The sequence below is a fragment of the Cannabis sativa genome, chromosome 8, assembly GCF_029168945.1.
Source record: "Cannabis sativa cultivar Pink pepper isolate KNU-18-1 chromosome 8, ASM2916894v1, whole genome shotgun sequence".
Lineage (NCBI taxonomy): Eukaryota > Viridiplantae > Streptophyta > Magnoliopsida > Rosales > Cannabaceae > Cannabis > Cannabis sativa.
In genome coordinates, this window is record NC_083608.1 from 31,886,855 (window position 1) to 31,958,943 (window position 72,089).

Here is a 72,089-nt window from a genome sequence, read left to right on the forward strand (position 1 = left end):
ATTAATTAAGTTTTGTTTACGTAAAACGGGAGAAGCTTCGCCGAGTAAAAGAAAAAAGAATAAACACGCACATAATATCGCAAGTTCTCGTTCAAAATATCGTGGGTGGTCTAGAATCGACACGCTCATGATTGGGACCCACAGCGAGATTTGGGCCAACTAGCGTTCGGCTGTTCAGTTGGTTACCCCTGCGGCCCTCTTCTCTGACAACTGTACCTAATGATTTCACAAAAGTGCGCACCCGAAGGCTTACAATAGCAAAAGTGGCTTACTTTAGAGAGTATACACACGGCGTCGTTTTTCATCTCTTTCTTGCCGACGATTATAATAGCTGCCTACCAAAAATTCTTCTTCGCAATAAACAAAGACAGCCATGAAACCACGTTGTCTCACTGTATTATGTCCCTGTTTCGAAAATTTCATCACGTGACAATTAAATTAATTCCGAAAGATATTTGCTAACCATAATTTATTATAGGAATGATAAATAAATAATTAACATTCTATTTTGAATGAAATAATTACCAACTAATAATAATTAATAACTAATAATAAGTAATATGTTTACGTACTCAAGAATCATAATGCATGCCACTAATTATTCTTTTTTGCTATATAATATTATATAACCACCAAATTGCACCATTCCAACCTTTAATTTTAATTTTTTGTGCCTATTTTGTCAAAGATTTTGAATTTTTTTCATTTATAAATTTTCATTATTTTTATTTTGTTTGAGGGTATTCATTTATAAATTTTGGGTTTCATTAATTTAGCATAAAATAACTTTAGGTGCTTTTATGCATTCCATACAAAAAAATACACTGATACACCTTTTATCTGTTTCGGCATCTAAAAAAAAATTTAGTTTATCTTTTTATTTCATATTGGTGTAAGTTATAACTATAACGTACAAACTGTCTATTTCACACGAGTATAAAATAAAATAGTCATTCTTACAATATACTATTTTGAACTCTATTTTCGACGTTTTAAATTTTCTAAATCTTTTAAAATTTGACTGTATATCTTAAATAAATTTGTTATAAAATTTTCCAATAACTTTTATTGTCTCTTACAAAAAAAAAAAAAAAAAAAAAAACTTTATTGTCTATTTTGCGTAGTCAATTGATTTTGGTGAATTAATTATTTCAAAATACTGTTAAAATCGTTTCAGTAATTGAACAAATGTTATGTTTGATGTGATTTTATTTAAAAAAATAATGAAGTGTGTGTTTGTCTCACATTGCTCATGTGTGAGTAATGTGTGGTATTTATATTACACTTAAGGGGCGTTTGATACAAGGTGTTCAAAATAATTTAATTATAGAGAATATTATGAATGAGAATATGATTGTAGAAAAACATGTAAACTTTATTTGACTGTGTAGGGTAATATATAATCATATTCCCGTAAATTGAATTACACTGTTTTGGTTGAGTACAAGATGTTAAAAATAAAAGAGAAATTATAATGGAAGAAAATCAAGATGCATTACAACTTTATTGTAAAATATATAATACAAGAACTAAAATAAGAGATTGATTAAATTTATGTTACAATACACATATATACACCATATATATTGTATATATATATATATAGATATGAAAGGTAGAAGAAGAAGAATTACAATACATGTAATATAATACATATATATATATAGCAAGAGAAGAATATATATATATATACACTCTTTCATAACCTTGAGTGTAGATTATTAGAGATCACCATGATTTGAACAAAGTATATATTACACATTTGTCCAAAAACTTATTTTTCCTATATCTAATTACTAAGGGAACTCTCATGGAAATAGCTTTGGGAATTATCAAGCCTTAGGATTTTCCAGCAATGTGCTTTTTTGATAGAAAACTTCTCATCCCAAACGAGCACCAAAGACTTTTTTTTTTATAGTGTTTAGGTGATCACACTTAGAATTCAAACACACCACCTCATTTCTCTCCCATAAATGAGTATTAATCTATTTTGTAACAACTATATCATCATAGTTTTTAATTCCTTAAATCAAATTGTGTAATAACCCTTTAATTACATTTATAATGCGTGATCAACACAAGAGTTACAAGTGACAACAAATTGTAACTCCTCTCCAAGTTACAACATGTAGGTTACAAAAGTGTAGGTTAAAACCATAGATTACATATTTATTTACTATACACTTAATATATATATATTATTTAGAAAATAATTATATATTCATTATATTTTAATCTATACTTATTATATGATAAAATAATATAACAATCGTTATTAAACTAGAAAAAATGACTTTTCTCGACATTTTGAAACAGTCGTTTAAAGTATTCCCGCCAGTTTCTATAACCATAGCCTATACGACCATCGCGAAATGGATAAAATAGGTGACGGTTAAAAACCGTCGCTAATGTAGACTTCTCGACAGTTTAAAGTCGTTGCCTATAACAGGGCATAAAACCGTCGGGAATGTAAGAAAAAATGAGAAAAAAGTATAGATTTTTCTAGCAGAAAAATTTGTATTTTCCCCTATTTTTTTTCCTGCATTAGTTTTATAATTTTACCTAAATTAAAATAAAACAAATAATTAATTTTATTACAATAACAACTAACTTTAAAACACATTAAGTTTATACAATAACAAAATAAATATATATAATAAATAAAAATGTATATAAATAAATAAATTTATTTATACCGAGCTCAGAGAGAGAGAGAGAGAGAGAAAGAGAGAGGGAGACAGACGAGAGGTGGTGGTGGTCCAACGTATGAGACGGAGATGAGAAGGACACCGACGGGAGGTGGTGGTGGTCCGACGTATGCGATGGAGAGGAGAGGGAGACCGACGGGAGGAGGGGTGAGTGGAGATTGATGAATGAGAGAGACGAGAAGAAAGGGAGATCGAGAGAGGGAGGAAGACGTCGAGAGAGGAGGGCCATGGTGAGGAGGCGTGGGTGGGAGAGTTAAGATTTTTGTTTTAGGGTGTGGAAAACAGAGAAGAAATAGGTGGGCATGTGGGAAATAGAAAAAAATAGGTGGGCACCACATGGGAAATGTGGCAAGAAGTAGGTGACAATTTTTTAATGGACATTTATACCCGACGGTTTAAAACTGTCGGGTATAGTACTGTTGCCTATACTATACCTAACGGTTTAAACTGTCGGATATAAGGGCTCAATAAATTCATGAATTCTAATTAAAATCGTCGCCTATTCCTGTAATTACTGCTATAAATTGTCGGGAATACTAAACAGTTACTTAATTTATCTTGACGATTTTAAATAGTTACTTAATTTTTTTAGCGACGGTCCCCTAAAAAAAGCGTTGTTAGGATCGTTGCGAATTCGGACTTTTGTAGTAGATTAAAATGTGTAACACACTTGTAATATTTATTTGATCAATAAAAATATTATATTAAAATATAACATTCCCCCACTTTGATTGACTAAATACACACTATTATAGAAGTCTTGCTTAAGTGCATTAGGTAAAATGTCTTTCAACTTAAATTTTACCTTAATGTAGTTACCAGAAAGTTTGATGAAAACTTTTATTGACATAGCGTTGAACCACTATTCTTTTAGTACAAACCGGTGATAGCACACACACTCTCGCTAATGCTCACTTGAGACCGCATGTCTCATTCTTGCACCGTTAATGGCCATGTGCAATGTAACGCCCTAATGCTAAGGCACGCTACAGTGCTTTTTCAATTATTGTGCAATCTTTGCTAATCAAAGAAATTTCTCGAAAAAACGTGTCAAATTAAAATTTTTGCTTTAAACATTAAACTTTGTAAAATAATATAATATTTACAAATCCCGGGATCCCGATTTCAAACTTTTGAAAATTTACTGTTTAAACTTTACATTCAAAATATACAAGTTTTGGGTCGCACAGCGACTTTCAAAATACAACACCCAGATGTCCCGAGACCGAACACTCCAGGTCGCGCCGCTTGACATGTACAATCTCACCCGAGCTCAGGTTCATTCATGTTCAGCCTTCGCCTTTCCTTTACCTACACATGGAAGCAGAAACTGTGAGTCAACAGACTCAGTAAGAAATGCATATAACGTACCATATAATTTCTGACCTGTAAATAGGCGCCCATACACCTATTTACAGAGCTTAACAGATGAGTATGAACGTTCATTACCAGGGTGCAACCACTATACCACATACACATCGTACCTCACTGTACAAGTGTTGGTAGGGTTTATCCCGATCACTGAGTAACACTGAGTGATGTACCACACACCTTAGCATTTTCTTATGCTTGTGTTGGTATCACTGTATTGTACTCACATTAACAACAATCACTGTACCAATACACTCTATAACTTATTCATACAAGTGTTGGTAGTGTTTAACATAATTCAAGCATGCATATATAAACACATATACACACATTCAGATAAACACATCATACATTATACACAGTTCTTACCTGTTTTCCGAATTCAAGTGTGCTGGCCGACCTGAACGGAATTCACGTGCTAGATGGATGCCCTAATCACAATAATAGTAATACAGATGAGTGACTCGCTAAATCACTTTTCGGGACTTAAAACTTGAAACTAAAAAGTTTCCCTATCGATAAACCTCATGGCAATACCCTAAATATCTCAAAATTGGCCAAAACTAGGGTTCTGAAAATTCCCCCAACAGGTAGACCGGTTCCCAACCGGCATCCCGGTTCTGGGTCACCAACCGGTCGACCGGTTGGTACAGACCACCCGTAACCGAATTCGGTTCTACCGGGAACCAAAAATCAACCCCCTTGATTCAAATCAATCCCAAACTTTACCAAACTCTCCAGTATACCTATACAATGCATATACAATGATTTCTAGGCAGCAAATCACAGAACAAACCATCACAACTCAAATTGCCATTAATGAACAAAGCTTTGAACTTTAAACCTAAAATTGCATAACAACCATCTACACCCATTAAAACCAGCAGCTAGGGCTTAGAATCAACTCAACTAAACCCTAAAATTCGAACCCTAAACATTTTAAAACCTAACAGCCACTTACTCCCAAAATCACATGTTCAAACTAAGTAAAAAGCTCAAAAATACAAAAGCAAGAGTTCTAGGGCTTACCTTAGATGAAACCACTTTGAATCCTAGCTTAAATTCAAAGGAATGGAAGGAAAAATTCTGGTTGATCCTTGCTTTGCCTCAGCCGAATAGAGAGAGAGAGCTCAAGAGGAAATGTTTTTTTTTTTTTTTTTTTTTTTTTTTAATTTCTTTTCTTTTCTTTGATTTTCCAAATTTGGGAAAAGGATAGGCTAATCCTTGGCTGAAAGTAAAGGCCACTTGTCACCTCCCTAGGCAGCCACTACACCAATCTTTTAAAAGACTTAAATACCCTTAAAGACATAACTTAAGTATTTCTAAAGCTAGGGGTAAAATGGTCAATTTCCATAACCCCGCTCAATCCCGATAATTTATTTCCTCTAAAATATTCCCCACTATGAAATAGGGTTCTAAACTTACTCATGTGATTATCTAGCCATCCATCGCATTTTCCGTTGTCGCCGAGCAAAAATTACAAAATTAACATATTTCACATATAAGCTAAATAATACCCCTAGAGTTTAATAAAATCTCCGGAATTGAGAAATTATAACTCTAACATTTATTTCTAAATATTGGGGTCCACAAATAAATTAATTCACAAATAATAATAAAATAATAAAATAATAAAAATTAGTGCTAATTGTCTTTACTAATCCACATTACTAGAGCGGTCATTACAATTATCCCCCCGTTAATAGGATTTCGTCCCCGAAATCTAACCTGAATAGCTCTGGATGTTGAGTCCTCATATCTGACTCCAATTCCCAGGTGGCTTCTTCCACCTTACTGTTCCTCCAGAGCACCTTAACCAGTGCAATAGACTTATTGCGAAGAACTTTTTCTTTTCTATCTAGAATCTGAACAGGTTGCTCTTCATAGGATAAGTCTGGTTGTAGTTCAAGGGCTTCATAACTCAAGACATGAGTCGGGTCTGACACGTATTTCCTTAACATAGAGCTGTGAAATACGTCATGAACAGCTGATAATGCTGGTGGTAAGGCTAGCCGATACGCTACCTGCCCGACCTTCTCGAGTATCTGAAATGGCCCAATGAACCTAGGGCTTAACTTACCCTTCTTCCCGAAGCGCCTAATACCCTTCATGGGTGAAACTCGCAGGAAAACATGTTCCCCTGCCTGAAATGTGACATCTCTGCGCTTCGGATCAACATAACTTTTCTGCCTGCTTTGAGAAGCAAGCATCCGAGCCTTGATCTTATCAATAGCTTCATTGGTCCTTTGCACTAATTCTGGACCTGTGTACTTCCTTTCTCCTGTCTCGTCCCAATGAATAGGAGAACGACATTTTCTACCATATAACATCTCATAGGGAGCCATCCCTATTGTACTTTGGTAGCTGTTGTTGTAGGAGAACTCAATTAAAGGCAAGTACTTACTCCATGAACCCTCAAAGTCCATGACACAGGCTCGCAGTAGGTCTTCCAAAATCTGGATAGTTCTTTCTGACTGACCATCAGTCTGAGGGTGAAAGGCTGTACTAAACTTTAACTTGGTACCCATAGCCTTCTGAAGACTCACCCAAAACTTCGATGTGAACTTTGGATCCCTATCTGACACAATAGATTTAGGGGCTCCATGGAGACGAACTATCTCCTTCACATACAATTCAGCATACTGATCCACTGAATAGGTAACTTTCACTGGTAGAAAGTGAGCCGACTTTGTAAATCTATCCACAATGACCCATACAGAATCATACATCCCTGTAGTTCTAGGTAACCCAGTTACAAAGTCCATTGCAATGTCCTCCCACTTCCATTCTGGAAGGATTAAAGGTTGCAATAATCCCGCTGTAGGTCTCGATGTTCGGCCTTAATCTGGGCGGAGTTAAACACTTGGACACATAGTCCACTACATCTCTTTTCATCCCATACCACCAGAAGTAGGGTTTCAAATCCTGATACATCTTGGTGGTTCCCGGATGCAACGAATAAGGCGTGGTGTGAGCTTCATCAAGTATCTCTTTCTTAAGCTCATCAACACTAGGAACACAAACTCGAGCTTTATATAACAACATTCCACTGCTCGAGATTGAAAAACCTCTAGGCCGACCAGCCACTACTTCATCTCGAACTTTAACCAGCTCGGGATCTTCCAGTTGTGCCTTTATGATTCTCTCCAACAGATCAGATTGGAGTGTTAAATTATGTAATTTCCCGACCACGAACTCAATTCCTGCACTAACCATTTCCGAGGCTAGTTGAGGAGCTATCATAACCGTATTACAAACTTGCCCAGGACCTTTTCTGCTTAAAGCATCGACCACAACATTGGCCTTCCCGGGGTGATACAGTATTTCACAATCGTAGTCTTTAACTAACTCCAACCACCTTCTCTGCCTCATATTCAAATCTTTTTGGGTGAAAAAGTATTTAAGACTTTTATGATCAGTATAAATTTCACATTTTTCACCGTAAAGATAGTGTCGCCAAATCTTTAAAGCAAAAACCACAGCAGCGAGCTCTAAATCATGAGTTGGGTAACGCTGCTCATAATCCTTCAGTTGACGAGAGGCATAAGCTATGACTCTGTCAGCTTGCATCGAACACATCCTGCACTCGTCCGGATGCATCACAATACACAATAAATTTCTCTTGATCTGATGGCAAAGCTAACACCGGAGCTGTTATCAAACGCTGCTTCAACTCCTGAAAGCTTGATTCACACTTATCTGACCACACAAATCTCTGATTTTTCTTGGTCAATTCGGTTAGGGGCATGGAAAGTTTAGAAAATCCTTCGACGAAACGTCGATAATACCCTGCTAACCCGAGAAAACTTCGAATTTCTGTCACAGACTTGGGCCTCGGCCAATTCTTCACTGATTCTATCTTGTTTGGATCAACCATAATTCCATTTTTCCCAACAATATGACCCAGAAAGGACACCTCAGACAACCAGAATTCGCACTTTTTGAACTTGGCATACAGCTTGTGATCCCTAAGTTGCTGTAACACCATTCGAAGATGATGCTCGTGCTCCTCTTCTGACTGAGAGTATACAAGAATGTCATCGATAAACACTATAACGCAGTTATCGAGGAAATCCTTGAACACCCTATTCATGAGATCCATAAAGGCTGCAGGAGCATTGGTCAATCCGAACGACATTACCAGAAACTCATAGTGCCCATATCTGGTTCTAAAAGCAGTCTTCGGTATGTCCTCGTCTCGAATTCTGAGTTGATGATAACCCGACCGTAAATCAATCTTTGAAAACACAGTCTTTCCCTGAAGCTGATCGAACAGATCATCGATCCTGGGCAACGGGTACTTGTTCTTAATCGTCAGCTTATTTAGTTCCCGATAATCAATACACATTCTGAGGGAACCATCTTTCTTTTTCACAAAAAGAACCGGAGCTCCCTGGGCGATACACCGGGGTCGAATAAACCCAATATCAAGCATCCCCTGAAGTTGTAACTTAAGCTCCTTGAGTTCCGCTGGAGCCATCCTATATGGAGCTTTAGAAACAGGTTCGACTCCAGGTGCCAAATCAATTACAAAGTCAATCTCTCGCTGTGGCGGCAATCCCGGCAATTCCTCGGGAAACACATCAAGAAAATCTTTCACCACTCGGACTACCTCAGGCCCAAACGTTTCAGGTCTGCTGGAGTCAAATACTACCGCTAGAAATCCTACACAACCATTGCATAGCAAATCCCTAGCTCTCAACACAGAAATAACCGGGATCCGAGACCCTTGAACCGATCCAACATAAACAAATGGACCTTCACCTTCCGGCTGAAAAATCACCATTTTACGCCTACAATCTATACTGGCCGAATACTTGGATAGAAAATCCATTCCCAGTATAATATCAAACTCAGTTAATTTCAATTCTATAAGGTCAGTACTCAATTCCCTATCTTCGATCCTAATCGGCATAGACCTAATGCGCCTATTAGAGATAACCAATTCCCCGCTAGGCATTAGGGTTCCAAACCCTCTTTCTAAAATATCACAAGGCCTACCCAAAAGATCAATCACTCTTGTAGCCACATATGAACGTGTAGCTCCCGAGTCAAATAATACTGTAAATAACAAGTTGTTGACGGGAAGCCGACTGTCACAATGAAGGACTGGCTGCAGCATCAGCTTGGGTAATGGCAAACACACGAGCAGGAACCGGTTTCACCTCAGCTTTCGGTTCCTCTTTCTTTGCCTGGGGGCAATCTTTCTTGAAATGCCCCACCATGCCACACAGAAAGCATGTCTTCCGGTTACACTCTCCCGGATGATGTTTCTTGCACCTTGGACACTCAGGATAAGAGTAACCCTGACGTCCTCCTCTGCCTTGGTTCCCACGGAACCGCTTGCTTTGCCCCGAGCCACCAGAAGCTGGAACAACTTTTCTTTTCTGCTCAGTGGTGGAGTCACCACCATCCCTACCATAAACAGAAGTAGGAACAGTGGGGGTTCCACCAACACTCGGAGTCACCCGGGGCTCCTGAAGAAATTTTACTGCACCCTCGGCTCTCAAAGCCTTCTTAACCATATCTGCATACGTGGTTGCTTCAGTAGTGGTAATAACCAGATCATGTCGGATTTTTGCACTCAAACCCGCTAAGTATTTTTCTTTCTTACTGAAGTCCGTGGGCACAATTCCTGCTGCCAATTTAGCCAACCGATCAAATTTCGTTGTGTACTCGGATCGACATACCCTCAGTCTGAACTAGATCAGTGAACTCTTTCCGCTTTGCACTGCGGACCGCTTCATTGTAATACTTGGAGTTAAATAACTCCCTAAATTCCTCCCAGGTCATCAGCGTGACGTCCCGAGTGAGGGTTATCAATTCCCACCACACGAGGGCATCTTCCTGAAACTGGAAAGTGGCGCAGGTCACCCGATCATTTCCAACCACTCCCATGAAGTTGAGAATACGCTCAATCATCGAAAGCCATTGCTCGGCCTTCATCACATCAGGGCCTCCCAGAAACACTGGAGGTGCCTGTTTTCGAAATCTTTCGTACAACGGTTCCATACGGTTGCCAACAACAGGTTGTTCTGCTGGCACCGCTGGAACTGCAACGGCCTGAACTTCTTGAGGAGGCACGGCAGGAGGACCCTGCTGCCTCAACCTCTGAATCTCTTCATCTTGCTGGCGGATTCTATCTTGCATCTCCGCAAATCTTTGCTCCTCCCAATCAGGAGGAGCTTGAGGTGGATTTACAGGGCGACCACCCTGAGCTCTGCCACGGCCACGGCCGCGACCACGAGGATTTTGAGGATTCCCCTGACCGCCTCCGGTCTCAACCATGCCACCCTGACTTCTTGTATTTCGCGGGGCGTCCATTTAATAGGACTAAGCCTGCGAATCCATAAGCCAGGCAGGTTAGACAGCGATCAAAATTAACACCGCTCTTAATAACTTAAAGGCAACACACTTTCTTTTCTTTTAAAGAAATATATTTAATTTAAATCTAATATGCTTCCTAACATGCTTTCACATCACACTTATTTAAAATACTAAACAAGTACAGGCTTATTGAACCGTGAACCGAGCTTTCTCTGATGAAGATTGTACATGTCATAGCAAGCTTCGGTAGACAAACCTGGCGGCTCTGATACCAAAATTGTAACGCCCTAATGCTAAGGCACGCTACAGTGCTTTTTCAATTATTGTGCAATCTTTGCTAATCAAAGAAATTTCTCGAAAAAAACGTGTCAAATTAAAATTTTTGCTTTAAACATTAAACTTTGTAAAATAATATAATATTTACAAATCCCGGGATCCCGATTTCAAACTTTTGAAAATTTACTGTTTAAACTTTACATTCAAAATATACAAGTTCTGGGTCGCACAGCGACTTTCAAAATACAACACCCAGATGTCCCGAGACCGAACACTCCAGGTCGCGCCGCTTGACATGTACAATCTCACCCGAGCTCAGGTTCATTCCTGTTCAGCCTTCGCCTTTCCTTTACCTACACATGGAAGCAGAACCGTGAGTCAACCGTACTCGCAAGAAATGCATATAACGTACCATATAATTTCTGACCTGTAAATAGGCGCCCATACACCTATTTACAGAGCTTAACAGATGAGTATGAACGTTCATTACCAGGGTGCAACCACTATACCACATACACATCGTACCTCACTGTACAAGTGTTGGTAGGGTTTATCCCGATCACTGAGTAACACTGAGTGATGTACCACACACCTTAGCATTTTCTTATGCTTGTGTTGGTATCACTGTATTGTACTCACATTAACAACAATCACTGTACCAATACACTCTATAACTTATTCATACAAGTGTTGGTAGTGTTTAACATAATTCAAGCATGCATATATAAACACATATACACACATTCAGATAAACACATCATACATTATACACAGTTCTTACCTGTTTTCCGAATTCAAGTGTCTTTGGCCAGGCACGAACGGAATTCACGTGCTAGATGGATGCCCTAATCACAATAATAGTAATACAGATGAGTGACTCGCTAAATCACTTTCCGGGACTTAAAACTTGAAACTAAAAGTTTTCCTATCGATAAACCTCATGGCAATACCCTAAATATCTCAAAATTGGCCAAAACTAGGGTTCTGAAAATTCCCCCAACAGGTAGACCGGTTCCCAAGCGGCATCCCGGTTCTGGGTCACCAACCGGTCGACCGGTTGGTACAGACCACCCAGAACCGGAATTCCGGTTCTACTGCTGGGAACCAAAAATCAACCCCCTTGATTCAAATCAATCCCAAACTTTACCAAACTCTCCAGTATACCTATACAATGCATATACAATGATTTCCAGGCAGCAAATCACAGAACAAACCATCACAACTCAAATTGCCATTAATGAACAAAGCTTTGAACTTTAAACCTAAAATTGCATAACAACCATCTACACCCATTAAAACCAGCAGCTAGGGCTTAGAATCAACTCAACTAAACCCTAAAATTCGAACCCTAAACATTTTAAAACCTAACAGCCACTTACTCCCAAAATCACATGTTCAAACTAAGTAAAAAGCTCAAAAATACAAAAGCAAGAGTTCTAGGGCTTACCTTAGATGAAACCACTTTGAATCCTAGCTTAAATTCAAAGGAATGGAAGGAAAAATTCTGGTTGATCCTTGCTTTGCCTCAGCCGAATAGAGAGAGAGAGCTCAAGAGGAAATGTTTTTTTTTTAATTTCTTTTCTTTTCTTTGATTTTCCAAATTTGGGAAAAGGATAGACTAATCCTTGGCTGAAAGTAAAGGCCACTTGTCACCTCCCTAGGCAGCCACTACACCAATCTTTTAAAAGACTTAAATACCCTTAAAGACATAACTTAAGTATTTCTAAAGCTAGGGGTAAAATGGTCAATTTCCATAACCCCGCTCAATCCCGATAATTTATTTCCTCTAAAATATTCCCCACTATGAAATAGGGTTCTAAACTTACTCATGTGATTATCTAGCCATCCATCGCATTTTCCGTTGTCGCCGAGCAAAAATTACAAAATTAACATATTTCACATATAAGCTAAATAATACCCCTAGAGTTTAATAAAATCTCCGGAATTGAGAAATTATAACTCTAACATTTATTTCTAAATATTGGGGTCCACAAATAAATTAATTCACAAATAATAATAAAATAATAAAATAATAAAAATTAGTGCTAATTGCCTTTACTAATCCACATTACTAGAGCGGTCATTACATGCAAAATTCTAATTCATGGACTCTCTAGAGAATACTCCCAGTTCTCATAAGAGGCGGAACAATCTCTATTTCATATAGGTGGAGTTTTAGTATCTCACCACTCTTTAGACACTTCTTAAGCTTATAAGTGAGTTTTCTTAAGCATAAGCTCCATTAAAAAACTTTTCGGTTTTAACCCTCAATTTTTACCATATGTACTCATCCATAGATGGGACAATTGAGTACTACATTCACTCTATTGAATTGTTATTACCTATTGAACTTAAGGCTAGATTTTTACTAGTATTAAGATAGGTTACCATAAATGAGCAAAACACTAAGGCAGTTTAGGTCCCATCCCTCGAAAATTCATGCTTTAATCTTGTACGGATCGATTAATTAAGCGATTTCTTATAACCTCTCACTATTGATTCCATGTGAATCATGCATGCCAAAATAAAGTGCTCACTTTGTGATCACTTTTCTCTTTAAGTACTTAAGCTTTAAAAATTCAATCATCAAAGATTAATTTTCACACAACTCAAATTTTTAATAATTTTGATACCAAGCATATCAAAATTAAACACTAATTTAGACACCAAATATGTCAAATTTTTTACATATATGCACATAGCCAAACATGATTTAAAATTTTTATTCAAAATCAAATAAATTAATCAACAATATCTCAACACACTTTGATTAAATTTGTGACTCACCCTATATTTCTAGCTAGCATAAAGTGTATATAAAAACATCACTTTTGTATATTTTTCTCAATGAGATTAACTCAAATATACCAAAGTTAACAAAATTCTCATCAATTTTGTTACCACTTTGATTATTTAAGACTCAAATTTGCTTCTCAATTTTGTTATCTTTTCATAATTTTTGAATCCACATTGACTCATTTACTTTGAGTCTAAAATTGCTCTTCCAATTTATGACTCATTTTACAAGTTTAGATCCACTTTTGATCTATTTGTTCTTGCTATGACAAGACAATTCTCATAAGTGTAGCTCTCATAGTTCACTTTTTTTATCTCATAAAATGAGATAATTATCACTTGTAATTCTCAAAGAATATAACTTCTCACAAGTCACAATTTTTTTTTTCAAATCACTATTGGAAAAAGAATTTCAAATTCTCTTTATTCACAATATAGATGATAATAATCTTCACATCAATAGTAATAAATAATATTACTATATTACTATCAGTTTTATTGTCATACTATATAATTCATATATCAATATAAAAATATTAATATATAACTCCCACACATAAAATTATAACTCCCAAATAATAATTTTATGCTAATTAATATATTATGTAGGTTACTAACAACATCCCATGTGTAACACACTCATAATATATCAATTATTATACAGCTATATATGTTACATATCTCACACATATATAAACTTTAATATACATATATATATATATTATATACACATAATATATATTATATATGCATGTCTCATATAAATACATAAAAATAATTATTTCTACATATTAAATCTCACTAATATATATTATATATCACATACTTTACATATATATAATATATACTATATATTATATATCTCACATGTATACATATAATAAATGATATAAATTCAAATATCATATTATATATCACTATATATTCATATGATATAAACACATGATCACATATATGTCACATATATATAACTCACATATACCATATATATATATTACTATATATCATGCAAAATAGTAAATCACATAATATACACCACCATACTTACCCATGAATGGTTTTTATACAAAATCTCTTATCCTTATATTCTCAAAATCTTAATTTATCTCCTCTTCCTTTGAAAAGGGATAAACTTTTGATTGTTAGAATAAAAGAAAGATTATAATGGAAGAAAATCAAGATGCATTACTACTCTATTGTAAAATAATACAAGAACTAAAATAAGAGATTGATTAAATATATGTTACAATACACATATATACATTATATATATTGCATATATATATGAAATGTAGGAAGAAGAATTATAATACATGTAATATAATACATATATATAGCAAGAGAAGAATATATATACACTCACTCACAACCTTGAGTACTGTAAATTAATGGGAATTACCATGACTTGAACAAGGTATTACATCTTTGTCCAAAAGCTTATTTCCCCTATATCTCTAAGTACTAATTAAGAGAACTCTGATGGAAATAGCTTTGAGAATTATCAAGCTTTAGGGTTTTCTAACAATGTACTTTTTTGATAGAAAACTTTTCATCCTGAATGAGCTAGCACCAAAGACTTCTTTTATAGTGTTTAGATGATCACACTTAGAATTTAAACACACCACCTCATTTCTCTCCAATAAATGAAAGTATTAATCTATTTTGTAACAACTATAACATCATAGTTTTGAATTCCTTTAATCAAATTGTGTAATAATTCTTTTATTACACTAATAATGTGTGATCAACACAAGAGTTACATGTGACAACAAATTGTAACTCCTCTCCAAGTTACAACATGTAGGTTACAAAAGTGTAGGTTAAAACCATATGTGGCACATTTATTTACCATACACTTAATATAGATACATTATTTAGATAATAATATATTTATTATATTTTAATCTATACTTATTATATTATAAAATAATTTAACACATGAATCTCATATATTATTTTAAAAAATTAAAATAAAAATATTTTTTTATTATATATATTTAATGTTAATTATACATAAAAATAAACTAGCTAATTTTCAAAGAAATATATTATTAATTAGTAAATATTAAATTTTTTTATATTTTTTATTAATTAAAATGAACATTTCTATATATTTTATCACTATATTATTTATATATACCAATATCTGCGTAAAATTTACGTATAATGCACATTTATATATCTTATTGCTTATAACATAATAAAAATAACTCAATTAAAAAAACCAATAATCTCCCAAATTAAATATATATCGTAATATTTTTTTTATAATAAATCATAATATTAATGGTATTTAAATTTATTTATTAATTTAAAAATGCTATTCAAACTAATATAATGGAAGAGAATAATTTAATTCCAAGCATCAAAATTACCTTTTTCAAAAGTAGTTATATATACTAAGGTAATAATATTTCAAGGTTCTACCCTCAAAATAAATAAAGTAATATTTTACATTACTATTCCTTTGCTAATTATATTAACCCATTCTAAATAGTAGCTATTAAGCTATAATCTTATGATATAATTTTAGTAATTTAATATATGTTTATGTTTAGTATAATTTTATTAAACAATATAAATTTTAGTGAATTAATTGTTTAGAAATAGTGCCAAAAAGAGTGAAAAATAATTTTTATTTTGTTTAGATCTGTGAAGATCAGTGGATCAATTTGCAGTCAGATCAAGTTTAGTACTGTGCTTTTTTGGTCAATGATAAATTCATTGAAAAAAAATGTTATGATGAAGTCTAAAAAATTATAATTATTTCTAAAAAAAAAATTGAGGATAACATCTGTTTAAATAAATTCTCTATTAATTCATCCATGCATGATGCACATGAATCCATGAAAATAAAAGAGTCAAAGCATGCAAGTTTAATGTATTGATTTATATCGATTAATTTTGGTTAATTTATTTTAAAAAAATGCTAAAAAATACTTCTGGTGTATAATACTTTTTTTTGAAGTGTAATATTATTATTGTTTTATTAGTACAATTCAATTCAGTATCTATCCTACTTATTTTATTTTATAAAAAAATATAGAAAACAGTTAATTAATTATAAGACGTCATTTTATAGTAGTATTAGACACTTTGGTATCCCATAACAATATTTTTTAATTTTAATATTAAAATTTTGATTAACTAGAATATTATAAATATTAGAATATTATATTAGAATATTATATTAGAATATAAACCTTTAGTTACGACTATTATATTAGAATATTTTATATGAATTAACATATAATTAATAAATATTACTCACGCAGTGTTATTATTAAACTATAATGAGATGATCAATTTAGTTAACGATATTTTGTAGCATATGGAAGTATTCTAATAGTTATGGATTAACCCATTAAATTATAGTACACTACTACAAGTATTATGAGCCCAAACATGCTTATTTTATCCCTTAGAATATTGGATTGAGATGCAAAATGATCTTAAATTTGGTAACTAAGTTAGTAAATGTCCACTTTTTAAAAAAAATTAAGAAAATGGCCAAATCTAATAACTTAGCTAATAAAAATTATAAAAATACATTTATCACATATTTTTTTAAAAAAAATATATATAATAACAAAATTAAGTTACATAATTTTTTTAGTATTGCATATTATTATATTGTAACAAAAATAAATAAATATATTAGATCATTTAAATATATACAGCAGTATTAGATATATCGTAGTACAGAAAATTAATATACCGTAGTAATAAAATTATATACCACAAAGAAATTATAACAATACTAAATTAATACTCAAAAAATAAATATATCATGCTAACAAAATTATATATACCACCATTAAAATATGAATACATACCAAAAAAATTATATATAATAAAATAGAAACTAAATATCATATTAAATAAATAATATATTATAGACAACAAAAATCATATACCGTACAATAAAACGTATATACCTACAATAAAAAATAAAATAAAATAATATAATATAATATTATTAAAAAAATTATATATATCATATTAATAACAAAATTATATATCACATTTATGTATACTAAAATAAAAACTAAACATGCATTATCTAAAATAAAATGATATACTATACAATAAAACTTATATACCATATAACATAAAATATATACCTTACAGTAAAAATATATATAATAATAACAACAAATAAAAATAAAAATATATAAGATACTAATAAAATTATATATCATGTCAACAAAAGTACAATACAAAATAAAACTTAAATTTTATTTAAAAAATTATATACCGTATAACAAAAAATACATATACCATACACCAAAGCATGTATACAAAAAAAAAATAATAAAAAGATTACTAATATATATATATATGTATACTATACTAACCGAATTATATATCACAATTAAAATATATATACCATGACCATTGTATATAATAAAATAAAAACTAATTAAATATTATTTAAAATAAATAATCATACAATCAAAAAATATAAAAATAATAATTAAATATATGTAGCATGACAATAAAATTATATACATACATTAAAATATTTTTATTATGCTAATAAAATTATATACCACTATTATACATCATAATAAAAAATAAATATCATCTAAGAATAATAATATATCATACAACAAAATAGAAATATACCGTACAACAAAATATATATACCAACAATCCAAAACAACTCATAAAAAATTTAAAAATTGACATAACTTTAAAATAAAAAAGATTTTAACAAAACTAATATAGATATACCATAATGTTTAAATAATTTGCTTCTAATTCTAAAAAAATAATAATTTTGAAATGAGGACATTTACTAACATAGTCTTATGATTTAGGGTCATGTGCTATATTTTTTTGAAATGAGGACATAAACTAACATAGTTCTATGATTTGGGGCCATTTACTATAATTTCTCTAGAATATTTAAGGCATATATAAGAGAGATTTGGGTAAAGTTGAAAACATAAGAGATTATATATGAGATGGTAAGGTTTAAGAGGAAGAAGGTTTTCCATTGATCCTCTTTATACTCTTTTGTGTTCCTGTGATCTTGGACAACTAGTTGATGATTTTAAGTGGCTCATGGAGGATCATTGATCCTCTTTATACTCCTTTGTGTTCTTGTAATTGGACAACATGATGATTCTAAGTGGCTCAAGGAGGATGAATTAATGCCCAATAATTAATGTATGTTTATTATTTAGTTTAATGTTCTAAATAGAATGTGATTTTAGAGCTTATGAGCATTGTTTGTTTTCATTACTGCTTATTATGTATATAATAGTTAACATACTACAGTCATGAAGTGATCCCTTTCAATTTTTCCAAATTATCTCTAAAAGAATTAAAGAAAATTTTATTTTGCTTAGTTTTATTCATAATTGTGTGTGCTTGGTTCGATAGAACCTATAATAAAGTTAAAAGTTGTATTTCATTGCTTGCTTTGAATAGTTTGTAGTGCTTTTTTATTGTAATTATATTATTTCCCTACTAATTATTGGAATAACTATTGTAAAATAACACTTGTACCTTTTAATTTTTCAAATTAATAAAGCTATTAATTATAAATTAATTAATATATGGTTTCTTTTGTTATGAGACTATTAATTTATTATATTCCATTCAAAAATACATCACAGAAATAAATTAAAAATTAGAATACTATTCAAATATATTATATTCCATTATTAATAATACTATTCCATTACCATTATAATTACATTACTTATAAGAACCAAATACAGGTTGTTCCTCCTCCTTTTCTATTACATTAATTATAATAAAAATATATATATATATATATATATATATATATGATGTTTGATTGTGTTTGTCTGGAAAGGAAAATGCTTTGCATATAACTTTACTTTGAGCTAATGTGTAACCATACATGTAGGATGAGATGTTGCTTTATCATGAGCTGAAACAATCCTATCAAGCTGATTCTATTTTGATTTTTTTTAATATATTATTATTATTATTATTATTATTATTATTATTATTATTTTGCTCAAAATATATTAATGGCTCATATTTCTAGTAGTGGCTTTATTATACCTCTCATTGTCTTTCCTACTTGAGAATCCTCTTAGAAAAGGCCGATTGCTTCTTGTATTTTTTTAAGACTAAAAATTGTTGGAGTGTGAGATTAGAGCACATTCTTTTAATGCAATCATGGTTGTTGCTACTTCAAGCTTTGTCAGCGTTATTGTATATAAAATTAAAAGTGGAAAATATTTATCAAAACAGTAGAGATCTACTTTCTCTATATTGGGCAATAATAGGTTTTCACTACATGTACATATTTGCATATCTTAGCTAGTAGGACTTATTATGAATAGGACATATATATTTACTAATCTGTGGGCCTTATTATCTTAAAATAATAATCTAAATTATTTGATTAATTTCTTTTTCCTTAATTGTGATCATAGATTTTTCAAATTGAATTAATGTGCTACCTACCGTATTATTTTTCATGTTGACGATTGGGTACTGTATTGATATTGGCTTAAAACAACTTTGGTCAAAGACAATTAATATATTAATTTGTTTCTATAGAATTTTTGTTAGCAAAGAATTTTGTTATGTCATAGATCTGAATTATAATATACATGTATATTTGTTTATATTCAGTAAAATTATTTATGCATATATATATAAAGTAAAATAATATCTAGACTTAAGGAAAAAGTATAACTAAAAGCAAGAAAGTTATACATAAGAATATAGGCTATAAGAAGCTTTCTTCTTTATTAGAGATAATTACCAAAGAATTTCCTCACTCTAAAATTTATGTTTCTTTTCTTAGACCCCAAGTTTTGAAAATCAATACATATCACTAGCAGGAAAAGTATAGTAATTATCAAAACTATGAAAGCACTCATACATAACTTATCATAACTATGAAAACAATCACAAGTAGTTATGACTAAGATTTGAAAATTCTTGAAAAACTAATTGCAGCACAATATCACAGGGAAGATAATTGCTATTTTAATTAACGGTTTGGCTAATTAAGTTGCAGCCCATTCCTTTCGAATATCGAAGGTGTAATTGATTTCCAAGTAGCACTTGTTATCATCATCAAGGAACTGCAAAAGAATAGGAAAATGAGAATAATAAATCATACTGGTTAAAAATTTAAATCATATATAAGTGAAATATTATACTCTTTATTGGCTCAATCAAGTATGTCATGTGACAAGTTGCCCCAATAGTTTTTGTTGGGATTTTAATGTATAAAATTAGAGAATAATTTTGCAAGTAATGTCAAAACCCAGAAAAAGTTATTACAAGTAATCAACATAATTAGACAGTTCATCATGGGGCCATATGACTCTTACAAAAAGGGTTTCAAAAACAAAAAGTTCGTTTAAAGAATTGATTGGGGTTCCCACCAAATAAAGATGACACATTATTGATAATGAGCTTTGTTCAAAGATAATAATGGATGGTAGGTTGATGCTTTTATGTTTAATCATGTATTGAATAGGTTTAATCTCACACGAAAGGAAAATTTTAATAGTGTGGGAATATCGTAAATATATTAATTTACATATATATGACATTGCCATACTAGCTAATCAATGTTTCATTTTCATTAATTAACTTTCAAGATAGAGACCAAAAAAGGTATAAAAATTAATAATGATTTCAGACAATCAGAATATCCATGATTTTTCTCTTTATTTGAAAAAAAAAAAAAGAATATTTCATAGTAAAAGGTCATATGAGAAAGGGCAATGGAATATTTGTGTTTGTAATATAGAATTTCACAGAATATACCATTCAGTAATCTGATCATTTGATTGTAACAAAAACATATATCAGTAGTGCAAATGTCTCCTATACAGTTTTAATAGCTCATTTTATATTTTTGTCAAAGTGTGATATAAGTTGAGTTGATCCACTTTATATGTTCAAGATAAATATGTATTTGTCTAGTTTAAAAAGTTGATCCAGGGTTTAGCTAGACAGTAGAAACTCTGGGAAAGCAAGACAATGAAAGTCTTCTATAGTCTTTATTAATATCTCTGTTTCATAAATTTAGTAGGTCCCCTAAAATGGAAAAGGAAATGCTACCAATCATGAGTCTTTTGGGCCAAGTGGTTTCTATGATATAATATAAGAGATAATATATGGTGTTTTAGGATAATATCTATCTATCTATCTATACATACATATATGTATATATACCTTAGATTTAGCAGAATATGTTCCTCTGGCAAACATGCCAGATGGAGTGGTCTCCTCTGGCATCACATGTGTGTAAGCCTCTGGCTGAGGACTGAAAGTTCCAATCATCTCTTTTGTGTTGTCCACTGATTCATACATACATGTACATGTTATACTGTTAGTTTTGATATATCTAAATATATATGTAGATAGTAAGAAAGAATAAATGGAGCGATTTCATCTATGTATGTATATATATATAGAATTATATATATATATACCCTTTATAGCAGTTTTCCAAACAGTGTTGGTGTACTTGAGACCAGAGACAATGTTATTGCTGACATTAAAGGAGAATTTGAGGTTATAACGGCTGCCTTCTTTCAGAGTAAACCATAAGCCTTTGGGCTTTCCATCTTCAGGGATTGGAAGAACTATGTCAGATCTCCCAGGTGAGATGATGCACAGTTCAACGATCTTTACTTCTGGCTCAAGTGTTTCTGCATTTATGTTATATATATATATATATATATGTGTATTGTAAAAATCAACAAAAAGTAACACTACACTTTATTCTTATGCATGCAGTTACAAATAATTAATCAGAATAGACCATTAAAATTAATGTACATCAAAAGAAAAAAAAAAATCTTTCTATACATGCATGAACTTTTCTTTTTCGTCACATGAACTTTATAATGTATATTGTATTAATAATTAAATCATGTAATCCATGACTATGCTATCAGCAAAACCATCTCTCATTTTTTATATTTACGTAAATTCAAAATCATGTATCACAACTCAGCAAAAAAAAAATCATGTATCACAAGACAGCAAGGTATTTTGTCATTTAAAATGATATGAGGGTTTATATATATATTTAGCTAAGTTTGACTACTAAATATTTGTTTCTTTATTCTGTTAATAATAGTATAATTGTGTATATAGTTTCGTATATGTGTCATGTGTGTGACTAGTATGCATTAGCAAATTATATTCAAGTATATATGTTTGAGAGATCGTATATATTTATAATAACATTTTTTTATGATAATTGTTAAAAAATTATAAAAAAAAAACATAGAATAATTGCCATTTATGAAATTCCAGAGAAAAAAAATTACCATTTATGAAAAAGAATCTACATTAATAAAGTAATAAATTGGCATAGCAAAGGCGTGTTTGACATTGATACTATATATACGTGAAGATTTTTTTTCTTTTTCAGAAACAAGTAAATTAAAATAGAAAATAAAATAATTGGGTAATTTATAAAAACCAATTGTTAATGTATGTATATATTATCAATTCTTCTCACATTATTTTATTTGTTCTCACCTTCTCCCTCATTTATCTCATCACCTTCTCCCTTATTATTTTTTATCATTTATCTCTCATTTCTTTTTATGAATTTTTGCTGTTTTGTTGTTCAATAAAGATTATTATAAAGTAATAACACATATGGTGCTTTAATACCACCACCGTACATTTTTTTCAACACCACCATATGTGTACATATGGTACTCAACACCACCCTTAACCATATATATACACAAGAATACTCAGCACCATCATATGATACTCAACTATGTGAATATGAGTATTATTATTTGACATTTTATAGTGTCCAATTAATAACATTACATCCTATAATTAGTTACCAATAAATAACTGTATACCACCTATATGATTCTTTCTTAGCACAACCATATGGTACTACTTTTTCCAAATATATTTATTTCACAATTGGTTCCAATAATTAGAGAGGCTGGTAAAAATCAACCCCCCATTTTTTCTAAGGCGAGTGTGGATATGTAGCAACCAGCATGGACCACATGCTATGTGTTGATTGGTTCCTAAGATTGTGAAATCCTAGACCAGGGTAAATGTTTGCCCAAAACATGACACGTCTAATTCAAAGGATAAGAAAATTAATATATAGTTGATCATCTTCTTCTTCTCGTGCCAAGTTGTTGATGCAAAAATTAAAAACAATGAAAAAAAAAAGAAAAATTGAAAACACGTCCCTTTTTTTATTCTTTTGATATATAATGTAGGTTGTTAAACAGAAATTAAAATTCTAATCGATGGCAATGCCATAATATTCCTTATATGAGAAAAAAAAAAAACAAATTGATGGAGAGGATATTATTTAAAGTCAAAGCTTTCATTCTGCATACAAACTGACAGTTCATTAAATATAATATATTGCTTATATTTGTTTGTTTGTTTTTTAATTTTGAAATGGATAAACATGTATATTTTAAAACATATATTTGTTATTAAAAAGGAAAACATATAGTTGCATGAGCACATTATGATTAAAAAAAATGAAAAAGTTACGTGAAATCTCTTCAATTAAAAACAAAGTTAAACTTTCCGGAGTAGAAGAAAGATATTAATTAATGGATAGAAAGACATATGTACCTCCAACATTGTCGAAATCCACACTTCCAAGAAGCTGTTCCTTCCACCTCCTCAGGCTCTCATCATCCTGTAAATTAAGGCTCACAATTACCAAGAAAAATTAAGAAAAGAAAAACAGTACGTAATTGCATTGAGATTCATAATATCAAACACAAACCTTGTCTTTTTCAAGCTGCTCTTTAAGTGTGTACTGAGGACCCAATTGTAAGTCATTTCCATGATGATCATCATCTTCTTCCTCATGATGATGTTGTTGATGATGATGATGATGATGGTCATGATCATCTTCCTTATTCTCTTCTCCATTTTGTTCCATCTTCTGCTTTTCTTTGAGATTTTTGTTCTCACTGCTGGTCTCTCCTCTATCCTTGTTTTCATCAACAAACCCCATAATCTTGGAACTTAAAACGGCTAGCTCCAATAGCCAAAGATTTCAACTCAGCCACAGTTTAATATTATAAGGAGGATATATTTATTGTATATTAAGATTTTTATATGTACACTACAAATTAAGCCCAACCAAACTATTGAAGCAAAGAAAGTTGAGAGAAGCCCAGCAAAGAAGAATAAATATATATTTGGTCAATTAATTGAAAAGGTACAACCAGAAAGGAAACAATTGTTTGAGTTGGAGAAAACCCAAAAAATGAAACCTAAAAACAAAAGGATCCAAATAAAGACAAAATGAAAAAGAAAACTTGATTTGTCTTGTCCAGTACTTTTTTGAGGTGTGAGTTGTTGTAGAAAGTCTCAAAAAGAAAAAAAAAACTATTGAATGACAAGAGAGAATAAAGAGAGGGAGAAGCGTGGTTTTTGGTTTTGTTAAAGTATGGAACGAGAAATGGTCATATTAGCTGTGAAGTTCACAAATTTTGGGTGGCGATCCGAAATATATGATGTTATAAAGGAAAAAAAAAAAAGAGAGAGAGAACGTGAGGGTCACTAATATATGTTTTGAGCTTAGAAACTTCGCAATAGATTAAGGGAGAACATGCTCTCTCTCTATATACAGGGCCGGCCCTGAAAATTTATGGGCCCAAGACGAATTAAATTTTGGAGCCCTTAAAAATATATAAAAAAACATCAAAAGAAGAGTATTATGGGATTTGAACCATGACCTTAGACCTTATACCATCCACCTCAACCAACTAAGCTACGAATATTTATTGCTTATAATACACTTAAATTTTACTTAAATAAAAGCTTAATAAATTTTTTTATTTTTTTTATTTTGAAAAGTGTGGGCTAGGCGGCACTGCCTATGCCTAGGGCCGGCCCTGTCTATATATTATATATATATATATATATATGATGGATTAAATGAAATCAATAAATAATATTAATGATAAAAATTGATGGAAAGTGGGGAATGAATGGGTACACCTTGCGTTGTGAATGTCGTAGCCCATCATCATTATGTGAGAATGTAATGTTTTTAGACATTGAAGAGTACTTGTCTCTTATTTTGGTCCTGTCTCCTTATTTGTGTGATAATAAGAATGTTCACTTAAAGAATTGCTAAAAGATATTATTATAATGCCTAACATCATTCCCGGTGTCATACTATAAAATTGGTAAAAATATCACTAATAACTATTACTTTTTTTTGGTGTGATATCGCTATTGGTAATTAAATATCAGACCCCATATAACTTAAGGGCCCGTTTGGTACGCAGGATTGGATTGGATTAGACAGGTTAATTTGTCCAATCCAGTCTTTGGGCATGTTAGAAGTCTGGATAACTAATCCAGTTAACCTCATCTGTCTAAGATTATTTATCCCATTCAGGGTGGGATAAATAATCCCATGCAGGTGAGATTTTTTTTTTATTGTTTTTTTAATTTTAATTTGATTAATATATTTTAAATTTAATAAGAATTTAAAGGAAATAATTATCACACATTTATTTATATATATATTTTTTATTAAAAACTTATTAATTAAAATTAGTGAAAATGTATAATTTTGAATTATTATACATAAGTTTTCAAAATTTTGAATATTATTAATTAAATAATAGTTACTTAAATTTATTCGAAGAAAAACAATAAGACAATAAAATTATATATTATTTTTAAATTACATAAAAATTTATATAAATATTTATATTAAATTAGTGATTAAATTAATGTTTAAGATAAATAATTTTATATTATTCAAGTATTTTTATTTTACTATTTTAATTATCTATTAAATAAAAAATATGATAAAATATTTTATTATATATTTATGATATATACTTTTTTTTCGAGGAAATATTTATGATATATACTTAATTATATAGGATATATTATTTTATTTTATAGTATAGTTTATTTATTTTTATTTTGTTGCTGTGAATTATTCATTTTTATTTATTTATTATTATATATTTTAATTTTAATTTATTATTATTTATTTTTATTTTAATTTAAGTTTTTCTTTTTTAAAAAAGAAATAAATAAAATAGTCTAGTCTATTCTTAAACCAAACATAGGATTACTTTGAACATAATCCAATCATTTTCAGTCCAATCCAGCCCAATCCTACATACCAAATAGGCCCTAAGAGAATAAATTTTAAAAAATATCGCTAACTAACTGTGAAGCACCACTTATAAATACTATTAACAATGCTCAAAAACTTATGTGTAAGCGATAGGTTACCACCATTCACGATTAGTTCCCTAATGAATTCACGATTAGTTCCATAATGAATGAACTCCAAAATGTGTCGTCCCATTCCCACGAATATTAATGCAGATAGGCCTATTTGTCGTAGTTTTCAACGAAAATTTAAATCATGCGAAGAAACTAATTTACATATATAAATCGACCCTCATCTTAGTATGCCTTTTTCCACACGACTTTGAATTTTGACAATACTATTCTCTCCATTGCTTAAATTTTATTTATCTCTTAAATGAGATGAAATTTTATTGCAGCCCAAACAAAAGGATTACAAAGATGTCACTAATGTGAGAGGAAATGGAGAAAATTTTGTTGTATTTGTTAAAAATTATTGGGGTAATAATATTATATATATAAAATGTGTGTTAGTCATTAAATAAATAAGTTAAATTTACGTGGTTTATTTTTTAATAAAGTTCATGACTTAAGAGTATAATTATCATGATTATAATATGTGTATACTATAAAGATAATTTTTAATTTGATAAGAACTTAAATTGTAAATAGTTAAAAATAGATTAATTACTGTTTTTTCAGTTATAAATAAATAAGTATTGGTTTCTATTTTTTTACATCGCTTCACATATTGTATCTTTATTCTTGAATCCCAATCCCAATCATCAAGAAACTCAAGTTCTTAAGAGAAAATTTTGATACAAAAATTAGAAGATTATTCCATTCAAAATTGATTTTATAGATTTCGGTACGCTTCCGCTAATCTATAATTCTATTATTTAATTCTCATGAACTAATTAAAGTTAAATTCAAATTTACATTATTCTTATATGTAATATCAAAAGTATCTCTAAATTAGTTTCTCTGAGAATTTTTAATAATATTGGTTCTCCATGAAATTATTGGTTATTGTTTTCTTGTTTGGATGATAATGTTGCTTCATATTTATGATTATTTATATATTTATTTTGAAGTGTTTCACATATATTGAATATATGCGTTGGTTTTGTTTTATAGGTAATCAAGGATGATGGTTCCATATTATTGATATTGCCATTATTTTTTATTTGATCGCTTATAAATTCAAACATCTAATAAATTTGATACTTTTAAGTATATATCATATGTTTGAATTTTTTGATTAACGTGTGATAAAACTTTTATGACATGTTTACTAAAAGAGAATGAGAATAAAAGATATGATATTGATTCCCATATAATTGTTTATTAAATTTTAGAAATGGAGAAAGTATTGACACCGACACAAATTAGGGTGAAAATAAAGGAAAAGATTCTCTCCCCATTTTTATATAAAATACCTTTTCCTTTCCTAACTTAATTTATTTTAATTTTAATTTTATTAATTAAAAATAAAAAAGACAAATATATCCTTTAAAAATCTATAAACAGAAAATAATTACATGTTCAAATAATGACAATTTTATCAAATTAGAGCATTCTGATTACCTTTCCTAATTATGTAAACAAAATAATATGATTCTTGTTTTCTTTTCGGATAGTTTAGTAAATAACATAATTAAATATTATTTCCAATTATTTTTATTTTAAACCTGTTGACCGAGATTTTCGGCAACTAATAAAATACGATTATACTATCGAGCTATAAGAAAGTGAGAGAAGGATTTTTACGTGGTTGGGGCGTTAATGAGCCTTAGTCCACGAGTCTTTATTATTTATGGATGTATTTAATACAGAATTTATACTTGGGAGAATGTCACCCTTATAAATACAAAGAATGTTCTTGGTGAGTATTTACTCTTCTTGCTCATATGCAGCCCAAGATTCTCGATCCCATTTAATGAGCTTTGAGGGGGTATTTATAGTGTTTTGGTGGGGTAATCCCTAGAATTGTTCTTACAAGTGTATCTGTAAGTATCCATAAAGTTGGGTATTCCCAATGAATATACCATGAGTAATGCATGGTCAAATCCCTAGGTGCTGTAGGGTTTTTATGAGGAATGTCCTTTTTGCCTTGTGATTGATGTGACTCTTCACAGTGTAGCCGTCGCTAGACTTAAATGATCATTACTGTGGCGCTGCTGGTTGGAGGTTGTGCTGTCAGACTTTATTGCGTGTTGCAGTCTCAACACGCTTCCTCCCATGCAGCATTTAATGTGACTTGATTGCTCAGGAGAAGCCTGACACCCCATGGAGATGCTTTAGTGCTATGTGAGCCTCCGGGAGCACCTTGAACTCCGGGTGCCTCCTCCCGGACCTATGTCCAGGATGTTTCCTTGTGGCATAGAAAGACTTAGCAAATATTTATAAATTGTCTGATCCACGTGTCCCTGTCCGGTTGGTCCACGTATATTGGGCGAAATCAGGGGCAACATTTACCCCCCAAGCCTTGTTTACTTGAAAAATAAACCAAGGCTTGCTCAGGTGCCTCCGGTTGACTCCTCAGTTTCCTGGCTCAAGCTTAAAGGGCGTGAGGGTGTATTTGATGATGGCATTTAATGCAGCGATTCGCTTTTTGCAGAGGTGTCTCCGGTCGACTCCTCGGTTTCGCAGCACGAGTGTAGAGCGCGTGAGGGTGCATTTAATGATGGCATTTAATGCAGCGATTCGCTTTTTGCAGAGGTCAATTCGTTTCATGCCCATTGATTGATGCGGTGCATTAATGGTGTCAGATGGATACTCAAACGTTTCCACCGCCTTTATTGCAAATCAATCTGGCTCGTTGATCCTTGGGTATTTGAATCGTGCGTTTCCCCTACCGTTCGATTGGTAGGTGGTGACGCCTGTTCCACATGCATTTTTGCCTATAAAAGTCACCATCTTTCCTTCATTTCGGTTACTTTCCATTTCTTGCCAACTTTGCTCGAATTTCCTAGAGAGAAAATTCTCAGACCCAGCACGAAACCTTTGAACACTTTGCAATTTTCTCAGTTCTTCCTTGCTTGCTGCTACCAGTCCTTCTCGTCTTTACTCGACTCACACCAGGACCCCCAGTTCGACACTTCATTGTAAGTTTCTTGCATCCTTTGGTAATGACATGCTATTACTCGTTCTGTTTGTTCTTTTCTGGGTTTGCATTCGAGATTTCTGGGCATGCAAGCGTTTAAGTCCTTCATGTATTCTGTTGTTATTGTGCACTTTCATTGTAGAAGACCATACGCTCTTTGTTCAATGGTTGCTTAGGGCATAGAATAGGATCTTTCCTTTCTGTTCCCCTTATTGTGTAAAACCACCTTCTGCGATTTTACTGCACCCGACACCTGTTCAGGGAATCTTTCTAGGGTTTCCCGTGTGACACGTGTCCGGAGGGGGCCTCTTTCCAGCGGTTAGGGGACCCCCATTCCCTTTTTCTTGACTTAGGGTTTGGTACGTGGCCTAACTGCTGGAATTTTCTCTTTTTTTTCACAGAATAGAAAATGTCTGCCTCTGGCTCGAAGTCCTCAAAGAAAAGCGGGAAGCGTATGGCTACTCTAGAGGAGGTCTCCTTGGGACCCGTTGCCCAGGAGGGGTATAAGTCTCGGGCAACCGGATGGGAAGCGGCCGAGCTCCATTCCACCTTAACCTGTCCCCATCAACTGGAGAATATTGTGGAAGTTTCTGGGATCAAACCTTCCACTTCAGGAACCTACCATCGGCCACCTCGCGATGCGGAGATGCCCAACCATAATTATGGCGACTTCGGAGCCTGGAGCCAGACGCACTTGATGGCCGGTGCCATGCTTCCTCTTCAGGACTACTTTGTTAATTTTCTTGTTTTTGTCGGCCTTGCGCCATACCAACTTATTCCCCAAGCTTACCGCCTGCACTCAGGCTTGTTTATTTTTTATGCTGCCCGCGGATGGGGATCTCCCCGCCCGGCGGAAATTTTGTACTTTTATGAACTTGTATCCGTCCCCAAGTAGGGGGACAAACTTAAGGACGGTTTTTATGGGTTCCGGATCCACCCTGCCAACGAAGGGGTGGTTCCGTATAATAGGCAGACTCACGTCAAGGAGTATCGCCATCGCTTTTTCTTTTCCTCCGGGTTCAGGGCAATGGATCACCCGGAGCTCCTTACTGAATGGGTGAGGATCCCTCCATATCAGCGGACTGCCCCTACCCAGGCCTTCCTCCGGAGGGCCCAGGCCTTTGCTTCCTATGACCGAGCCGATCTTGACGTCGGGGGTTTGGTCACTACGGAAAACTGCAGGAAGGCCAAACTTATCCTTCCGCATCAATCCGTGGAGGACTCTAACCTCTCCCGGGTCATCTGTCCCAATGTAAGGGCGCCGGTCGCGGAGAAGACCTTCCGGGACGAGATTATTGCCACGGCAGAGAAGAAATACTAGGACTATCTCTACCGGAAGGCCCAGGAGAAGGCGTACTCTAAGGCCCAGGCGGCCTCCGGGAGGGAGCTTCGTGTGGGGAGCCCGGTGGAAAGAAGAAGCCAGGCGATTGTCGGAAAGTCCGAGGCTAAATTTTTTGACAAGATTCTTCAAGAAGAGATTGGAGATCGTCCCGCCGGGAGGCCCCTTCGCATTGAGGATTCTTCGGAGAGAAGGGCTCCCAGGCCACAGCCTTCGGTTCCAGAGCCAAACTCTGGGGCTCCTGGTGCCAACACTTCCGGTGCCGGCGGTAAGTCTCCTTTGATAATTCATTATGTTCCTTCCGTTGGCGAATATGCCAGTCGTAGGCCCATAGGGTTCGACGAGCGTCTATATAGGTTTAGGATGCCCTCGACCCGGTGGGGGGATCGTTTGAAGGAATTTTATTTTTCAAACTTAGGAGATTTCCTAGGTCGGTCCCGGATGGGTTCTGGTCCTCCGGAACCCGTTCCCTTAGGTCCTTCAGCTTACATTACATCCAGCTGGTTCCGGCCTTCGGACAGCTATCTCGGAGATGATCTTGCCCGGCATTAAAGTTCAGGACTTTGCTAGGGCCGAATTAGGAAGTCCGGGTAGGAGTAGCTTATTTGCCATATCTTGTGTAAGTGGTTTCCCACGGATGTCTAACACTTGCCTATTTTTGTTAAACAGGTATCTCCATGGACGCCATCTTGGACCAGCTTGCCGGAGTTCACACTCCCGAGGCTCCTCCGGCCTTTACTTCTTCCCCAATAGCCCCTGCCCTAAAGGTCTCTTCCAGCGCTCCCCCTGACACTATTGATTTAGTGGATGACGAGGAGGTTCTACTGGGAGAAGGTCAAGAAAAGCAATGGGGCTTTTCTGAGGAAGTCGCAGAGGGTGCGGGAGAGCTCTGGGCTCTTCCTGAGGAAGCTGAAGAAGGCGAAGAAGAGCCTGAAATTGCTCTGATTCGCAAGCGTAAAGGCAAGATGGTTGCCCAGGACGAGCCCAAGCGACCTCGGAGAGCTGACACTCCTGCCCATGGTCTTGACGGTGGGGTCTCCCCCATGGAAGAACATCCTGCTCCTCCCAACATTGTGCTGACTCCAGTTCCTGGGGATGCGGTGAGGCAAGAGCTCCGGATAGCCAAGCATAACTATGCCATGGACGAATACTCCCGGGGGTATGCCCAGGTGGAAGCCCTTAGGAGGGTTTTGCGGGTTGAGGTACAGGAAAGTATCAACAACCCGGAGTACCAGGATCCGTGGGACCTTAACTTGGACCCCCTGTCGGACTGGTTCCGTCGCTTCCTTGGGCCCACCTTGGGTCCCTTCGCCGCGGAGATGACTGGCGAGTTCGCTTCTCAGCTTACCCGGTGCGCGCCTAAGCGGTTCGCAACTTGCGCCTCCCTGAACTCTATCTTCCAGGTCCAAGACCTCAGCCATTCCCTCACCGTGGTAAGTGCTTTACAGTTTTGCTTTTCCCTTCATTTTTCTTTTTGGGAATTCTTTCTTACACTTGTGTTATTGTTCAGCTTGCTGCTGAGGCTGGCCGCCTCTCCAAGAACATCATTAATCATGGCTTCGTTTTGTCTGACTTTGGGGACATGAACGACGTCAGGAAGGTCCTTCAGGACTTCACTGCGGAGAGGCAGCTCTACCAGGAGGCTGCTGAGCACCGGGAGGCTGCTGCCAAGGCCAATGAGGAGGAGGCCAAACGGAGGGAGGCCCAAGCGGAGGCCATGATCCGGGACGAGGCCCAACGGAGGGACAGGCTGGAGGCCCAGCATCAAGAGGAGCTGATGGCAGAAAGCGAGGCTGCTGCCAAGGCCAAGCGGGAGCTCCGGGAGGCTAGGGAAGCTTTGGACGAAATGGTTGCCAAGGTGAGATCCTTAGAGGAAACTCACCAGGCGAACTTAGAGTCCAGGGCCGCTCTAGCCGCGGAGCTGAAGGAGCTCAGGGACTTCAAGGAACAAACCATCAAGAAGGCAAAAAGAGCCGAGCTCATTTCTCCTGTTTCCTGCGGCCGGTGCCCAAAGCGCTTCGACGATGGAGTCTACATGGCTTGGTCTACCAACGACCAAAATATCAAGCTTACCTTCTATCCCAAACCTGAGGAAATGATTGCCAAATTTCGGGAGAAGAAGAAGAAGATTGATGCCATGGTAGAGGCGCGTATTGGACCTCGCCTTCCTCCGCGCATTGACTGAGCTGCTTCGAGATTAACCCAGTACAACCAAGATTCCACCCACTTCTTTTATTATTATTATCTCTTTTTTTTTTTGTACATTTTTGCTGCTGCCTTGGAGCAATACATTTAGGTAGCTGTTTTTATTTGAAGGGGAGACAATTTTTTAAGGCCTATCCCCGGGCCGTTTGTATGTATATGACCTGCCCTTTGGATGAGGATATTTATATGTGATCTTTCTTTTGCCACATATTTCTCTTTTTAACCTGTCCTTTGGATCAGGATTTTTATACTTATGCTTTTTATTTTTGTGCATATTTTTTGACCTGCCCTTTGGGTCAGGATATTTTACTTAGTTTGTTTTTCTGTCTGTCCGTGCGGTATACCCTAGTACCCCCCTGAGTGGCATAGAAACTTTGTTTTTGAGGCACTCAGTTTTATTTAACATGTAGAGGAGGTATACATTTGGACGGTACAAACTCTTTGAACAAAGTCTAAGTTTTATTTCGCTATTGGTAATATCTTCTGAGGTGATCGGCATTCCAGGCTCTTGGCACAATGGTTCCATCCATTCTTTTTAATTTGTAAGTGCCGGAGCCGATTTCGTCCTCGATCTCATATGGTCCTTCCCAATTTGGCCCAAGTACCCCCACTCCGGGTTCCTGGGTGGTTGGGAAGACCCTTCTTAGGACCATATCCCCAATAGCAAATTTTTTGTTTTTAACCTTAGAGTTAAAATACTTGGTCACCTTCTTTTGATAAGCAGCCATCCGTATTTGAGACTCATCCCGGAGTTCTTCGACTTGATCCAAAGCCTCTTGAAGCAGAGCTTGATTCGTGGCAGGATCGTAAGTCGCTCTCCTGTGGGATGGGAATAATGTTTCTACCGGGACCATCGCTTCACAACCGTACGCCATTGAAAAAGGCGAGTGACCGGTCGTGGTTCTGGGGGTCGTCCGGTAGGCCCATAATACCCTTGGCAATTCTTCAGGCCAGTTGTTTTTGCAGGCCAGCAGCTTCTTCTTCAAGGTGACCTTTAGGATTTTATTGACTGCTTCCGCCTGGCCGTTTGTTTGAGGCCTGGCTACCGCGGAGAAGCTTTTCACTACTCCGTGTTGGTTACAGAAGTCAGTAAATTCCTCGCAATCAAATTGCTTTCCATTGTCAGAGACTATTTTGTGAGGCAAGCCATATCGACACACTATGTTTTTGATAACAAAGTCCAATGCTTTCTTGGCAGTTATTGTCTTCATAGGCTCAGCCTCTGTCCATTTGGTGAAGTAGTCTACTGCTACTATTGCATACTTTACCCCTCCTTTTCCTGTTGGCAGGGACCCAATAAGATCTATTCCCCAAACCGCGAAGGGCCAGGGACTAGTCATCAGGGTGATTTCATTTGGAGGGGCTCTCGGTATGTTCGCGTACCTTTGGCACGAGTCACACTTTTGGACATAGTCTATACAATCTTTTTTCATTGTTGGCCAGAAGTACCCTTGTCTCAATATTTTCTTTGAGAGGCTGGGTCCTCCCGTATGATCTCCACAGAACCCTTCGTGGACCTCTAGCATGATTTGTCTAGCTTCAGGGTCCGATACACACCTTAAATAAGGCATGCTGAGTCCTCTCCGGTAGAGAATTTGATCCATCATCACATAACGATGAGCCTGATACTGAATCTTCCAAGACAGTGCCCTTTCTTGGGGCAACTCACCTGTTGTTATGTATTTTATGATGGGGACCATCCAGCTGGATTCTTGCCGAACCGTTAGTGTGGTCTCTTTTATTTTGATGCTTGGCTCTGCCAAGCGTTCCACTGGTACTACCCCCAGCTCTTCGATTTCGCTATCCGAGGCTAACTTAGCCAGACAGTCCGCGTGAGCGTTCTTTTCCCGGGGGATTCTTTCTATTTTGTAGTCCGTGAGCTCGTAGAGCAGCTCTCGGACTATTGTTACGTATGCGGCCATCCGCTCGCCGCGGGTTTGGTATTCTCCGGATACCTGGTTTACGACCAGTTGGGAGTCACTGTAGACTTCCACTCTTTTAGCTCCTACAGTTTTTGCTAATTTCAGCCCTGCTATCAGGGCTTCATATTCGGCCTCATTGTATGAAGCTGCGAAGTCGAATCGGAGGGCCGCTTGGAGTCGCAGTCCATTTGGTGATATCATAGCCACTCCGGCTCCAGAACCGTTCTCATTAGAAGCTCCGTCCACAAATACCCTCCACGTGGGGATTGGCGGTACCGGCGTATTCACTGTTGCCTCGGCTTCGTTGCATTCGGTAATGAAGTCTGCCAAGGCTTGGCCTTTTATAGAAATTCGGGGTACGTAGTGCAAGTCGAATTGACTTAGCTCCATTGCCCACTTGAGGAGCCTTCCGGACGCTTCAGGTTTTTGGAGGACTTACCGGAGCGGGTGATTGGTCAGAATTTTGATCGGATGGGCTTGGAAGTATGGCCTTAACTTCCTTGACGCCATCAGGAGGCAGAACACCAGTTTTTCAATGACCGGGTATCTCGTTTCGGCCCCTATCATGCGCTTACTGACATAGTACACGGGATGCTGAGTTTTTTCTTCTTCCCGGACCAGGGCAGCGCTCACCGCGTGTTCGGAGACGGCCAAATAGAGAAACAAGTCTTCTTCGAGGACGGGTTTTGATAGGATAGGAGGCTTGGCCATGTGGTCTTTTAGCTTTCTGAATGCCTCCTCGCACTCGTCCGACCATTCGAACTTTTGGCATTTCTTTAGTACGTTGAAGAAAGGTATGCACTTGTCCGTGGACCGTGAGATAAAACGGTTCAATGCAGCTACCTTTCCGGTCAGGCTCTGCATATCTTTATGTTTCTTGGGGGATGGCATATTCAGGAGAGCCTGGATTTTTTCCGGATTTGCTTCAATCCCCCTTTGGCTGACTATGAAACCCAGGAACTTTCCTGATTTGACCCCGAAGGTGCATTTCTTTGGGTTGAGTTTCATGCCGTATCTCCGGACAACTTCGAAGCATTCTTCTAAATCGCTTGCATGGCTGTTGCATGCTTTGGATTTGACGAGCATGTCGTCCACGTACACCTCCATGTTTCGCCCCAGGAGGCCTTTAAACATCCGGTTAACCATTCTTTAATAGGTTGCTCCGGCGTTTTTCAGTCCGAAAGGCATGACTAGGTAGCAGTATACCCCCTTATCGGTCCTGAAGCTAGTGCACTCCTGGTTTGCCGTATGCAGTTTTATTTGATTGTACCCAGCATAGGCGTCCATGAAGGATAACAGTTTGAATCCGGACGTGGCATCTACCATCTGGTCGATTCTGGGCAGCGGGAAGCAGTCCTTTGGACAAGCTTTGTTTAGATCGGTGAAGTCTATACAAACTCGCCAAGTTCCGTTCGGCTTGGGCACCAGGACCGGATTGGCCAGCCATTCCGGATAGTACACGTCGCGGATCATGCCGTTAGTCAAAAGTTTGTCCACCTCTTTCTCTAGAGCTTCGGCTTTCACCGAGTCGAGCGGGCGTCTCTTTTGCTGGATGGGAGGCATGTCCGGATTGACGTTGAGTACATGTGTGATGACATGAGGGCTTATGCCAGTCATGTCTTCTTGGCCCCATGCAAAGATGTCGATGGCGCCTTTCAGTGTTTTTATTATTTTGTCCTTTTCTTCCGGGTCCAGGTTCTTCCCTAACCGGAGTACTTTGGTGGAGTCGACGTCGCACACTGGTATTTCTTCGACATCCTCCATTGGTTCCACGATTCTTTCGGACCCTACACGAGGGTCCAACTCATCCTCTTCAGCCATTTCTGGCTCAGCGGACTCACGGACCATAAGTACGGGCAGGTGGGTTGCAACATTATAACATTGCCTTGCTTCCCCCTGATTTCCCCTTACAGTCCCGACTCCGGCCTCCTGGGTAGGGAACTTTAGGCACAGATGTCGGATTGAAGTGACTGCGCCAAAGTCTACTAGGGCCGGTCGGCCGAGTATCGCGTTGTAGGCTGTCGGACAGTCCACCACCACGAAGGTGCAGTATTTGAATGTGCTCTGGGGAGTGTCCGGACACAGGGTGACCGGGAGCCTCACTTTTCCCATTGGGATGAGTGTCGTCCCGTTAAACCCTGTGAGCTGGGATCCACTAGGCGAGAGGTCGCGATCTGTCAAGCCTATCGCGGTGAAGGCTTCTTTGAAGAGCAAGTTCACGGAACTCCCATTGTCAATTAAGACTCTGGCCACCACTTTATTCGCGATGGGGGTCTCTATGACCAACGGGTCGTGATGAGGGAAGCGCACCGTCTTGGCGTCTTCTTCCGTGAATGTGATGGGTTGGTCCATCAGCCGAGGCCTTTGAGGTGGGAGTTGAGTAACTTCCCATATCTCATTGTGTTTTGCGGCCCCGGCGTATCGCTTACGCTCCTTGCGAGTATTCCCTCCGATATGGGGACCTCCGGAGATCATGGCTACCCGTCTATTAGGCCGGGGCGGCAGTCTGGGGATATGCTGGCGTCACCTGCGGGAGCAGCTAGAGCCAATACTCCTGCTGTACCCCCTGGTGTTCCCGGAGGCATACCCTCGGCCACCTGACCCGGATTGAGGTGGGGCAACCTATTCTTGATCCACTCATAGAGGTGGCCCAATCGGATTAGATTTTCGATCTCGTCCTTGAGATTCTTACATTCATTGGTGCTATGACCAATGTCGTTGTGGTACTCGCATCTTTTGCTCGGATCTCTCCGGGAGCTGTCTTTGTACAACGACTGTGGTCTCCGGTAGTGTGTATTTTGCCTAGTGGCGAAGTACACGCGTTCTTGAGAGTCGGATAGCTCCGTGTATTGAGTATATTGGGGGGTGTACCCCTTTTTCTGGCGCTTCTCTCCCGTTCGGGTGCTGCCTTTGGAGGACCTTTTACTCCTTGATCCCTGGGAAGGGCCTGTTAAGCTAGCAGCCGGAGTAGAATGTGAAGGAGCTTGCCCATTTACTCCGAACGGGTTGCCAAAATGAGAAGATGCTGGTGCCAAAGCTTGGCCCTGGCTATACCCGGGGGTAGCAGAGAATTGTACACCACTTGTTTGTGGGGTCGCAGTCGGGGGCGATGCAGGGGCGATACTCCGGGCATAAACCCTGCTATTCCGGTGGGGTAGTAGCCCCCATAAGCCACGATTTGGGCTTCTTCGAGGTTGATATATTTTTGGACTCTCTTTTGGAAGTCCTGGAGGCTAGCAGCCCCTTCTTGCTGCAACTCATTCCAGAAAGGAGTCCCAGTACGGATTCCTGCTTGGAGAAGTGCAAGCTGTTGTCCGTCATCAACCTTCTTGGTTTTCGAGGCTTCCTCTCGGAACCTCTTGATGTAATTCTTCAAGGTCTCGGAGGGCAGTTGCTTGATATTAGTCAAGGCACTGACCTCCAGGTTGACCTTTCTTGCGGCGACAAACTGTCTCTGGAAGTTGGTTTGTAGCTTGTTCCAACAGCCCACGGATCCTGGTTCCAGTTTTTTGAACCATTCCTCCGCGGACCCACTTAGAGTGAGTGGGAAGCACAGACACTTGGCGTCATTGCTGACCCTCATGACTGTCATGACACGGTTGAACCGTGACAGGTGGTCGCTGGGATCGGAGTTCCCGGTATATGCTGCCATTTCGGGCATCTTGAAGTTTTTAGGGAGCTCTGCCTCTAGGATGTGCTTAGCACATGGCTCTCGATCCTCGCTGTCCGAGTCGGAGTCGTCTCCCTTCTGCCTCCGGGAGACTTGGGCAATGTCTTTTCGGAGTATGGTGAGTTCCGCCATAATTCCTTCATTCAACGTACCCGAGGAAACCACGGGTCCGTATCTTTTTTGGTCAAGGTGATCCCGAAGGTCACCTTGGTTCCCATTGATTTGATTTCTCAGATCGATGGGAGGACATCTCTGTCCTCTTCTCCCTCTACCTCAAGGTTCCTGGTGTACAGAAACGCTTTTTCGGTCCCCTCGATCCTGAGGGCCAAGACTCCCTTTTTGGGGCTTGCCCCTCTGCGGACCTTTTCCTTTAGGGAAATCTGAGCGGACCTTTCGCGGGTCATGCACCTTTTTCTTTCGCCCAGGGGTAGAAGTAGGGTTTTTTGTTTGATTCCCTTCAGCAGGATATCTTATAGGGCTAGGCTCCCTAGATTTCTGCTGCTGGGAATTAGGCGAAGACGTCGCTGGCTCCTTGTTGAGTCCAGCGGTCATTGCCTTGGGGTGCACGTGAATGCCAGCTGCTTCCATGGCTTTTTGCATGGCCAGCATCACTTCCTGCATTTTCTGGTTTTGCGCTTTCTGAGCTTCGATCTCGGCTTCATGATCGATAGCTTTTTGTCTAAGAAGCACCAGTTCTGAGTAACTACCTTCGTCATAGGCATACTCGTCGAGGTTTCCCTCGTAGTCATCGTCGGGGACTATTTCTTCTTCCTCGGACTCCTCTGCTGCTCTTGAGGCTACATCTTCCTCGTTTGGGTCTTGAGCGTCTTCCAGAGGGCGAGGCTGACGAGTACTTCTTGTCTCCACCATCTTTGTGAAGTCAAATGCTTGTTTTGTAGCAGCTTTCTTCAGCTCTCAATGAAAGCACCAAAATGTTGACCGAGATTTTCGGCAACTAATAAAATACGATTATACTATCGAGCTGTAAGAAAGTGAGAGAATGATTTTTACGTGGTTGGGGCGTTAATGAGCCTTAGTCCACGAGTCTTTGTTATTTATGGATGTATTTAATACAGAATTTATACTTGGGAGAATGTCACCCTTATAAATACAGAGAATGTTCTTGGTGAGTGTTTACTCTTCTTGCTCATATGCAGCCCAAGATTTTCGATCCCATTTAATGAGCTTTGAGGGGGTATTTATAGTGTTTTGGTGGGGTAATCCCTAGAATTGTTCTTACAAGTGTATCTGTAAGTATCCATAAAGTTGGGTATTCCCAATGAATATACCATGAGTAATGCATGGTCAAATCCCTAGGTGCTGTAGGGTTTTTATGAGGAATGTCCTTTTTGCCTTGTGATTGATGTGACTCTTCACAGTGTAGCCGTCGCTAGACTTAAATGATCATTACTGTGGCGCTGCTGGTTGGAGGTTGTGCTGTCAGACTTTATTGCGTGTTGCAGTCTCAACACGCTTCCTCCCATGCAGCATTTAATGCGACTTGATTGCTCAGGAGAAGCCTGACACCCCATGGAGATGCTTTAGTGCTATGTGAGCCTCCGGGAGCACCTTGAACTCCGGGTGCCTCCTCCGGGACCTATGTCCAGGATGTTTCCTTGTGGCATAGAAAGACTTAGCAAATATTTATAAATTGTCTGATCCACGTGTCCCTGTCCGGTTGGTCCACGTATATTGGGCGAAATCAGGGGCAACAAAACCGATTCATTTCTTCCATTGATTAATCTGATTTCATTGATTGTGCTAGCATGTTTATTAAAGGAGAATGAGAATCAATTTGTTTACTAAATTTGGAATGGAAGAAACTAGTGGGGTCTACACAAATTAAAGAGAAAATAGAGGGAAAAGTTCTCCCCCATTTTCATAAAAGAATACCTTTTCATTTTCTTAACTTACTTTATATTAATAATATTTTTAGAGTAATTATATTTGCACCCCAAATAATTATAACTACACTACACCCCATGTTTAAGTTAACCCCATTCAATAATTATAATATTATTGTTTGATAAAAACACACTATCTATTTACAATTATAGACCTTGAATCAAAACTACACCCCCTAATACTCCACCCACCATTAGGATTTTTGTTTCCCTTCTCTTTCATAATACATATTTTTTTTTCAATTTCCATCTCTCTTACCATTAACTATTAAATATAGTATTAATTTTTTTATATAAACTGTTATCATTCGAATATAAAGCCAACTAGTCTTCAACTATTTTCAACAAAAAATCTTTAGAAAAAAAAAAAAAAACAAAGTAATTACAGAGTTACGGCAACATAAAATTAAAAGAGTTAATTTTTTTAAGGAAGTTTACAGTAACATAAACGATATCAAGGACAGATAAATCTCCATTATTAACATAAGAGGAAATCATTGGAAAACCCATCCCCAAAATTGAAACTCTTATACAACTATAAATTAATAACATACATATCGTTCTAAAAAAAAGATATCATACATATCATTATATTAATGTTTCAGGATCCATATAAAATTTTTATAATTGTAATGTTGAATTGATGATTTGTTTAAGGTTAAATAAAATAGTTAAATTTTAGTAGGTTGGGCGTATTTATTAAGAACAAATTTTGAAAGAAACTTAATTGTAAAATTGTCTATTTTAGTCATTTTATAAAAGGATAAAAATGTATTTAATTTATTATGGTGTACTTACAATTATTTGGGGTGTAAATATAACTATTAGAAATTATTTTACCAGGATCTTAGATCTACTCACAAGTATGTTGATTAACACCCTAAATATGAACTTTCTAAAACGATGAAATAAACACATATAAAGTTTAGGAAACCTTACATTGGGTGCAGCGGAATTAAATGACTCATTCCATTCAGATCTCTAACCCTTGTATCCTTTCTGTCGCAGAGTATTATCAAGATCTGAACCTGGATCTCTTTCTCTGAATCTTTGATGCTGAAACTCCTTTTGCTGAAAATCTTTCTTCACGATCTTCCTCACTATGATTGAGGTATTGCTTGCTGTGTGTGGGCACTACTCTAATCACTAAGGGTTTCGAAATATTTAGGAAGAAGAGAGAGAGAGAGAGAGAGAGAGAGAGAGAGAGAGAGAGAGAGAGAGAGAGAGAGAGAGAGAGAGAGAGAGAGAGAGAGAGAGAGAGAGAGAGAGAGAGTGGCGGCCAAAGGTAGAGAGAGAGGCTCAGGTTTTTCTGAATAAAAAGTGTAATTTTCTTAAAGCCTTCACTATCTATTTATAGCATTCCACTAGGGTTAGGTTTGAATTATTTGGCATTAAAATAATGAAAATATCAGAGGATAATAGCTAAAAAAGTGGCCGGCCATGGCTTATTGGATTTGGGCCTCACTTTTGCAATTTTGCAGTTTTATCACTTTTGTATCTGATTTTCTCAAAACGCTAATTTTCTAATTCAACCATTTAAATGCCAATTCTAACTATGTAATAACTATAAATAATTATTAAATAATATTGTCATTTATCATATTTATTAATTGAACCATACAAAGTATCATAATTAACAAATATGCCCCTAATAACTCTTTCTTTACAATTTCGCCCTTACTTAGTGAAAATTTCACAAATAGACATCGTCTAGTTTGAGAATTATAATTGATTAATCAAAACCAATTACATGAGTCTTACAAGCAATATTATCTCAACTAGTGCGGGGACCATGGGTCTATATAACCGAGCTTCCAATAAGTAGATCAAGAATTTATCACTAAAATTCACTAACTTATTAATTCTTCGTTAAATCCACGCATAGAACTTAGAATTGCACTCTCAGTATATAGAATGCTCTATATGTTCCACCATATAGACACATCATTAGTTATCCATTGTTATAATCCTAATTTGATCAATGATCCTCTATATGAATGATCTACACTATAAAGGGATTAGGTTACCGTTACACCCTACTATGTATTTTATCCTTAAAACACTTGACCCCGTATAAATGATATTTCAGCTTATGTGAAATGAGTACTCCACCATTTATGTTCGTTTGGTCAAGCTCGAAGGAGATCATCCTTTGCTTACTATTTGTCAGATAGAAGTTATAGATTCCATGTTTATGTTAGCGCTCCTACTCAATTGCACTACCGTGTTCCCAAAATGTATGTGTCACCCTGAGCTAAAAGTAGGCTTAACTAACAAATCAAAGAACATGAATAGCCTCCTGAGATTGAGCCTAATCATAACAGGATTAAGATCATTTGATCTAGGATCAACTAGGCGATATTGACTTGAATAGATTTTACGGTAAGTTTAATAAATCTAAGTCAAAGTTCAATATCGGTCCCTTCCGATGCATACTCCATGCATCGAACCTGAGCTTTACTTTAACCAATATTCTGGAAAGAACATAGCATTTCTCCAAATGCAAGTAAACTCTTGTTGTAGATTATCATATCAGTAAAACCATGTGTCTGATAAATCTAGGAAACTTTATTCACATAGTCATGTTTACTTTTCAAAGTGTTGACAACACAATAAATAAGATCAAGTATGTGAAAAGAGTTTCTGATGAATTTATAAATCAAATAGACAAGCAATTGATAAAGTGAACCAAAACATACACAAATGAATGAAAAATACTTCTGTTTCTTTATTGATGTTGAATAAAATAGATTACATTGAAATGGAGTTTTATTTAGGGCATAAAACCCAACAAACTCCCACTTGCACTAATATAAAACTAATCAGTACATATCAATTAATCCTAAATTCTGACGGTGCTTTTCAAAAGCTGTCACGGCCAAGACTTTGGTAAATGGATCAGATAGGTTGTTCTCTGTGTCAACTTTCTCAACTAGTACATCCCCTCTTGCCACGTATTCTCTGATAATGTGATACTTCCTTTCAATATGTTTGCTTCTCTTGTGGCTTCGAGGTTCCTTACTATTAGCAATCGCTCCATTATTATCACAAAGTAGGACCAAAGGCTTTTCTATTCCAGGAACGACACCTATACTGGTGAAGAACTTTCTTAGCCAGACAAGTTCTTTAGTAGCTTCGGATGCAGCTATGTATTCAGCTTCCATAGTCGAGTCCGATATCGCGGTTTGTTTTGCACTTCTCTAAACCACTGCTCCACCCCCAAGAGTAAACACCATCCCAGATGTAGATTTCCTGTCTTCAAGACTTGCCTGGAAATCTGAATCAGTGTAGCCTATGGGATTTAAAGCACCACCCTTGTAGACTAACACAAGATTCCTTGTACTCTTTAAGTATTTCAGAATATACTTAACTGCATTCCAATGTTCATGTCCTGGATTAGACTGATACCTGCTCATGATTCTAACTGCATAGCAGATATCAGGTCTAGTGCATAACATTGCATACATTAGACTTCCAACTGCAGAACTATAGGGAATTTTCTCCATGTCCTCTATCTCTTGAGGATCAGTCGGAGACTGTTCCTTAGATAGACGAATACCATATCTAGAAGGCATGTTTGCCCCATTGGTGTTGTTCATGGAGAATCTCTCTGACTTTGTCTATGTAGGTTGTTTGAGAGAGAGCAAGAGATCTGTTCTTCCGGTTTTTGATAATCTGAATACCAAGAACATAGGCTGCTTAACCCAAATCTTTCATATCGAATTGAGTGTTGAGCCATTCCTTGATGTGAGTCATTTTCTTGACATTGTTTCCAATAATCAAAATGTCATCAACATAAAGGACCAGGAATACTACTACTTGGTCTTCCTTGAGTTGGTAAACACAAGGTTCATCTTCATTTTGAAGAAAGCCGTAGGTCATGATAATTTCATCAAACCTTTTGTTCCATGAGCGAGAAGCTTGCTTAAGTCCATAGATAGACCTATTTAATTTGCGAACTTTCTTTTCCTGCCCAGGAAGAACATAGCCTTCTGGTTGCTCCATATAGATAGTTTCTTCAAGTACCCCATTAAGGAAGGCAGTCTTGACATCTATTTGCCAGATTTCATAATCGAAAGCAGCAGCTATGGAGAGAAGAATTCGGATGGATTTGAGCATGGCAACAGGACTAAAAGTTTCCTCATAGTCCACGCCTTCTCTTTGGGTATAACCCTTGGCTACAAGTCTAGCTTTAAAAGTTTTGACTTCACCTCCACCTCCTCTTTTCTTCTTGTAAACTCACTTGCATCCTATCGGATGATAGTCGTCAGGTGCGTCTACATATTCCCAGACTTTGTCTTTTTCATGGAATGCATTTCTGAATCCATGTCGGCCGACCATCATTTCCGTTGCGGACTAGCCATTGCCTATTTATAGGTTAATGGATCGTCTTCAATACCGTCACCAACGACCATATTGATTTCACCATCCAAGCCATAACGAGCTGGTTTTGTTGAAACCCTCCCACTACGACGAGGAGCGGTGATCTTCTGAACAGGAACTTTGGTAGTAGTTCTCTCAGTTGGTTCGACTGAGGGAGTGGGATTGTCTTCTTCACGAGTGGAAGAGGACGGGACATTGGAAGGACTTATATCTGAAAGCATTTCCTCCAACACTACTTTACTTTGTGATTTGAAATTCTTAATATAGTCATCTTCAAGGAAAGTTGCGTTTGTAGAAACAAACACTTTATCATCCTTGCGACTATAAAATAGTCCACCCCTAGTCTCTTTAGAATTTCCGACAAACATGCAGGGCACCCCCAGATTCTGTAATGGCGTAAACTAGGTGTACGAACAATCCATAGTTCTAAGGGTGTCTTAGGGATTGATTTAGATGGAACAACATTTAAAATGTCGGTTGCCATCTGAATTGCATATCCCCAGAAGGACGTAGGTAGAGTTGAGAAACTAAGCATGGACCTAACAATTTCCAAAAGCGTGCGATTCCGTCTTTCTGCAACTCCATTTTGCAGTGGAGTGCTAGGGGCGGTTAATTGGGATTCAATTCCAAGTTCAATTAAATGATCTTTGAACTGCATATCCATGTATTCTCCACCCCTATTTGTTCGCAAGATCTTTAATGTTTTACCCAATTGGTTTTGAGCCAATGCGTGAAATTCTTGAAACTTTGCAAATGTTTTCAGATTTCTTATGCATAAGGTAAATATGTCCATATCTAGAGTAATCGTCAATGAAAGTGACAAAGTACTCATAACCACCTCGGGCTTTTACATTGAAAGGTCTGCAGACATCGGAATGCACTAACCCTAGGGGTTGTTTGGCACGCTCTCCCTTTGCAGAGAAAGAACGTTTAGTCATTTTTCCTTCTAGGCAGGACTCGATAACTGGCAGTTCACCTAAGACGACATTTTTCAATGGACCGTCTTTGGTTAGCCTATTGAGTCTATCAAAGCCTATATGACCTAAACGTAAATGCCATAGATATGTTTCATTATCATCAACGATCTTTTGCTTTTTGTGGTTTCTAGGTTTAGCTACTTTGAAAAGTTCGTTATGTAGGGCAAATGGTGTTTCTGGTCTAAGAACATAAAGCCCATGTTCCATGGATGCAACACAAATTTGAATGTCATTTCGAGAAATGGTAGAACCAGAACTCAAAAAATCTAATTTGTATTGTTGCAATTGTAAGCATGAAACAGAAACCAAGTTTCTACTGAAATTTGGAATGTATAAGACATTGTCTAATTCCAAAATTCTGTTTTGAAACTTGAGTTTGGATTTTCCTCTAGCTCTAACCGAAACCATTTCGCCATTGCCAACTTTAAGTTTCAACTCTCCAGATTTCAAATAATTCCAATTCTCAAGCAATTGCAATGAACAACTTACATGGTTTGTAGACCCAGAATCAAGAATCCAAATGGATTTATCATTCTCTAAGACACATGATTCGAAGACTAAAGCATTACTGCTTATTCGTTTGTGATTTGCTGTTCTTGATGGTACAATTTGTTGTGAAGTATAACTTGAGGAAGTGGAATCACTTTCTCTTATCTTCTCAACTAAGCTTGAAGTAGTAGGAGTTATGGAGTTATGAACTATTTGCTCTTCAGAGTGAACAATTCCCAGCTTACCTGCTTTCTGGAATTTAAAGTCCATCATGAGCATATGTGAAGTATTACTCTGACAAGGAGTTTATAACTTCAAGTTCAATTGCTAAAATTTTAACTAGGAGTGGAATGGGAAGAGGGTTATTGGCACTACAACACATCAATAAAACAGAAGTAAGGTTTTGGTTCAAAATTCATACACAAGTTCAGAAAATAACAAATAATCACATATGTTATAAAAATACTAAATCTAACATAGTTTATTTTCTAAGGTTTCCAACATAATGAAATACAGTGTCCCGGTAGGCGAGAGTCAAAGATAACATTAGTTGAATAGAGTAGTCAGCTCATCTAAAATTAAACATTTTAGCAACCTTTTATTCGATCAAAATGAGAATCCAACGTTGTCCCGGTAGGCGAGAGTCAAGGTTATTCTCATTTTATGAGCTTCCCCCATTGTTTCATGTTTTATGAGTTTATCTCTAAGTAGTCACCGTAGCGGAGAGTCTAATAGAGACGAAAACTCACAAAACACTTATCAAATGAAATCTTACGGTGTTAAAAGTGTTCAACGAATAACCATCCATAGGGGGACGAAGTCTAGCGTCTCGAGGTTTTATGGAAAAAATTTAACTATTGTAAGACCAATAATGGAGATCGAATATCTTTTGATTAAAGCTCATTATTTAAAAAAAATATGTATTTTGTATAATCATTTATTCCATATTATAATAATGAAAAATTACAAATTAAAGTTGGTTTAATTAAAAAAAATCAACTTCAATTAACTTTCTATTATTATTTAATTTCGAAAAATAAATTCGAATAAAAATGGAATAAGTTCCATATAATAATGAAAAATTACAAATTAAAGTTGGTTTAAATAAAAAAAATAAACTTTAATTAAATTTCAATTATTTTCTTTTAAATTCGAAATATAAATTCGAATAAAATGGAACAAATTTAAAAATATCTTTCAAATCAGATTTAATTAAATTAAAATTAAGTTGTAACCACTTAATTTGAAAATATTCCATTTTAAGTTAATATTCGAAAAGATATTAACTTAAAAAATATCTAAAATATTCCATTTTAAGTCACTACAAGAAAATAAGTTTTCAGCGACTAAATTTTTTGTGACTAAATCAATTTAGTCACTAATAGTTAGCTTTTACGACTAATATTTAGTCACAAACATATTTAGTCATAAAATAATATTTAAATGAAACCAAAAGAATCAACGACTAATTTTTAGTCACTCTTTGCTATTTTTAGTGACTAAAATTGTACTTAGTCACTGAAACTTTAGTTGTGGTCGGAGCACTAAAAATTCTCAATTTGTGACAAAATGTTTGGTCAGTAAATGTTAAAGAGTTTCAATGACTAAAATATTAGTTCTAAAAAATTTATACTTACATTTATTATTAATGGTTTATATATACCAACTAATTATTTAGTCACGATAAAATATAAAACCAAATTACTATATTTAATTTATATTATGTCACTATAAATATTTTAGCTACTAAAAAATATAATGCTAGTGAGCTATAAAAGAACAAATAATATATAAGCTTAGTAATAAGCTAAATGACAAACTTATATATATGTTCATTAATTATAATGCTAGTAATTTTTTTTTTTTGGTAAAAATCAATTTAAATTTAAATATAATATAATGAATTAATATATAACATTGTTTAGATATTTTATCACATTAATAGGTGATAATTGTTATTCTTAGACATTTTTATTTTAAATAAATTTATTATTTTGATTTGCCTAATAATTAGTTAGCTATTTCTGTGTATATTTTTTTTATATATATATATATATAGTATGTATATAAATTAATTCATTTTAATAAGACTTCATTCAAAAAATCTATTTTGTTTTTTTAAATATTTTTCAGATTTTAATTTAGAAAAGTAATTATTAATATAATATTTAAAAAATAAACTAATTATTTATTTCAAATGTTTCTTTGAAAAGATTGTATAAATCTACATATAAATGTAAATGCCAATTTTTTCCATTACTTCTCTTTTCTCCTTTTAATTTTCATTCTTCTCGAAATTCTTGAATCCATCGTATAATCTACAATATCTATTTGTTGGACAAAATTTAAGAGATTATTAAAAAGGTATGTCTTTTTTGTTAACACATAAATTGCCGTTAGAGAAGCATACGTATATATTATTTTTCAAGTGTATGCATATATATAATGATAACATGATATATTAATTAATATAATATGTGTTGGTGTGGTTGGACTTCCAAAATTACAAATAGGTGACATTTGCTAAAAAATCTTACAAAAATAATAATTTAATGACATTTAAAAAATATACTATAATATCTAAACTTAGAATTTAATAACATTAATTAAATGTCACAAAAATAGACAATACAGTGTGTACACAAAAATAATCTAACGTGGCACCTAACACTTAAAAATAGATAGAAATAACTAAGTGCAGAACATGAATTTAAGGAGTTTTACCACCAAAATTTTAAAATTAAAAATTAGTTACAATAAATTAATCACTTATAGAAATTTTTCCGCAAATTACTTTTATTTTTAATATATTGTGGATGTGTAAGATGTGGTAGTATTTTTATTAAAATATTAAATAATATATAAATATAGTAAATTAGATAATTAGTCATTACCAAAAGCAAACCCGATTGCTAAAATTTTCATTCTTCCCGCCAAACCTCAAATTTTTTCCCTCTGTATTCAATTCCTCCTATCTACTTTAGCACTCTCTCAAACCCTTATTCCTAAATCTCACAAGAAACCTCCGCTCCCTAAATTCTATTACATCAATGAAAGTTTGTTTATTTTACCTTTTACATTTCTCACCTGAATCCAGTTGCAGGAATTCCAATTGTATACCGTCTCCTTCTATATTTCTACATTTCACACAAGTTCTTTTCAATTGTAATCTCACTCTCAATCCCAATCCTAAAAAGGAAACCCAAACCCAAGTCTGGATGACAAAGAAATCGTCCCTCTTCCAAAAGCAATGGTCGGTTCCAATATTCATCCTCAGCACCAGCAATGGCTGCAAGAAGACCCGCCGCCTCCTCCAACAACCGTTGGTACAACTCCTCCCTTCCTTGTGGAAAACTCTAATCAATCAGCTACTGATGAGGTTAGTATTCTCTTTTGTTTGATGTCGCTGAAATTTGGTTTTAAAATATCTCAATTCAAGAAAATCACGACCAAACTCAGCAATAAAAATCACGATCGAACCCGTAAGGACTTCAAGTTTGCCATCATGAGAGCTCATAGAGAGCGTCGACCATAGTAAGGACTTCAAGTTTGCGATCTCGGTCTCCTGATTATGAGATAAAGGAAATAAAGAACATATATGTGGACTGTAAGTTATTTGTTTCATTCCATGCACTAGAATTCTTAAACCTTTAAATCAGATTTTAGGAATTTATTTTTGCTTGTGAATATGTTCTTGTGTTATCTGATATAGTTGCTGGAGGAAAGTGTGTTGCTCGGCCAAAAATTGAGTCTTTAACTTCTCCAAAAGTTTCACCCCATTTGGATACAAAGGAAACGGATGATCTGGTGACAAAGAAGCCAAGTCAAGCAGTAGAAGTATGTGATTTTTACAGGTGGTGTGAATCCTCTCTTATGGTGACCTATTACTGCTACTGGTTCATTTGATTTACCTTGTTATGGGTTGCCATTATGAATAAGTTTATCTGTTCATTGAGAGGCTTTCAGAATGTGTTGAATTTGTTAGATTAAAATGCTTATAATTAAACTAAATTTTTAGATAAAGTTGTGTTAGAAGTTAGAAGTTGCTTATATTATATGAAGATATATAATATAAATAGTTTTTCTTAAATATATAGGAATAATATATGTGATTCTGATTTAAGAACTTTTTGTGTTTATGATATTATTTTTTATTCTAGGTTTTATGGTCATGAATCCAATATTAATTTTTTTTGTGTTTAGGATAATTTCTATAGAAGTTTTTGTTGTACGAATTGGGTTTAATCTGGCACAATTTAGAACTTCTAGCTAGCATTGGGTGTCTAGCTGGCCATCCAGGTGACTTGTGATATTAGTCAAAAGTGTAGTATTTTTTTTATATATAATTTATACCAAAAATCTTTACTATATCTTTATATTATCTATTATATATATATATATATGATCTTGATGTATTTATTTTCTTCAGGGGACAAACATTGGGACATATTTGTGTCTCAACTATTTGATTTGTCACCGGTGTTTTAATGTTCCGTGCCGATTTATTTTCTAATACTTGCAGTAAATAAAAGATTATTCTCTCTTTGTACCATGTTTGTGCTTGAAATTTTTATTTGGAGCTCTTGTCCATAGTTAATCACTAAACAGAGGTCATCACTGCTACAAAAAGTGAATTTTTCGACGGTTTTAAACAGTTGGGGTAATGTATTTCTGACGGTTTTAAACCATCGAGGATACTCGTTAAATTGGTTTTTAAAATCTTATTTTAGTAATTGGATGGTGTTCTGTAAGTATTACAAAGTACCATATGATGATTTGGCTTTCAATTTTATCTCAAGGATTTCATGTGGAACAAATTTACAAGTAGTATACTCAAGGAGATAGGCAACATATCATGTTTCTTTCAGGTGAGATGTTATAGTATATATATTGTGTAATTTATGTTCAATTCCTCTTACTGTGGATCCCTCTCTATTGCAAGGCAATGCAGAGTAGAATATTGATAAATAAATTGTAGTGACAGTTATGTTTTGCTGTTGATTCTTATATTTGGTCGAGTTGTTGTCTAATATTTTGTCTTTTTGTCTGAAGCAGGTTATCCCCATTCAGTAAGTATTTATTTTTTCTTTATTTTATTGTCACGTGTTCCTAGACGTAGTTTTGAATTTCGAAAGAATTAGTAGATATATTTTGATTTTGCTCATTAATAGCGATACAATTATTACTTGTTTTTATTTGTAGTGACAACTGAAAATGATATGTTCTTGGTGGAAGGGCTCTTCAACACTTTCCCTCGAAGTGAGTTGTGGTAGTATTGCTTCATTGAACCTTTGTATTGTGAGTGTTTTAATGATTATATCAGAAACTTGAAATTTTTTTGGGACATATTATAATATATCATAGAATGTTTTATTTTCTTAGCACAAGTGAGAGGCATTATACTTTGTAGACATTTATTGACAAAGATATATATCTTTTTGAACTTCAACTATTGACTTTGACAATAGAGATATAATATGGTTGTTGTGCTTAGAGATCATCTTTCAATCTGGCTCCCAAAGGACAGTTCAAGCTCTACTAGCATCACACAGCTGAGATCGTGCCTTTTAGATAATCTTCGAAGAGTTTGAGGGGCGTGTGCTTCCAACTTTCGAGTTAGAGCCAGATTAGGGGCTTCTCATTCTTTTTTTTTAGTTGCTAGTTTTTTTTGTTCTTTATTTTTGGTGTAGTTTAGTTTACAGCTTTGATTCATGGAGTTTGCTTTTGTAGTTTTTTGTTTAGATTTTGTATATTTCAAGATAGGTAAGAATTACATTGTAATTGTAATTTTTATGATTGACATTATAATTTTTATGTAATGAATAAATGCCTTTAACATTATTTAAATATATTTTGAATTATTTGTATTTGCTTATAATTTAAGTGAATGTAAACTCCAAATTAAAAATTAAAAAATAAATTTTATAAATTAGCTTTTAAAACTAAATATTTGTCACTAAATAATTAATTTATATAATTATTAATTTATTATTGCCAACTAAAATATTTGGTCACCAAATATTAATTTTTTCGTGACTAAATTTTAGTTACTGAAGCATAGTTTTTTGGTTGTTAAAAGTGCATAATAAAATTCAGATGACCAATATATCAAATTTATTGTGACTAAATTTAATATATTTTGTGACTAAATTTTAGTTATAAAAAATAACACTATATGTGACAAAATATTTTAGTCACTAAATATTTTCTACGACCGACTTTCAGTGACTAAATGGCGACTAAAAATAATTAGTCATAAAAAATTTTGGGTGACTAATTAATGAGTTTTAATGACTAAAAATTTAGTCATTGAAAAAGAGTTTTCTTGTAGTGAGTTAATATTCGAAAAGATATTAACTTAAAAAATATCTAAAGAATCTTAATAACCAATGCCTAAAATTCCTCAACTTAATTTTGAAATTTTAAATCCAAAAGATATTTAGATTTAAGTTGGTTAGTTATAGATAACTAAATATTAACTTAAATAAGAATATTTAATGAAAATTTTAAATTAAGCTTCAGAAAGAATCTAGATAGTTATAATTCTATACTTAATTAAATATAAGAAAATACAAATAGTTTAGCTTAGAATATAAAATTCTTTAAACTATGGTTTTCTTAAATTAATTTCAAAATAAATGAAATTAATTATGTTGCTAATCAATTTTATTAGGTTAAACTAATTTAATTAACCTAGTACAGCTATTCAAATCAGGCAAATGGGCCTTCACAATTGGGGTGGTTCATGTGAGGGGGTGTTGGGTTCAGTATGTCGTACCCACTTCTATGGCTCCCAACTCTCACACAAGGCCCAAAAGAGAGGAATTTAACCTTAAAATGAACAACTGTTATTAATTGAATAGGCCCAAAAACTAAATGGGCCTAAATAAAATCTATCAAGAACTATGACATTTTATTTGGCAACAACAACCTATATGCATCTATAATGAAATTAAACACATAGGCTCACACAGGCACACTTTGGATGGGTCCTATCATCTTGCTAGTGTTGGAAATTATTTTACCAGGATCTAGATTTACTAACAAGTATGTTGGATTAACAACCTAATATGAATTCTAAAACAATGAAAATAAACACATATAAAGTTAGAAAACCTTACAGTGGGTGCAGCGGAATAATATGACTCCTTCCGTTCAGATCTCTAGCCCTTGATTCTTTTCTGTAGCAGAGCATCACCAAGATCTGAACCTGGGTCTTCTTTTCTCCTTCTTTGATGCAGAAATTCCATAGTCTTCCATACTATGATTGAGATACCACTTGATGTGTGTGGGCACTACTCATCTCACAAGGATTTTGAATTTTTCTCTCATTTTCTCTCTCAATTTTGTGGCTCATCATCCATAATGATGTACAAGAGAAGAGAACAAGGGCTGCTATATATAGGGAGAAGAGAGAGCACAACTTTCCAAATAAAACAGTTTCCTTAATTACTGTGTAATCAATCAACTGCCTTATTTAGTGTGATCCACCACTTTCCTATTATAGCTAGGCTTTGATTAGCAATTACATGACAATTAAAAAATAAAAAAAATAATTGGGAAACACAAAGGGAGTGCTTCGGCCATAGAGGGAATATGGGCCTCACTTGGATTTTGCAGTTTCCTCAATTTTATTTCTATTTCTCCAAAAATGCCATTTTTCCAATTCTAATCATTTAAATGCCAAAACTAATTATTTAATAACTAAAATAGATTATTAAATAATATTGTCATTTAAAATAATTATTAATTAGACATACAAAGTCTCTTAATTAATAATTAAACCTAGAAACCCTTTTCTTTACGATTTCATCCTTAAACTGTGAGAATTCATAAAGTAGACATAGTCTAACTTTTAGAATTATAATTGATTAATTAAAATCAATTAACTGAGTCTTACAAGCAGTATGGCCTCAACTAGTATGGGGACCATGGGTCTATATAACCGAGCTTCCAATAAGTCGAACCCAATTTACCAAGTAAATTCCCTAACTTATTAATTCCTCATTGAATCCACACTTAGAACTTGGAATTGCACTCTCAGTCATATAGAAACGCTCTATATGTTTCACGATATAGACACGTCATCAGTTATCCATTGTTATAACCCTAATGTGATCAATGATCCTCTATATAGATGATTTACACTGTACAGGGATTAAATTACCGTAACACCCTACAATGTATTTTATCCTTAAAACACCTAACCCTGTATAAATGATATTTCACCTAAGTGAAATGAGATCTCCACCATTTATCTTCGTTTGGTTAAGCTCGAAGGAAATCATCCTTTACTTCTATTTGCCAAATAGAAGCTATAGATTCCATATTTATGTTAGCGCTCCCACTCAATTGTACTACCGTGTTCCCAAAATGTACGTATCACCCTGATACAAAACTAGGCTTAACTAAGAAATCAAAGAACACGAGTAACACTCTTGAAATTGAGCCTAACCATATCAGGATTTCGATCATGTGATCTAGGATCAACAGGTGATATTGAATTGAATAGATATTACGGTAAATTTCAACATATCTAATCAAAGTTCAATATCGGTCCCTTCCGATGTATACTCCATACATCCGATACTGGTAAACTTTGCCAATGTCCTGGAAAGGACATAACACTTTTCCAAGGTGTAAGAATACCTATCGCTGATTATACCATGTTAGTCTAAATCCAGTGTTCTGACAAATCAGGGAATCAACTTTTGAACATATAATAAAGATTATATTCCACTGTGCTGACAACACTATAATCTTTAACCAACTCATATGTTCTAGACTTAAAAAGAATTCATACATTATATACCTATAATCATGAAATAAATCATGTGAACCATGCAACATAAAATGTTATTTCTGATCTTTATTAATAAGTAAATCTGATTATATGAAATGAGTTTTATTTAGGGCATAAAACCCAACAAACTCCCACTTGCACTAATATAAAACAAAAAGTGCATTTCAAATAATCATTAACACCTTGATATACCAATCAAGTGTAATAGTAGTAAACTCCTCGTAATAGGATCTGACAGGTTGAATTAAACACAACCTCTTCTCCACCATTACTCTTCCTTAATCACAATATCCTTGATAATGTGAAATTCCTCTCTATATGTCTACTCTTTTGGGATACTGGATTCTATACTTTTGGGCAACTACTCTTTCGTTATTCAGGAAGTAACCCTAGTAGTTAAGGCAAGTTGGAACACTGCCACAAAAGTATAGAACTTTCCTTAGACTGAATAAGTATCTTTCCTGCAACTTTTAACATTCAGTCTCTCTCTGGTAGACCAAGAGATTTCAGATAGGTTTTTACACTTCTCCAAAATCACTACTCCACCCCTAAAGTAATCACCATCTCATCAGCAGACTTTCTAGCACACAGGCAAGTCTCGAAATCTGATGTGGTGTAGTCTAAGAGTTTCAAAAAACACCCTTATTGACTAACATATAGTTCCTCTTCTTAATCTTAAAATTTACTTGATTGTCTTCCAATGTTCCTCTCCTGGATTAATCTGATACCTACTCATTACTCCCACTCAACAGTAGGTGTCTGGTCTAAGGCATACTAAAGCATATCTGAGACCTCTCACTGTTGATTTAAGAAATTCTTTCATGGCTTTATCTTTTCTGGAATAGTTGAGACTTTTCCTTAGATAAATATAATCTATATCTAAGAAGTTGTGAAGCTTCTATAGATTTCCATTGGAAAGAAAATGCATCAGCATCTCATGCTTGCATTAGAGTAAGTAATTTCCAGGTATACCACAAGCCATAGGTTTAGATAAACTCAAACCTATAATACTAGGAACAGGAAGTTTTGTTAAGTCCATTGAATAGACTTATGAACGAAAATTTCCTTTCATGTCCTTGTAACAGAAAACTTTAGGTTACTCCATGTGAATGGATCAAACTATAGTTCTCTTGGTTTTCTTCTTAGTTTCTTATCTTGAAAATCCATTACTTGTTTAAACTCACAATGGATTTTAATCACTAGTGTCTTCCAAGTTATAAGAAGGTGAGTTCCTAGAAACTCTCCCACTACAACAAGGTACCGTGAACTATGTCAAAGAAAACTAAATGGTATAGACCTCTTCAGTTGTGTTAAGACAATAGAGGCAGTGGGATCATCTGGTAAAATAAGATGATAGAACACTTTTAGAATCAAGAAAAAATATCTCCTTTATTTGCTACTTTATTTTCAGACTTAGTCATTTTCTTAGAAAATTAGTATTTGTTTAAACAAACACTTTCTTATCTAATGACTATGGGATGCTCCACCCCTAATCACTTAGAATAGCTAACAAACATGCAAACCAGGGTTAGCAGTTCTAGCTTTTCTTAAGATTTCGATTAGGTCATCCATGAATCTAGTAATGATTTACATTAAGTATACAACCATTACATCATTCTGAAATTTTATTACCATAGAAGGATTTAGGCAACGATTAGTAACTAATCATCTATATGCAACTCGAATTTCTGGGGAGGTAAGTTTGGATATTATTCAAAAATCAAATTAATGATCTTTGAACTGCATATCTACTAACTTTTTCTCCACCCCTATCAGTTCGCAAGATCTTTAACCACTTACCATTGCTAGAAATTCATGAAATTTTTCAAACATTTCAAATTTCTTTTGCATAAGGTAAAATCTAGAGTGATCGTTTTAAGAATACAACGAAAACTCATATCCACCCCTGAATGTACATCCATCTGCGAATGAGATGAAATTACTTTCAGTGGATATAGGCATATTAACTCTTTGCAGAGAATGATCTTGTCAAAACCACTATGAACAAGATACAAATGCCTTAGATTTATAAAATATGTGGTTGTATCTTTTGATGACTTAAGATTAGTTACATCAAAGAGTTCTTAGAATAGTGCAAGTGGATTCTGGTCACAGAATACTAAACTCATACAGTTTGAATCCATTAAAAAAAATGGTTATTAAACACTTGTGAAAGTGTAACTGTATAATTAGTAATTCTTTCTTGGACCACCACTACTAATCTATCTCTATGATTTGCCTATACAAGTAGGAGATATCTAAGATTGAGGATTTATATCATTTAGGGATAGAATTCCGGGAATATAATCATATGCGTCATCTAATTTCTTGAGAGAAAATAAGACTTTATATGATTTATAGACCATTCATCCAATGATATGTCATTAAGCTAAGAGGAATTAGGATAATTTCGTTTTAAATAAGAATCCAACGATGCTCCGATTAGCCAGAGTCAAAGTAATCTTATTTATACAATCTTCTTGTTTCATATTGTAAGACACTAGTCTAAGGTGTCATCAATTGATGAACAGCTAGACCTTGCGTATACAATATTTATCTTTCGAGATCTAACACTATTATGTTAGTCTAATGGTGAAAATCCATTAGGGATTTATCTCATTAGAAAAACAAATCAAGTTAGACCTGCAATGAAGATTCGAAATTAAACTACAATTTAATAACAGAAAATAACATGGTTCAATACAAATTCATACACAATTCAGAAATTATGAAGCACATAGCAAGTAGGAATGACAAGTGAAAATACTAAAACATACAATCCTAAATAATTTCCAAGGTTTTCAACAAACTGATATCAGTGTCCCGTTTAGGAGAGAGTCAAAGCTACCATTCATTGAATAGAGTTGTCAGCTCATCTAAAATGTCAAACATTCTAGCAACCTTTTATTCGATCAAGATGTGAATCCGCGTTGTCCCGTTTAGGCGAGAGTCAAGGCTATTCTATCTTATGAGCTTCCACCATTGTTTCATATTCTTGCAAGTCTTATATAGTCGCCACCATTAGGGTGGTCATAAACTATATAAAAAAAAACTTACAAGATTACTTATCTTTCGAGATTAAACGGTGCTAACTTGCAAATGAACGTTCCTCCATTAGGGAGGATTACTCACTAAAACAATAGCTATGTAAAACCAACAATGGAGATCGAATATCCTTATAATAATAAAGCTCATTATTTAATGAAGATTTGTATTTTCTTCTAATATTTATTTTTATCCATTTATTTTAATATATATTTATTTAATTAAAATTTCCAATTTAGAATAAAATATTCTAAATATAAATTTTAATGTAATATTTATAAATTATACTTAGATGGATAAATAACGTGAATTATTTCCATCTTAGTAATAATTTCCATAAATATTTAGAAAGTTATTCAATTTAAGTTGTTTCAAAATTAATTTGAATTAATTTACTACTCAAATTTAATATTCTATAAATATATATTGCATTTTCGAAAATGCTTTAAAATAAAATAAAATAAATCCTGGAAAATTACTCTAATTTTATGTTGGCCCAAAATTAATTAATAAAAATTAATTTTCAACAAAAAATATAATTTTCCCATTTAATTAAATATCTAAGAAAAATTTCAAATATTTAAGTATCATGATTAAAAAATCAACTTAAATATTAATTTTCTATTTAATTAAATACACTAGAAAAATACTTCAAGCAAAACAGATAATATCTATCTAGACTTTCATAGACTAATTAATCCAATTTCTAATTATAATATATTTTAGTTCATTTATTTTAATTAACCATTAAATGAAAAAGTCATTGATTTAAGTTGGTCCAAAATTAAATAAATAATTTTCAACTTTAATCTATTTTTCAAATAAAATTCGAAATTTCTATATTAAAGAAATGTAATTTCGAAATTTTGGGAAATGATTAATAAAATAAAATAAAATATATTCTGAAAATTATTCAAACTTAAGTTATTCTGAAATAAGATTCCAAACTTAAAATAATTTTCAACTTTAATTAAATAACATGAAAATAACAATATTAAAGTATCATGATGAAAATCAACTTAGATATTGAAATTTTCAATTTAATTAAATGTATTAAATTCAAGAAATAAATAATTAAGTAAAGAGGAAACTTAATTATTAATTCTAGTTTAATACTAGGAAAATATACTAAACTTAGATTGTACCAAAATTAATTATGAGACAATTAATTTCACAATCAATGATATTTTCCTATTTAATATTAGAAATAATAACTAGTATTAGAAATAACTGTCTAGAATATATCATTGACTAAGTGTTTTTCTAAAATTAACTTTAAAATATTACAATGAAAAATAAATTTCATATATTTTAAAAGTTAATTATGTTGCTAATTCAATTTTAATTAGGTTAGACTAATATAATTAACCTAATACAATTATTTAAATAAGGCAAATGGGCCTTCACAATTGGGGTAGTTCATGTGAGGGGGAGCTGGGTTCAGTATGTCGTACCCACTTCTATGGCCCCCAACTCTCACACAAGGCCCAAAAGAGAAGAATTTAACCTTTAAATAAACAATTGTTATTCATTGAATAAGCCCAAATCTAATTGGACCTAAATAAATTTCCTTATGTCAAAATTTATTTTAGCAACCTAGTCCATTTACTTAGTAAAAACTTAAATGGGCTCCCTATATGTATCTAAGCCCAATAGCAAACATATAGGCTCACACAGGTCAAATGATTTGGATGGACCCTATCATGTTACTAGGTTTACACAAATGAAAGAAGTACAAAATTTACCTGTTACAAATTATTTATAAGATCTATCGTCAATTGGACTATGATTAAAATCAGATCATAAGATCTGTCAACAAGTTAATCATAGCAATTTAGATCAGATAAATAATAGGTTTGTTAAAAAAATTTTGAATAAACAATATAAACAAACAAACATTGTCCATGTAACAGATGTGAAAACAAGATATTAATATAATTAAATTATTATTCTTAAACTAACCAAATAAAGGAAACTAATTTTAAAATATCTAGGTTTATTTGAATCAAATTAAATATCTAATAAGATCAATGATTTAAAAGGAAAGAATCTTCAATATCACTTTCAGATCTTATAATTTAATAAAATAAACCAATTTTAAAATAGATTTGGTTAAATAATAATTACCATAATTATATGTCAAAATATCTCAAATTAAGCAATATTCAAATCTCTACAAAAATATCTATGTTATTTAAATATTTAAGATATGATTTATAAATTTCTAATAAGGAAAAAAATGATATATATAGAAAAAATATCATTTTTAAACTTATAATTTACAAATAATTAAATATTTAACAAAATAACAAATTTTTGAATTTGAAAACATTATGGTAAGTATATCTATAAAAATATCTATGTTAATTTCAAATTTATTAATTATTTAATTTGTCATATAAGATAATTTTAATATAATATTTTAAATAAAAAGACAAAGTTATCTTTTAATTTAAAATATCTTAAATATCAAAATATCTAATCTTATAATTAAATAATAAATAAATATTAAAGAAGTTAACAAATTTTTAAATTTGACCATAATAGGAAATATTTAAAAATTGGAAACAATCCAAAATAGAAATATTTAAAATTGGAAAAAATTCCAAATTAAAATATTTAAAATTGGAAACATTTCAATTTAGAAATATTTAAAATTGGAAAAATGAATTTTGGGAAAAAATTGGATTTTTGGGAAAAAACCTCAAAAATTCGCAATTTGTGGGGAACTGCCAGGATAGGCTGCATGCAGCAACCATGATTTCCAATCTTCCAAAATTCATATCTTTCTCAATTTTTATCGGAATCGAGTTCCGTAAAAACAAAAATTGCTCAATTTTTCACAAGGAATCCAAATAAAATATTTTCAAAAATTGAAAAAATATATTTCATGGAAAAATTTCGTACAACATTAACATTCATCACATAAGCACATAAACCAACATGAAACCATCCAAATCAACACAGAAACATGCAATCATCGTTTTAATTCATATTACATGAAAGTAAGTCATTACCATGGCTTTGGTGCCAGTTGTTGGAATTTATTTTACCAGGATATAGATTTACTAACAAGTATGTTGGATTAACAACCTAATATGAATTCTAAAACAATGAAAATAAACACATATAAAGTTAGAAAACCTTACAGTGGGTGCAGCGGAATAATATGACTCCTTCCGTTCAGATCTCTAGCCCTTGATTCTTTTCTGTAGCAGAGCATCACCAAGATCTGAACCTGGATCTTCTTTTCTCCTTCTTTGATGCAGAAATTCCATAGTCTTCCATACAATGATTGAGATACCACTTGATGTGTGTGGGCACTACTCATCTCACAAGGATTTCGAATTTTTCTCTCATTTGCTCTCTCAATTTCGTGGCTCATCATCCATAATGATGTACAAGAGAAGAGAACAAGGGCTCCTATATATAGGGAGAAGAGAGAGCACAACTTTCCAAATAAAACAGTTTCCTTAATTACTGTGTAATCAATCAACTGCCTTATTTAGTGTGATCCACCACTTTCCTATTATAGCTAGGCTTTGATTAGCAATTACATGACAATTAAAAAATAAAAATAATAATTGGGAAACACAAAGTGAGTGCTTCGGCCATAGAGGGAATATGGGCCTCACTTGGATTTTGCAGTTTCCTCAATTTTATTTCTATTTCTCCAAAAATGTCATTTTTCCAATTCTAATCATTTAAATGCCAAAACTAATTATTTAATAACTAAAATAGATTATTAAATAATATTGTAATTTAAAATAATTATTAATTAGACATACAAAGTCTCTTAATTAATAATTAAACCTAGAAACCCTTTTCTTTACGATTTCATCCTTAAACTGTGAGAATTCATAAAGTAGACATAGTCTAACTTTTAGAATTATAATTGATTAATTAAAATCAATTAAATGAGTCTTACAAGCAGTATGGCCTCAACTAGTATGGGGACCATGGGTCTATATAACCGAGCTTCCAATAAGTCGAACCGAATTTACCAAGTAAATTCCCTAACTTATTAATTCCTCATTGAATCCACACTTAGAACTTGGAATTGCACTCTCAGTCATATAGAAACGCTCTATATGTTCCACGATATAGACACGTCATCAGTTATCCATTATTATAACCCTAATGTGATCAATGATCCTCTATATAGATGATTTACACTGTACAGGGATTAAATTACCGTAACACCCTACAATGTATTTTATCCTTAAAACACTTAACCCTGTATAAATGATATTTCACCTAAGTGAAATGAGATCTCCACCATTTATCTTCGTTTGGTTAAGCTCGAAGGAAATCATCCTTTACTTCTATTTGCCAAATAGAAGCTATAGATTCCATATTTATGTTAGCGCTCCCACTCAATTGTACTACCGTGTTCCCAAAATGTACGTATCACCCTGATACAAAACTAGGCTTAACGAACAAATCAAAGAACACGAGTAACACTCTTGAAATTGAGCCTAACCATATCAGGATTTCGATCATGTGATCTAGGATCAACAGGTGATATTGAATTGAATAGATATTACGGTAAATTTCAACATATCTAATCAAAGTTCAATATCGGTCCCTTCCGATGTATACTCCATACATCCGATACTGGTAAACTTTGCCAATGTCCTGGAAAGGACATAACACTTTTCCAAGGTGTAAGAATACCTATCGCTGATTATACCATGTCAGTCTAAATCCAGTGTTCTGACAAATTAGGGAATCAACTTTTGAACATATAATAAAGATTATATTCCACTGTGCTGACAACACTATAATCTTTAACCAACTCATATGTTCTAGACTTAAAAAGAATTCATACATTATATACCTATAATCATGAAATAAATCATGTGAACCATGCAACATAAAATGTTATTTCTGATCTTTATTAATAAGTAAATCTGATTATATGAAATGAGTTTTATTTAGGGCATAAAACCCAACAGCTAGGTCATACACAGATGAAAGAAGATTGTACATATACCTGTTACAAATTATTTGCTTGACCAAGGGAGCCATCACATCATTAGATCTGGCAAAAAGTTAACCATGGCTATTTGCAATCAAGTAATAATAGGTTTTAAAAACTTACAAACAAGCTAAAACATATACTCCTGCAACAAGGTTAGCTGGATAGTTGGATGTAGGATTTATTTAATTTTAAATAAATAATTTCGAAAATAATTAATTAAATAAATAAAAAATTTATTTTCGGAAAATTTAAAATTCGAAATTAATAAAAAATATTTAAAATTAAACCTACAATTTTGAAAAATTAGGTTTCAACCAACCTAAATATCATTTCAAAATTTGCTAACTACTTTTAAAATTTAATGTTATTTTATAAATAAAAATTAAATAAAAAATTAAAAAAAGATAAATGAATATCTTTTTCAGATTTTAAATGTAATTTAAATAAATAAAATAATAAAATTTAAAAGTTAGCAAAATATCTTACATCTATTTAAAATTACATGATTATAGTTATCTTATTTTAAATTTAAATAAGGTCAAATTATTAAAAAAAAAAATTAATTTAAAAAATTTAATATCTGACCTTAAATTTAAAAATAAGATAAGATATAACCAAATTTAAAAATAAGATAGATAATTAAGCAAAAAAGATAGATATTTACTATTTTCAAATTCAAATTACATTAATATCATGAATTAAATTTAAAAAATATTAATTAATTTAATTATGATAATTAGAATTGAATTAGGAATAGTAAATGTATAAATACAGAACTACACAAAAAATCGGAAGTTAAATCCATGAAAAAGCATGAAAAAACAAAGAAAAACGAAAAAATTGCGAGTTGTACGAACAGGATGCTGTGCATACCCGTCCGCGCACGCATAGGGGTGATTTGGGCGAGGAAGCTCGGCGGCAAGGGGATTTGCATGAAATCCGCGCGCGCAGGAGCCCTTCTCCTCAACCCCGATTTTTTCGAAACTTCAAAAATCATAACTAATTCAAATTAAATCAAAATTGAGTTCTGTAAAAAAGTAACTTGCTTAATTTTTTCCATACTATCCAATAAAAATAATTCTAGAAACAGATATTGAATTATTTTTCACGAAAATTCACAAACATCAATCAATCATCAAATAACACTCAATACAACATGATACCATCCAAAACATCAAACAATTGTTTTAAAGTCCAAATTTCTTGTAAGCAAATCAATTACCATAGCTCTGAGGCCAGTTGTTGAAAATTATTTTACCAGGATCTTAGATCTACTCACAAGTATGTTGATTAACACCCTAAATATGAACTTTCTAAAACGATGAAATAAACACATATAAAGTTTATGAAACCTTACATTGGGTGCAGCGGAATTAAATGACTCCTTCCGTTCAGATCTCTAACCCTTGTATCCTTTCTGTCGCAGAGTATTATCAAGATCTGAACTGGATCTCTTTCTCTGAATCTTTGATGCTGAAACTCCTTTCGCTGAAAATCTATCTTCACGATCTTCCTCACTATGATTGAGGTATTGCTTGCTGTGTGAAGGCACTACTCTAATCACTAAGGGTTTCGAAATATTTAGGAAGAAGAGAGAGAGAGAGAGAGTGGCGGCCAAAGGTAGAGAGAGAGGCTCAGGTTTTTCTGAATGAAAAGTGTAATTTTCCTGAAGCCTTCACTATCTATTTATAGCATTCCACTAGGGTTAGGTTTGAATTATTTGACATTAAAATAATGAAAATATCAGAGGATAATAGCTAAAAAAGTGGTCGGCCATGGCTTACTGGATTTGGGCCTCACTTTTTGTAATTTTGCAGTTTTATCACTTTTGTATCTGATTTTCTCAAAATCGCTAATTTTCTAATTCAACCATTTAAATGCCAATTCTAACTATTTAATAACTATAAATAATTATTAAATAATATTGTCATTTATCATATTTATTAATTGAACCATACAAAGTATCATAATTAACAAATATGCCCCTAATAACTCTTTCTTTACAATTTCGCCCTTACTTAGTGAAAATTTCACAAATAGACATAGTCTAGTTTGAGAATTATAATTGATTAATCAAAACCAATTACATGAGTCTTTCAAGCAATATTATCTCAACTAGTGCGCGGACCATGGGTCTATATAACCGAGCTTCCAATAAGTAGATCAAGAATTTATCACTAAAATTCACTAACTTATTAATTCTTCGTTGAAACCACGCATAGAACTTAGAATTGCACTCTAAGTATATAGAATGCTCTATATGTTCCACCATATAGACACATCATTAGTTATCCATTGTTATAATCCTAATTTGATCAATGATCCTCTATATGAATGATCTACACTATAAAGGGATTAGATTACCGTTATACCCTACTATGTATTTTATCCTTAAAACACTTGACCCCGTATAAATGATATTTCAGCTTATGTGAAATGAGTACTCCACCATTGATGTTCGTTTGGTCAAGCTCGAAGGAGATCATCCTTTGCTTACTATTCGCCAGATAGAAGCTATAGATTCCATGTTTATGTTAGCGCTCCCACTCAATTGCACTACCGTGTTCCCAAAATGTACGTATCACCCTGACCTAAAAGTAGGCTTAACTAACAAATCAAAGAACACGAATAGCCTCCTGAGATTGAGCCTAATCATAACAGGATTAAGATCATTTGATCTAGGATCAACTAGGTGATATTGACTTGAATAGATTTTACGGTAAGTTTAATAAATCTAAGTCAAAGTTCAATATCGGTCCCTTCCGATGCATACTCCATGCATCCAACTTGAGCTTTACTTTAACCAATGTTCTGGAAAGAACATAGCATTTCTCCAAATGCAAGTAAACTCTTGTTGTAGATTATCATATAATTAAAACCCTGTGTCTGATAAATCTAGGAAACTTTATTCACATAGTCATGTTTATTTTCCAAAGTGTTGACAACACAATAAAAATGATCAAGTATGTGAAAAGGAATTCTGATGAATTTATAAATCAAATAGACAAGCAATTGATAAAAACATACACAAATGAATGAAAAATACTTCTGTTTCTTTATTGATGTTGAATAAAATAGATTACATTGAAATGGAGTTTTATTTAGGGCATAAAACCCAACAATAACTTTCCTATTTTTATTAATTAAAAATAAAAAGACAAATATACCCTTCAAAAATATATAAATAAAAAATAATTACATGCTCTAACAATGACAATTTAGTCAAATTAAGTCATTTTGATTACCTATCTGATTATGTAAACAAAATAAAATGATTCTGATTTCCTTTCCGGCCAGTTTAGTAAACAAAAAAATAAAATATTATTTCTGATTATTTTATATTTTAACCCAATTAACTTCTTCCTTTGATTATTCTAATTCTAATTACAGTTTAATAAACGTTTGTTTGCGGTAATTATATGCCTCCGTTTGTGGATACCCCAATAAAATATGTATACAACTTCCTAAATATACACAACAGTCATGATTATTGATCATTGGATATACAATGGGCCTGTTTGGTACGCAGGATTGGACTGGATTGGACAAGATTAAAACTCTATTTCAATGTAATCTTTTCTATTCAATTATGAATAAAGAAATAGATTTAATTTCATTACTTGTTTAATGTGTTATTAGGTTCATGTGATCATTTATTTACTTATTTGATTAATAAATTCATCTAAATCCTTATAACACTGATATTCTTGTTTATTGTGTTGTAAACACAGTGGAAAATAAACAAGATTCTGTGATTAAATGTATTCCTAGATTTATCAGTACACAGGGTTTAACTAATATGATAATCTACAACGTAATTTAGTTGCACCTTGGATAAGTGTTATGTCCTTTCCAAGAAATTGGTTAAAGTAAGCTTGGGTTGGATGTATGGAGTATGCATCAAAAGAGAACGATATTGAACTTGAACTAGATATGATAATCTTACCGTAATATATATTCAATTCAATATCACCTAGTTGATCCTAGATAAAATGATCTCAATCCTGAGATGGTTAGGTTCGATCTCACGAGTGTTATTTGTGTTCTTTGATTTGTTAGTTAAGCCTACCTTTTGGTCTGAGTGATACGTATATTTTGGGAACATGATAGTATAATTGAGTGGGAGCACTAATCATAGATATGGAATCTATAGCTTCTATCCGGACATAGAATTGAAATGATGATTTCCTTCGAGCTTGGCTAAATAGAGATAAATGATAGAGCGCTCATTTTAGTGATTATATTAGTCCACTGAAATATCATTTATATGTGGCTAAGTGTTTTAAGGATAAAATACATTTAAAGGGTGTAATGGTAATTTTATCCCTATGCAATGTAAAACATCTATAGAGGATAATTGATTATTGGGATTATAACAATAGATAATTAATAGTGTATCTATATCGTGGAACATATAGAGTGTTCTATGTAGCTGAGAGTGCAATTCCAAGTTCTATATAGTGGTTCAACGAGGAATTAATAAGGTAGAGAATTTACTTGGTAAATTCTAGATTTGCTTATTGGAAGCTCGGTTATATAGGCCCATGGTCCCCATACTAGTTGAGACAAACTGCTTGTAAGACTGAATTAATCGATTTTAGTTAATCAATTTTAATTCTAAAATTAGACTATGTCTAGTTTATGAATATTCACTATGTTATGGCTTGATTGCGAAGAAATAAGATTTTAGGGTTAATTTATTAATTAAGAGACTTTGTGGAATCTAATTAATAATATTATAAATGATAATTTTAATTGATAATTATTTTAATTATTAAATAAATAGTTTTTGCATTTATAGGGTTGAAATTTTAAAAAGTGATATTTGTGAAAAATAGACAAATAGTTGAGAAAAATGGCAAAAATCTAACTAGTGTTGGGCCCACATCATGGCCGGCCACTTAAGGGAATTTTTGCTCCATTTTTATCATTTTTTTTATTCTAAATAAATCAACCCTAACCTTAGGTGAAATTAGTATAAAAGGAAAGTAATGGTCTAATTATCCAACTAATGCATTTAAAGCTAAAAACCTACTTTTCTCTCTGGGTTTATGAGACTTCTTCTTTTCTTCTCTATATTTCGAATTCTATAATGTTCTTTGCAAAACAAAATTTAGCCATTAGTGATTGAGTGCATACCCACACATAACAAGTTAGTCCTCAATCATAGTATGTAAGACTGTGAAGAATCCAAACAACAAGAGGGAGAATCGGGCTCAGATCTTGGTGATACTCTGCTACAAAAAGGATACAAGGGTTAGAGATCAGAGCGAAAGGAGTCATTTAATTCCGTTGCAATCAATGTAAGGTTTCTCATACCTTTTATGTGTTTATTTTCATCATTTTATAGATTCATATTTAGGTTGTTAAAATATACTTGTTAGTAAATTTAGATTCTGGTAAAAGATATTTCAACAACTGGTATCAGAGCCATGGTAATTGATTTACTTTCAAGTAATATGGATTCAAAACGATGTATGTGTGATTTGGATGTGATTCATGTTGATCTATGTATTTATTAATGATTGATTTATGTTTGCAAATTTTTTACGTAAATTATTTAAATTTTTGTTCTGGAATTATTTTTATTGAATAGTATGAAAAAAATTAAGCAATTCACTTTTTTTACAGAACTCGATTTCAATTTTATTTGAATTAGTTTTGAATTTTTGAAAATCGGAAAAATGAGGAAGTGGTGTCACCCCACGTGCCCGCGCGGACACGAGTGATCACTCGGGTGTCACGCGCGTTTAGACAAGGCTTGTCCGAAGCAGCTCGCCCAGCGTGTTTGAAGCCTCTCCCTACGCGCACGGAAATCCTACATTGTAGGATCCGTGTGCATGAAATCTCGGCAGCACTGCATCAGTGCGCGCAGATGGTATGCATTGCATACCATCCGCACATAATACAATTTTTTCCAATTTTTTCATTTTTTTCATGCTTTTCATGGAATTAATTTCGAATTTTTTTGTGTAATTTTGTATTTAGATTTTTATTTTTCATATTTCAAATATTATTATCAGATTTAAATTAATTAATTTAAAATATTAGTAGTTTTTAAACTTCGAAAGTAGGTAAAAATCTATCTTTTTGCTTAGTTAATTATCTTATTTATAAAATTTAATTATTTTATTTTATTTTTAAATTTAAGGTCAGATATTTTTTATTTTAAATTATTTAATTAATTTTATAAAATGACCTCATTTGAAATTTAAAATAAGATTATTTTAATCAAGAAATTTTTAATTGTAACAAGATATTTTGCTCTTTCAAAATTTGTTATTTTATTTAAATTAAATTATAAAATTAGATAAATGATATTTATTTATCATTTTATTTTATTGGATATTTAATTTTATTTTAAATAACATAAAATTTGAAAAGTTGTTTGCATCTTTTGAAAAGATATTTAGGTTTGTTGAAAACTTATTTTTTTTTTCAAATTTATAGGTTTAATTTTGAAATTAATTATTTAATTTAAATTTAATATTTTCGAAAATAATATTTTATTATTTAGAATTTTTGAAATTATTTAATTATTTAATTAATTTAAATTAAATAAATCATATATCCAACTATCTAATTTGGTGCATGTGTGTATTTTATATTGTTTATTATTAAAACAAGTTTTATAAAACCTATTATTGTTTGATCTAAATTGCCATGGTTAACTTCTTGACAGATCCAATGATGTAATTTTAACTAATGGTTCAATTGTCAATAAGTCAAATAAATAATTTGTAGCAGGTAAATTTTGCAATCTTCTTTCAACTGTGTATAAACCTAGTAATATGATAGGATCCATCCAAATCAGTGTGCCTGTGTGAGCCTATATGTTTGCTTTGGGTTTAGATGCATATAGGGAGCCCATTTAATTTTTGTAATTAAAATGGACTAGGTTGCTAAATAAAATGATGACTTTTGATCCATTTTGTTTAGGCCCAATTAGTATTTGGGCCTATTCAATATTTAACAGTTGTTTAAATTAAGGTTAAATTCCTCTCTTTTGGGCCTTGTGTGAGAGTTAGGGGGGCATTAGTAGTGGGTACGACATACTGAACCCAGCCCTCCCTCACGTGAACAACCCCAATTGTGAAGGCCCATTTGCCTGATTTGAATAACTGTAATATAGGTTAATTAAACTAGTTTAACCTAATAAAATTGATTAGCAACATAATTAATTTCCAAATATATGAAATTAATTTTTCATTAGATTATTATGAAATTAATTTAAGAAAAACACACTTAGATTAATGAAATTCAAATTTAAGATAAACTAGATGTATTTTTCTGTATTTAATGAAATAAAAGAAGTTATAACTAATTAGATTTTTCTAAATACTTAATAATTTGAATTTTCATAGAAAATATATTTAAGTTGAAAATTAGGTGGCGTTTGGTAACACTTTTTTAATCAGTTTTCTGTTTTTAAAAGTAGAAAAGTGAAAATATTTTTCAAAAACATGTTCTATAAAACTGTTTTTACTTTTTCAATTTTATAATTAGAAATCAAAATTTTAAAAACAAAAAGAATCACTTTCAATATTTTTTTAAACAGTTTTTTTTCTTAATCAATCTTTTAGATTAGGACCAGACCCGAACCCAAATCCCCTCCCTACGGCCCTGGCGCTAAACCCGACTTTTGACTTGAACCCGAATCCGACCCCGGACCTAGACCCGACTTAAATAAAATCAAAAAATAAAAATAAAAATAAACTTTATAGAACACACTTTTGTTTTCTGTTTTTAAAATTGAAAAACAAAAGTGGTTACAGAACGCATTTTTATTTTTCAAAAACAAATTTTTTAAAAACAAAACTTTTACTTTCATTTTGTGATTAAAAAATTAAAAAACAAAAGTGTTACCAAACGGCACCTTAGTTTTTCAAACTAATTTTGGATCAACTTAAATTAGAATATTTTGAAATTAATAATTAAGTAGAATCTTCTAGAAAATTAGTTATTAAGATATTCTTTAAAATATTTTTTTAAGTTGAAAATTTGTTAATTTTGGATCAACTTAAATAGGAATATTTTTCAAATTAAGGTGATTAGTTCAAGATACTTAATTTGATATTTAATTAAATTTTGGAAAATTATTTAAGTTGAAAATTTTGTTATTTTAGAACAACTTAAATTAGATATTTTCCAGAAATTTATTTTATTATATTTTATATAATTTTGAAATTTTATATTCATTTATAAATGGATTTTTGAAATTATTGTTTGAAAATTAAATTAAAGTTGAAAATGAATTTTTAATTAATTTTGGATCAACTTGAATTAAGTAATTTTTATTATTAAAATATATGGATTAAAATAAATGATTAATTAAATATACATTATTTTAAATAATGAGCTTTAATCAAAGAGATATTTGATCTCCATTGTTGGTCTTACAATGGTTAAATATTTTCAATGTAACCTCGAGACGCTAGACTTCGTCCCTCTTATGGATGGTTATTCGTTGAAAGCATTTAACACCTTAAGATCTCATATGATAAGTATTTTGCAAGTTTTTGTTTCTATTAGACTCTCCCCTACGGTGACTACTTAGAAATAAACTTACAGAATATGAAACAATGGCGGAAGCTCATAAAATGAGAATAATCTTGATTCTCACCTACCGGGACAACGTTGGATTCTCATTTTGATAGAATAAAAGGTTACTAAAATGGTGTCC

General features: G+C 33.5%; 1 protein-coding gene across 1 annotated transcript; it reads right to left on the reverse strand.

Moving 5' to 3' along the window:
- Window positions 1–20,197: 20,197 nt before the first annotated feature.
- On the reverse strand, window positions 20,198–25,068 carry LOC115698573 (rho GDP-dissociation inhibitor 1). The gene is made up of 5 exons (XM_030625670.2): window positions 24,232–25,068; window positions 24,075–24,141; window positions 21,926–22,144; window positions 21,666–21,790; window positions 20,198–20,560 (listed from the first exon to the last, which is right to left on the reverse strand). Exons 1-5 carry the CDS (start codon window positions 24,463–24,465, stop codon window positions 20,483–20,485), a joined length of 723 nt encoding a protein of 240 aa, XP_030481530.1. The 5' UTR covers window positions 24,466–25,068; the 3' UTR covers window positions 20,198–20,482.
- Between the last annotated feature and the right edge of the window lie 47,021 nt (window positions 25,069–72,089).

Bases quoted from the DNA above. Each gene is read 5' to 3' on its own strand.
- LOC115698573 (XM_030625670.2), bottom strand. From the start codon at position 24,465: ATGGGGTTTGTTGATGAAAACAAGGATAGAGGAGAGACCAGCAGTGAG. The intron at 24,142-24,231 runs GTTTGTGTTTGA...CTTAATTTACAG, and splicing joins AGCAGCTTGAAAAAGACAAG to GATGATGAGAGCCTGAGGAG. The intron at 20,561-21,665 runs GTATATATACAT...ATTCTTTTGCAG, and splicing joins CATATTCTGCTAAATCTAAG to TTCCTTGATGATGATAACAA.